This window comes from Furipterus horrens, unplaced genomic scaffold (assembly GCF_987537825.1).
Source record: "Furipterus horrens unplaced genomic scaffold, mFurHor1.1.pri manual_scaffold_11, whole genome shotgun sequence".
Lineage (NCBI taxonomy): Eukaryota > Metazoa > Chordata > Mammalia > Chiroptera > Furipteridae > Furipterus > Furipterus horrens.
Genome location: NW_028327181.1, coordinates 92,853,504 through 92,911,525, shown reverse-complemented (window position 1 = coordinate 92,911,525; position 58,022 = coordinate 92,853,504). Strand labels below are relative to the sequence as shown.

The window sequence follows — 58,022 nt, the reverse complement described above, 5'->3', positions numbered from 1 at the left end:
TCAACCAGTGTGCTGCTAGAATTTTTTTTTTTTTTTAATTTTAGTGTAATTTTGGGCCACACATGCAGTCTAGGTTTTATTTTATTTTATTTTATTTTTTAATAATTTATTTATTTGTTCATTTGTTTATTTATTTGTAGAGAGAGGGGAAAGGAGAAAGAGAGGGAGAGAAACTTCACTGTGTGCTTGCCTCTCACTCGCGCCCCCAATTGGGGACCTAACGTGCAACCTAGTCATGTGCCCTGACTGGGAATCGAACCAGTGACACTTGGCTTGCAGGCCCATGCTCAATCCACTGAGCCACAGCAGCCAGGGCCTTGCTAGAATTTTTAAAACATGCAATATCTGACTTTTTAGCCAGGGGCACTGACCTCTTTTTTTTATTTTTTTAATTGAATTTACTGGGATACCATTGATTAATAAAATGATATAGGTTTCAGGTGTACAATTCTACAGCACATCATCTGTATATTGTGTTGTGTGTTCATCACCCTGAGTCAAGTCTCCTTCCATAATTATTTCCTTTTATCACCCCTTTACCCTCTTCTATTTCCTCACCCCGCTTCCCCTCTAGTGATCACCATACTGTTATCGGTGTCTATGAGTTTTCTTTTGGCTTAATCCCTTCATCTTTTTCATCCAGCTCAGCCAAAATCCTCTCCTCTCTGACAGCTGTCAGGCCGGTCCCTATCTATGAGCCCGTTTCTATTTTGTTTCTTAGCGTATTTTATTCATTAGGTTCCACATATGAGTGACATCATGGTTCTTGTCTTTCTCTGACTGGCTTATGTCACTTAGCATAATGCTCTCCAGGTTCATCCATGCTGTTGCAAAATGTAAGATTTTTTTTGTTCATGGCCAAGTAGTATTCCATTGTGTAAACGTACCACAGCTTTTTTTTATCCACTCACCTACTGATAGGCACTTGGGCTGCTTCCAAATCTTGGCTCTTGTGAATGATGCTGCTAGGAACATACAGGTGTATATGTTCTTTCAAATCAGTGTTTCAAGTTTCTTCAGATAAATTCCCAGCAGTGAAGTCACTGGGTCGCTAGGCAGTTCCATTTTGAATTTTTGGAGGAAATTCCATACCGTTTTCCACAGCGGCTGCACCAGTCTGCATTCCTACCAGCAGTGCACTAGGGTTCCCGTTTTTCCACAGCCTCTCCAGTGCTTGCTGCTTGTTGATTTATTGATGATGGCCATTCTGACAGGTGTGAGGTGATATCTCATTGTGGTTTTTATTTGCATTTTTCTGATGATTAGTGACATTAAGCACCTTTTCATATGTCTGTTGGCCAATTGTGTGACCCCTTTGGAGAAGTGTCTATTCAGGTCCTTTGTCCATTTTTAAATTGTATTATTTGTTTTTTTTTTTTGTTGTTGTTGTTGTTGTTATTGTTGGTTTTCACTTTTTTTAAAACACTTTTTGGTGCTGAGATATATAAGCTCTTTAAAATTTTTAGATATTAACCCTTTATCAGATTTATCATTGGTGAATATGTTCTATCATTCAGTAGCTTGCATTTTGTTGATGGTCTCTTTGCTGTGCAAAACTTTTTGGTTTGATGTAGTCCCATTTGTTTATTTTCTTTTGCTTCCCTTGCCCGAGGAGATATGTCAGGAAAAATATTGCTATGAGAATTGTCTGAGATTTTACTGCCTATGATTTCTTTTAGAATTTTTTTATGGTTTTGATTCTAACATTTGTCTTTAATCCATTTTGAGTTTATTCTTATGTGTGGTGTAAGAAAGTGGTCTAGTTTCATTTTTTGCCCTTATCACTCCTATTTTCTCAACCCCATTTATTGAATAAAGTATCTTTATTCCATCGTGTGTTTTTGCCTACTTTGTCAAATATTAATTGACCATAAAGATGTGGGTTTATTTCTGGGCTCTCCATTCTGTTCCATTGATCTGTATGTCTGTTTTTATGTCAGTACCATGCTGTTTTGATTACTATGGCCTTGTAGTATAGTTTGATATTAGGTAACATCATTTCTCCAACTTTGTTCTTCTTTCTCAAGATTGCTGTGGCTATTCAGGTTCTTTTGTGGTTCCATATAAATTTTTGGAATATTTATTCTAATGCTGTGATATACACTATTGGTATCTTGATAGAAATTACATTTAATCTACAGATTGCTTTAGATAGTATGGGCCTTTTAATGATGTTAATTCTTCCTGTCTATGAACATGGTATATGCTTCCACTTATTGTATCTTCTTCAATTTCTTTCTTCATAGTCTTATAATTTTTCAGGTATAGGTGTTTTACATCATTGGTTAAATTTATTTCTGGTTTTTTTTGTTTTTTAATAAGTGGGATTTATTTCAGGGTTACAAAGTTGGTACAATATCCACAAATCAATAAATATGATACATCACATAAGCAAAATGAAGGATAAAAATCACATACTCATATCAATATATGTAGAAAAAGAATTTGATAAAATCCAGCACCCACTTATGATAAAAACTTTCAGCAAAGTGGGAGTAGAGGAAACATAGCCCAATGTAATAAAGGCTATATAATGACAAACTTCCAGCCAACATCATATTCTATGGGCAACAACTACAAGCGTTTCCCTTAAGATCAGGAACAAGACAGTGATGTCTGCTTTCACCACTCTTATTTAACATAGTACTAGAAGTACTAACCACAACAATCAGACAAGAAGAAGAAATAAAAGGCATTCAAATTGAAAGGGAAGAAGTAAAACTGTCATTATTTGCTGATGACATGATACTGTATATAGAGAACCCTACAGATTCCACCAAAAAACTACTAGAACTGATCAATGAATTCAGTAAAGTAGCAGAATACAAAATAAATATCCAGAAATCAGTTGCACCAATAATGAAGAAAAAGAAAGGGAATCTAAGAAAACAATGCCATTCATAATTGTTTCAAAAAATAAAAATAAAACACCTAGGAATAAATTTAATCAGTATCTCTCTTTATCAGCGTCCTGAGCCACTCCATTCTCCTCTCTTTGCATTTCATGTTTTTCTTCATTTGCATGCACAGTATTGAGGGCTGCAAACAGGTCCCATGGTGCCAAATATTGTATTGGCTAAAAATGCCATTTGGTATTTTCTGTAAGATGGCTCTAGTAGCACTAAGTTGTCTTTAACTTCATTAGAAACAATTTTGTTGGACTGTATTGTCACAGCTGTCGTATCAGTGTGCATTTTTTTAAAAAGTTATCAAAATTGGTGAATTTTTGTGTAGCCATTTTAATATTGAAGCTGGAAGAAAATATAAAACATTTTTGGCATATTATACTTTATTATTTCAATAAAGGTAGAAACACAACTGAAATGCAAAAAAAGATTTGTGCAGTGGACGAAGAAGGTGCCGTGACTGATTGAACATGTTTGCGAAATTTCATGCTGGGGATTTCTTGCCAGACGATGCTCCATGGTCAGGTAGACCAGTTGAAGTTGATAACAATCAAATCGAGACATTAACTGAGAACAATCAATATCACATTACATGGGAGATAGCTGACCTACTCAAAATATCCAGATCAATAAAGTTATTGGTGAAAATGAAAGATGTGTCTTTTATTTTATGGAAAAAAACATATGGACTTTTTAGCTAACCCAATACTTGCTACAAGTAGCCAGAAAAGAACCTCAGAGGAACGTTTTAGCCCAATGCCAAGTCCATCACGTGAAATCTATACAGCTTGTGGCCCTGCAGAATATTGCTGTGAAATACATGGAGCAAAAGGCAAGGAGAACTGTAAAATGTGTGCACCTAAAGTGAGAATCATCGAAGGAACAGACGTACATAAGTGAGACAGAGTAGCATTTACCTGAGCTCACAGACTGGAAATGATCTGGGTTTTAACCAAGGTTCTGTTACTCACCAGTCGTGTAAATTTGGGCAAGTTATTTCAACTCTCTGGGCCTCACTTTTTTTTTTTTAATCTGTAAAATGGGTGTTGATTATAATGGTGCCTACCACGTGAGATTGTTTCTGTGATTAAATGTGTTAATATTTAAGTGTGTTTTGCAGCTAGAAAATGCCATGTGTTGCTAAGCAATACACATTATGCTACCAAGTCAGCACGATTCACTTTTGAAATCCCAATGAGACTCTTCTTTTTAAATTGCCAGACTAATGCTAAAGCTTATTTAGAAGAGTGAAGACATATGACTTTGACTAAAACAACATTGAAAAAGGAGATTAATGAAAGTGGGCTGGCTGGCTTTGCTCTACTGCTGCAGAGGTCACCGAGTGGCACACGTGAAGAAAGAGGCAATGTCTTGAAGGGAAAGAATAGAGTCTGGAAACCAATTAGGTCCAGAACACATCAGCTCTGTCCCAGATACGAAGTTCTAGGGAAAAAGTTACTGAAAACAATTTCCTATGCTCTATTTTCTGTGTGCAAAATGCTGGTGATGTTATTAAATGTGATATTTTTGTATTCTCTACAGCAAACAGTAGACATACAGAAACAATCAGAATCCTTTTTAGAAAAAAGATGTTTGACAGTCTCATGCATTAATGAATTCACTCTGCACCTACTTTGCTTGCTGACCAATTTCTGCACTCATATAATTAACCCAAGTAAGCATAATAGAATAAATATGGAGCGCATGGGAAATAGGTAAGGAACATTTCGTGTGATTTACTTGGACAACGGGACCCAAACAAGACTGTTGGGTCTAAGAATTGCATGCATAGCACATTGTTTCTCCTTCACCTGTGTCTTTAGGAAGTAATGAGAGCTCAGAAGAACTTAGACTTATCGGCCACAAGAAGAAAGGTAGTAGTTCTTACATTTTCTCCTTTCTTCTTCAGCTAAAGACAAACTGCATGAATTACAAGCAGTTTTGAAACTGCCTTGTCTTCAACTTGCATGCGTCACTCAAAAAAGAAAAAATGGCAGCTCCTTCCTGTTAAAAATGTCTTGTCAACAATATGGGAAATAGGACATGCTGAAAACCTGTAGTTGCTTACAGAGGAAGTAGTTTGTTTTCTGGGACTTGTGGCAGAAATAACCTGCCTATGGAGTACAGGGTGTTGTTTTTTCAATTTTTTTATTCTTGTATGCCATTGCCCTGAAGTTTCTTTTGCTTTGCATTCCAAGAAGGACGCCCCAGGTAACAGGCACGCAATGCCCCTGAGATACAGATAAAAATCCAGAGTTCCTTTTGTTATCCTGGAAAAAATCACAGTGCTTCAATGCCGTATTTCTAAGTCCAGGCTTTAAGAACTAAATTGCCGTGAAAGGTTTGGAGTTACCTTCTCACCTGATTGGTATATTTCAGGCTATTTTTCTGCCTTTTTATTTTAATTTTCAATTTTTTAAAATTGATTTGAGAGAGAGGCGGGATGGGGAGGGGAGAAAGAGAGAAAAAGAGAGAAACATCAATTTGCTGTTCTACTTATGTACACATTCCTTGGTTGCTTCTTGTATGTGCCCTCGCTGCAAAATCAAATTTGCAGCCTTGGTGTATTTGGAAGATGCTCTAACCAACTGAGCTACTAGACTAGCTACTTTTTTTCCCTCCACTTCTCCCTGCTCTGGTGTTCTCTGAACTCTTTTCTTATGTTTCTTTAAAAGATTGTTTTGGGGGATCAGCGCTCGCATTACGGCCTTGTCTGCAAAAGCTAACTGAGAAAGACTGAATTCCTTCTGACCTGATAGCTCCTAACGTTTTGATCCGTCCAGCCAGCCATCTGCAACTACACACTCCCCGCTGAGGAACTGGCGGGGAGACAAAGAAATGGAAAACTCTAAAGAAGTCCCCATGTGATGTGAGCACAGAGTTTTTGGCAGCCCGGCTGACTTTAGACCATAATCCTTTTCGGAAATCAGTCTAAGACGGAACTATTCACAACAAACACGAAATTAAAAGCATGATGTAGTAGGGACCTAAAAGGAATGTGAATTCTTCTCCAGGACATGCGGAGACCTGTGGATGAACTGTGTTTAGATTCTTGTTCCAGATTTCCTGAGAGTAAGTTAACCTCTATAACTGTGGTTGTTTTGCATATGGAAATATAACCTACGAATTCAAACAGGAAATGCCAAACATTTGGATGGAAACTATTAAATGCAGTAAGTTATTAATGAGTCATTTTGATTTTTCAAATCATCTGAGTGTTTTATATTGTATGGCTAAATAATCAGTTGGAAAACTATTTTTTCTCATTTTTACTCCATGACTAATAGCATATTTGGGCAAATAACATACATTAGCTAATAAGCTATTGGAGAAATTGAACGGAATGTAACTTTATTTTTCCTCTTTGCAAGTATGAGCTATTTGCCAAGTTATTAGGATTACTGATTCTTTCTGGTTCATTTTCAATTTTACTGCCAAAGGATTTGTAGGCATTGGGGAGATACACGATTTCAGAGTTTTGAAATGTTTTAACTCGCTTGAGAATATTTTCTTCAAAAAAAACTTTTATTGACCTTGTTTGTCATAAGAAGTTTAATCTAATTTGCTGTGCAATGTATTTCTTCTCTAAATACTACGACTTCTATCTGACAGGTCATGCCTGAATTTTTGTAGCTGAGTTATTATTTCTAGATCCCAAGATTTTCAAAGCAATTTAAGCTAGGAAGGCATTCCGTGCTACTATAGTGAGTAGCTTTTTTTTCCTTTCCTGGTATTTGCATCAGGATGTACAGTGGGGAAAAAATCCTGACAGTGAGAAACAGCCACAGTTACGACAGATCATGCTCATTTTTCTTTATTCGTAACTAATTTTCTGCAAAGGCACTAATCCACAGAGAGAAAGCCTAGGCAGCTGAGCAGCGCAGTTAACCCTTTCAGATACCACAGCAGTGATTTCCTGACCTGAAACGCTGCAGTTGGTTTGAGCTGGGCCCCTGGGCTGCGGCAGCCTGCCTTGATGCCTTATCATCGGGGGCTCACCCACGTAGCTTCCGAATCCTTCCGTTCACTCCCGGGCAGTTTTTAAACATAACTTCATGCCCTCTCGTGGTCCAGAAATAGCCCATCGTGGAAGGAAGTCCTGGCCTTAGATGATGTTGGAATTTCTTCCCTTCTGGTCCCCAGTCCTCCTTTCATGCTCCTGGGTTAGTTTTACGTGGCTGCTCTGACAAATGACCACATACTTAATGGCTTGAAATGAAACCGATTTCTCCTCTTAGAGTCTGGGTGCTAAGATGTGTGATACGAGCCGCACTGGACTAAAATCAAGGTGTTGGCAGTGCTGCGTTCCTTTTTGGAGGATATAGGCGAGGACCTGTTTTCTTGCTGTTAACAGCTTCTAGAAGCTTCCTGTCCCCCTTCCCTCCCCCATCCCTGGCTCGTGCCCTTTTCCCTCCACCGTCAAAGCCAGCAATGGATTGAGTCCTTCTAACATCCCATCACTCTGCCTTCCTCTTCTGTCCCCTTCTTCCATATTTAAGGACCCTTGTGATTACACTGGGTCTGCCCAGAAAACCCAGGATTACCTCCCTGATTTAAAGTCAGTTGTTCAGCAAACATACTCCCATCTTACCCCACACCTTAGTTCTCCCTTGCGGTGTAATGTGATACGTTCGCGAACTGTGGGATTAGAATGGGACCGTTATTCTGCTTACCGTTTCTCTTCCTTTATTCCCTGCCTTTCAGACTGAAGGAGCAACAACACGGTATTCCCAGCAATAAAGTATAACTAGGCTCTTTCTCCGGCAGGGTCCCCCACCCCAGGCTGCCTTGAGTAGGTGATCTTCCTGTCTGAGTTGTCTCCGAAGTACCAGCAGGGGGCCACACAGCTATGGCTTTGCTCCTGCCCCAGGGGTAAAATCAAGATTTTAGTCCTTGAACCCAACAGCCAAGAACCACCTCATTGGTAAATAAGTAGAGAGACAATAGCAACCCTGTGATTTCCAACCTTGTTTAATATGGCACCAGAGGAGGATACCACTACCTCTAAAACCCAGGTTTCATGGGCCAGCGAGCCTTGTGCTTCAAGCACTGTCCTCGGAACATGTTCTGCGCCAATTCCGCCTTGTAGAATGTTGGGCTTGTTAACTCTGATTAAGTCTTAGTTTTCCTCATCAGCTAAGATAATTCATGGGCGTTCACACCCTATACGTCTCAGAGTCTTTTTGTTGTCCTGCCTTATGAGAAAATAATGAGATACGACCTCTGAGGGGCAGTTATGTAGCTCATTCTGGGAAATATACTAGTAGTTCTTGGTCTGCACTAAGATGACCATATAAACAATGACATGACACCACTACTACAGATCGAGTGTCATATCTGCAATCCACTGCCTTCATGAGGTTTGAAGTGATCAGTTAATGACCGTTAAACAGATATGGCCTGAATTTTTGTAGTTATCTAGGTTCTAGACTAGAATAAGAATGCTCTCTGCAAACGATTCTAGAAAGAATTACTGATGACTTGGCCCCCGTATCGTTCACTGACAGTCTGTCTGAGTGGTGGATCTGTGTGTGAGCCCGAAGGCTAGTTCTCTCTTCCTGCAAGGCCAAGGTCAAACCCATAGAAAGGAGCAAATTGCCTCTCATTGACAATAGCGGAGCAGCCCAGGTGCCTGCAAATCATTGTACTTGGAGGGCCTAGAACGCATTTCCAGTTCAAGAACCTCCAAGTACAAATGTGTCTATCTGGTTCATGTATCTGTTATCGGTTCACCCGTTATCCATATTGTCACCCCCCACCCATGAGTTCATGTGCATGGCTGTGTCCGTATGCATATGGGCCTGACAATTACATGCCATGCTCTTTTCTACTGGTAATAAAACTGGACCATCAACTTTGTAAGAATCAGATTGGGGAGTGGGGTGGGATTAACTTGTACTCTAGTTTTACTGCAAATAGATTTTCTTCAGTGTTCTTCTTTAGTTTTGTCAATTTGGGTAGGTTTTTCAAAAGGAAATTGAACAAATACCCCTTTTAATTCCACTTTGAAGAACCTTGGCTGCTTTTTATTTCATTATAAACTATTTACTCCCCCCCTGAACTATCCCATTCCTATCCTGTAAACTTGATTCTTTATAGACTTTTTCCTTTATCCTTTAATTTCACAAGTATTACTTTTGATATTTCTGTGTAATTATATTCGGAACTTGAAGAGCCTTTTGGGAAATATGCATGTCTTTCCACTACTTTGAAAAATTATTTCTGTTGTATTTTTTTACAATGTATTTTTTTATCATGTATTTTTCTTGCAAGTGTATTCTCTTCTTTTTGGATATCGCTTCACCAAATACTTTACTTCCTATAATTTCTCTCTTCATTTTAGTTATTTTAATTTCTCATTATTTTCAAATATGTTTGAATTTTCTTTGAGAAAATTGGGAGGATTACAAAATTTTCTCTGTATCATGGAAGACATTCTGTTCTTATGACTTAATGGGAATTTTTGGTATGATATTTGCTTTTAATTTCTTTTTGCCTTTCTTTTTACATCTTATTACAGTCATTAAATGGACTATTTTGAAAGCTTTTCCTGTTTATTGTTATATAGTTTCTTTTTAAATAGTATGTATATCCTTGGCCTTTTGAGGGTGACCTGCCTTTCCTTCTGTTCCAGCCTTTGGGGTTTCTGATAACGATTGCACGAGATGAAGTCTGGGCAAAAAGCCTGAACGGATCCCTCTGACAGCTCCTCACTGCCTGTCTGGATTCTGGTAGAGTCTCTGATCTTGCACTGAAATAGATGTGGTTTGCGCTCCCTGGACGAACTTCTGTCCTAGTGTGGCACCTGGATTCAAAGTGAGGGATCTGGAAGTTGACCATCTGGGTTAAAGCCCCGGTTGGGTCACCCTTAGCTGTGTTTGGGGAGCCACTTTTCTCTCTGTCCCTCATCTTGGTCTGTAAGATGAGGAGACTAAGATCTAGCCCAAAGGTTTATTGCGAGGATTAAACTAATTTATTCTTTTTTTTTTCAATTTTAAATAGAAACCTTTATTTACAGTGACACCCAAAATGATCAACAAAACAGTCATAGTTTGCCACACAGACATCTCGTAAGTTCTCCCATGTGGTTTGGATTCTTTGCAGTATAAAGAATGACTTAGATTTTTTTAAAGGAACATTTAATGCAAACTCGATCAAAATTGAATTCATTTTCAATATTATAAGTCACTTCCTGAGAATTTAAACTAATTAATTCTTATAAATACTTAGAACTACCTGGAACATAGAAATCATCATTAACTGTTAGTTAATATTATTTTCTCCCCAATATCCTATATTCAAATGACTTTCAATCTCTCTTTGTTTTAGTCATAATGAACAATATGAAATTCTCTGAAATTTCATGAGAATTTTTATCAATTCACTTTTGAAATGTGTTGCTGTTAGGTTCATTGTTCTTTTTTTTTTTTTTAATGGTTGGCATGGGACTTTTTTGGACTTACAAAAGGTGAATAAAGATAAAGTTAATCATACTTTTGATTTCATGGCACACAAAATGATTGGTTCAAACAAAGTTTTTATCTTGTTTTGGGTATTTATTTCCTTAAATAACCCATTTTATACTCAACCTCCATTCCCATCTTCCACTGCCCCAGGTAACCTTTTCATTGTACTTGATAATGACCTTTTAGTTTCTGGATATTCTTGGAAAATGTGTATTGCATGTCGTGTTAATTAATATAAATGATATCGTGACATAACACTCAACATTCTCTTACTCTTAAAAAATTGCCACTACATTTTCTAAGATCCCTTCATGATGATGGGTGGCTACCAATCCATTGCTTCTGAACCCTACATAGTATTCTATGGACTGTATTGATTGAAATTTGTTTTACAACACCATGCCACAATAATCCACATTCTGAAAAGCATCTCTATAAAGGTCCCCCTCAAGGACTCCTGTGAAAACTTCCTTGGCATACATACCCAGCAGCTGAACTGATTGAAGGGAGCAGTAGTGACCTGAAAAGTGAACCACTGAAATGGTTGAGGAAGTCTGTTCTTGCACCAGTGGCGCATAAATTCCCTTTGTCCCCATTAGAACATTGAACGATGCCACTTTGAGGGAATGACCCTGGACTCTGTGAAACTCTCTAATTTTTGTCAGTCCAATGAGGAGCAAATATAAATTATATTTAACAATTTTTTAATTTTTAATTTCTTTCAGCAGTGAGCTTGGACATCCTTTTATGTGTTTTATTTATTTTTTTCTTTTTTAAAGCTTTTCAGCTCCCTTCTTTGCTATAGAAGCCATTGGAAACAGCTGTTATGCCATTTGTTTTGCTTGCACAATGGTTCCTACTTCACACCTTCACATTTACTTCCTTTATTTCCTTGTTTTAAAATAAACAGGTCAGCATGAGCAAGAGGCACATAAGCGTGGGTCAGCAAACGCGGGCGCTTCTCACCAAGAATTTCCTTAAGAAATGGAGGATGAAGAGAGAAACCTTGTTGGTATGGTTCGGGTCTATGTGTTCTCGTAGAAGACGAAGAAATATTTTTTTCAGGCAGCACAAATACTGTAACTTCATCATTTAACGTTTCTCATATATTCTATTTCTAACCAGCAGACTGGATTTTTTTCTAATTCTGGAATTTGCAATTTTTTCAAATGAGATTCCTTTAAAATATATCATTATTACATGTCTTAAGGCATTTGAAAAATAATTCATATTCAGATAATTAAAAATAAATTCACATCTTCACATGCAGAGGTAAATCTTAGCATCTGAAATTGTTTGAAACTCATGAAGGAATAGGTACACAAGTGCAGGGTCCAAGATGCAGCATTGAATCCAAAATTAATTCAGAAATTAAGTCAAAGTTTTAAAAAGCATTCAAAAGGCAAATTGTAGCATTTCCATACAATTGTACTATGGTTATGGATGCTGTCAATTTGAAAGAAATAATGTGCATATAAACAAAGAGAAGAAGAGATGCATTTTGAACTTTTGCTTCAATTAAGATAGTGTTTATTGTAATCATAAAAATGATTATGTGTGCTTTGTGTAGTAAAATCAGAAAAATATATTAAATAACTTTAAAAGTACTTGTAAAACACCCATAATTAAGGGTTGATATATTAACATTTGATCTTATGGACATTGTGTGTGTGTGTATGTGTGTGTGTGTGTGTGTGTGTGTGTGTGTGTTCTTCCAACCAATATGTACAATATGTATTGAATGCTTGGATTGGCAGGAATAAGATATATAAAAATGCCTGCATAGAGTAATGATTATACAAATATAAATGTACTATAGATGCTTTGCTACCATCATTTTAATTTTTCTTATATTAGCATTGTGTCTGTTAATTTATCTATCTAGATAGATGAGGTATAGATATAGACCAACACACATAGCTAAAATAAGATCATATGGTGAGTAAGGTATATGCCTCTTTCTATGGCCATGTGTTTAGTTTAGAACTAAAAATAAATAATGAAGTGTGTTTTATCATGGACTTCACATACATTCTGTTGCATTTCCAATTCTAGAATGTTGTTGCAGCGACAAAGACTTTTAAAATTCTTTGATATGAGCAATATTTTGGGACTATCACCTTCCACATACAGGAAGCAAAAGATAAACTCCTGTTGATGGAAGCTGGTTATCTATTCATACCACCTAACATTTTTGAATCATTGTCACTCAGGTTTCAACATGACTCTAAAGCTTTGGGCCATTCATGAAGCAATCCAGTCTTTAAAACTTCCATGAAAGTATGATAAACTTAGATTCTCAATTACAATTGGAACTGACGCTACAATTCTATCTCAAGGGATGATGTGCATATTTTGAAATGTGAAGATGAAGGAATAGTGGGACATTTAAAAATTGAAAGAGGAAAAATGGAAATCCAAGCTACATTAAAAATTAAGCATTTTTAATTGTTTGGGATGATTAATTCATGGCAGAACAGCTATTGATGTGTTTCATTTTCTCTCATTGCAGGAATGGTTTTTCTCCCTTCTTCTGGTGTTATTTGCATACCTGTTGTCTTTCGGTGTGCACCAAGCTAATGACTTCCCGCAAACACCTGCAATGGATCTGGGACGTGTAGATAATTTTAATGATTCTGATTATGTTATTGCATTTGCACCCGAATCCAAAACAACTCAGGAGATAATGAATAAAGTGGCTTCAGCCCCATTCATTAAAGGTATGTTCTCCAGAAATTCGTGGTAATTTCCTTATCTGTGAAATATATGAATTTATTTAGGAATTTCCTTGATGAATGGTGTTAAATGTTTCTAGATTTACTTAACAACATTCATGCCTATTCCTTTCCAATATCAAGGAGAGTTCCTTTCCCTGTTTACTACTGTCCTATGTAGGAAATTTTATGTCAGAAAGGTTTTCCTTTGTATAGTCCATATTAAAATGAGATAGTCTGGGATTATTCAAGTGTATGCTGTGAGAAGATTCTGAAAAGATTGGCCAATGGTGACAGCGTGATTTTTTTCATCTCTTAAAATATATAAAAATTGAGAGAGAACTTAAACAGCAAAATCAAGAAACCATGGGCCAATTTTACAACAAAATAAAACATAAGGTGATTTCCTTGAGCCCGAAAATATGAGTGGGGAAGAAGCCCTAACACCCACGGGCTCGCTGTCTGGTGTCTGAGGGGTCGGCAAGAGAATGAGAGCCACTTAAGAATAAACAGCAAAGCAGAGAGGGTCAGCGTGAGAACAACCGAGACCGCTTTCAGTGATTGGACTGGTGTTGGAATGTTGGAATGTTATTCCCAGGTTGTTGTATCTGTAAAGTGGGAGACACCAAATAAAGCATTATGGGATAGCCTAATTCTCTCTCCCCTCTGTCCTTGAAACACAGGAGTCTCAGGACACGAAAAGAGGAGAGGCAGAGATGTGAGACAGGAAATTCACGGGCTGAGCAATCTTGACCTTCCACATAGCTAGGGAGCCACTGAGAGCAGCAGATTGTGTCAAAAACAAACAAACAAACAAACAAACTAAAAAAAAAACCCTCAGCAGTCAATTTAAAGAGACTGGTCCCCCTAGTCTGAGTTGTTATATGTTAAGCTTCAACAAGAATAAGTGCAATGATTTGAAACTCACTCAGCTGTACACTTAAATGCATGCTTTCTTAATAATATTTAAAAATGTTTTCCTTTGGAGCATGATAGGAAATCAGTTGTTATGAAACTTTGTAAATAGAGGGGATGTTACCAGCGTTTATCCTACGTGAATTGTACTATTGGATAACCAAACAGATGATGGAAAGTAGTGTTTTATAAACATGTTCTGCCATGAAATGAAAAACAAATGATGGAAATAAAACATCATCATTTTGAAACTCCTATTGAATTAACTAGTGGATCTAGGCACTGAGCGTCGATCGCTACGAATGTCACAAAAAAATGAAACTATCAGAAACTATGGCACTGATGAAAGAATGTACCACCACCTATACTCTGGCCCAAACAATTGGGCCTGAGTCTAATTAAACCTCTGCTCCAGCTGCCAGATGACTGGAAACACAGAGGACAATGAACATGTTGAATTGCAGCAGGTGGAGGCACTCATCTGAATCTGGACTGTGGGTTAAATGGCCCGGGTTCAGTCAGCAAGAGTCATTCATTTATATCACATATTCTAGAATAAACAACGTCTCTTGAGAAAACACTCCCCATATTTAACAATTTCATGCTGTCTTCGGAGTTTGGCCATATTGACACCGTTGTCAAATGGAAATATAGAGGGTGGGGCAAAAGTAGGCTTGCAGTTGTTCGTATGGAAATAATACAATAATTAATAAATAATAATGAAAGAATAAACTGTGTGTTTTGTGTACTCACCAACTGTAAGCCTACTTTTGCCCCACCCTGTATATTATAATTATAGGATATATTTATAATTGTAGTATATACTTCAACTTTAGGTAGGGCTGTGTGTACATGAGTTTAAATGCATGTGTTGGCATTGTTAATATTCCAAATTTATTGTGCTTTAAATTATTGGGCCCTGGCTTGTATGGCTCAGTGGATTGAGCGCCGGCCTGCAAACCAAAGGGTTGCCGGGTTCGATTCCAGTCAGGGCACATGCCTGGGTGGCGGGCCAGGCCCCCATTTGGGGGCATGAGAGGCAACCACACATGGATGTTTCTCTCCCTCTCATTCTCCCTCCCTTCCCCTTTCTCTAAAAATAAATAAATAAAATCTTTTAAAAAATTAAAATTAAAAATAAATAAATTACTGGTTAAATATTTCATTTGGAAAGGCACGGTTTGTGCATGATTTGTTTGTGATAAAAATGATTGCCACAGAGCACTCCTGATTTTATCTAGAACCTAGATTAGCCCCCAGCCCCAGCCCCAGCTCCCCACACACCAACTGTAAATCTCTTATTTAGGACCAGCACTGTCTTTTGTGAAGAGACAAGTTTAACATAAAATAGCTTAACATAATTGAATATGGTCTGCTCTCCTCGGACCACATAGAAATCTTATGTAACTATTCCCTTCTCTCACGTGGCAGGAAGAACAATCGTGGGCTGGCCTGATGAAAAAAGCATGAGCGAATTGGATTTAAGCTATCCTATAGATGCAGTGAGAGTCATCTTTAATGATAACTTCTCATATCATTTAAAGTTTTTCTGGGGTGCTAGAATCCCCAGGATGCAGGAACACAGAGACCATTCAGGTAACTTTCCTATTGGAAAAAAGAAAATCTTTTTTTTTTTTTTTTTTGCTCTTATGTCATTAGTCACAAGGAGGCATATGTGAGAAGGATACACAATACATACATACTTTAAATTTCTGAACGTAATGAGATTTCATTCTTATTAAATAAAGCCTATTTTCTTCAGTATATTATTTTATCGAGAAATTACATTTGCTTTTACGGTCACGTGCTGCTTAACGACAGGGATACTTCCTAAGAATTGCACCATTAGATGATTCTGTTGTGCAAACAACTCAGGGGCCACTTACACAAACCTAAATGGCCTAGCCTACTGCACGCCTGGGCTATATGGTCTAGCCTACCGCCGCCAGGCTTCAAGCCTCGCCAGCATATCCCTGTACAAAACAACCTAAGACTAAATCGAGCATAAGAGAAAAGGGTACAATCAAGAGATGCGGTGAACATGAGCTACAGGAGGCCGTTGTTGGCGAGACACGGCACCCTGCTTTCTCACCACCGTTTTTATGGAAGTGGAAAGGGTACACTCTAAGATACTGATAAAACACACGGTATAGAAAATACGTAAGCCGGTAACACGGTCATTTCTTATCATGATCAAGTCTTACGGACTGTCGATAATTGCATGTGCTGTGCTTTATATGACTGGCGGTGCAGTGGGTTTGTCTGCACCAATGTCACCGCAGACACTTGAGAGCACATTGCGCTTCAATGGGATGATGGCCACAGTGTCCCTACAGGAATTTTTCAATGTCATTATATGTGGCCCATTGTTGATTCAAATATAGTGATGTGGCACATGACTGCACTTCTGTGTTAGTCCTACATAAAACCTCAAGAAAAGGCTCTTGCTCCATGATTCCCAAACATCTCTTTAACATGTAGTGCTTTTTTTTTTTTTTTTTTTTTTTTGACACAAGCAACAGATAGTGAAGCTCAACAAAATATTCCTGGCTAAGGGAGAGAATTATAAGATTGAATGACAAAGTGTTGAGAAGTGATCTTCATATAAACAAAGCAGCTCTAGTGTATTCTCCTTGGGTGCAGGCTACAAACGTCACCTGAAAAGTCTTACCATACTCTATATTATTGTGAACTTGGGATGCATTTTGAAACAGTTGAAGTTTTTATTTTTCCTGTAACCAGGATTATCCCAGCCCATCCTAACTGTTTATGTTGTGTTCTTCTTTTCCTAAAGCTCATTGTCAAACAACAGACCAAAAAGTCACATGTGAAGGTTCACTGTTCTGGGAGAGAGGCTTTATAGCTTTTCAAGCTGCCATTAATGCTGCTATCATAGAAGTGAGTATTAAGTTAAAGAAACAAATTGCATTGTAAGTTAAATTTTGATAGATAGTTATATTATGAATTGTCTTATTTTATCATTTAATTAATTTATTCACTTCCTTTATTTGGCACAATGTACTGAACAAGTCCTAGGCGGTCATGCACCGCTGTGGACTATGATATCAGGACAGTGACATCAGTAGGCAAGGTGGTGGACTACTGTCATATACACAGTTCATTGTTGAGCAAAATGTTGTCACGTGGTGCACAACTGTGTTTAAAACATTACACTAAGCACTAAGTAGAACACGGGTACTTTTCCCCAGCGATCCTGAATAGTGGGGGGAGAGAAATAGACATATAGTCATAATAAGAGTTTGGGTTTTATCATATTATAAGTGGTGTACAAGGCAAACACGGAAGCAGAAGATATTCTGATGAGAAATATCAGAGAGGACCTACTAACTGAAGTGACATTTCACCTGAGACTTCAAGAGGGAGTAGAATTTTGTCCAGTGAAGATGCTAGGTAGGTAGGGATATTTTAAGGAATCAAGACAGAAAATGGAGTGTGGCAGGGGTTTCATGGAGCCAGAGCATGAGGGGCACGTATATTTAAATGTGGAATGCATGTAATTTCTTAGAATTGAAAGAAAATGCATGAGGTTATAATTAACTTCATAATAACAATTTGGTAATTGATATTTTTCTTCAGATCACAACAAATCACTCAGTGATGGAACAGCTCATGTCAGTTACTGGTATAAATATGAAGATATTACCTTTTGTTGCCCAAGCGGGAATTGCAACTGATGTTTTCATTTTTTTCTGCATTATTTCTTTTTCTACATTCATACACTATGTATCCGTCAATGTGGCACGAGAAAGACAGTACATTAAGCCGCCGATGACAATGATGGGACTTCGAGAGTCAGCATTCTGGTAAATGACATGGCCACAGTGTGTCACGTAGCATAAACAGAGCGAGTTGGTTGGACTCCATAGACCTATAAAGTATCGTATTTAAACTTAATGGCTTTCATAAAGGAGTATGTTATAAATGACTGAGGTAGATGGACTTGTAGTACATGATACTTTTTATACTTCATTGGATTAAACAAAGTCCAACTCTATCGATTGTTGAAATCCGGATCACTAACCAATACAAATGGGGACTCTTGGTCACTAGTTACTATATGTGTATGGGTGGATGTATACCTAAGGCTTCTATGCTTGATGAAATATATGTTTCAGATACTTTATTAGAAAGGGTGATTGATTTTGATCCTACATTGAATGAATTCTTACTTTTATGACACTGAAGGAAAAACAAAAGATGTTACGCTTTTCAAGAAAAGAACTTTCTTCGGTGAAGGTATAGCAGAGTGGTGAGAACAGAGGATTGGGAGGCAGGAAGCCACTGGTCATCTCCATCTGAGCATTACCACCTTGAACAAGGGCTCGATGCCTTTAAACCTTGGTTTTTTTCTTCTGTTAAACACTGACAATAATATCTCTCTCTTATTGGTCATGAGGATTAAACAGGAAACATACTTAAAGTGAAATTAAGAAAAATTAAATACTCTGTATTGGGAAGTAGTATGGCCTGAGAAAGATAAGTTAGGGAACCAAGTAGCAACAAAAATTGTAATGAGCTTAGCCAAATGATGTTTTTGGGTCATATAGTAGTAAAATCATAAGTTCTAGAGTCAGAGAGCAGTAGTTTGAATGTGTCTTTTACACACTGTGATATTATTTTCCATGTTAAACAAGATTTGTAGAATAAATAGAATAGTCATAGATACATGCCATGTAGTCTTTAAGAGAATGTTGGATACTGTTGAGTAGGAAGACCAAACATTTTTAATGCTGCCAATTCACACCAAATTTATTTTTCTTCCAGAAATGCTCAGTAAACTGAGTGCAAAAAGTGGAGAAAATGCTGCTGCTTTGGTCTAGAATGGGAGTTTTTTTTCTGGTGTCTCTTTTTGTACTAAAATCCTGAAGGAAATTTTGGCCACTGTATTTTTTTAAAGAATCATGGAAATTGACAGACCATCAGAGAAAAGCAGCCAATATGATCTTTTTAAAAGACAGAGAGATACCAAATGTGATGGTGAAGCATTAAAAAATAAGAACTCCCCTCCCCTTAAGAAAAGGCTGTGACATTCTGTTTGTATGGCATATGGATGAAATTAAGAAGAGGTTGATAGAGTGCAGAGAGATGGACAATTTCAGACGAAGGGAAGTATATTGTGCCAACGGAATCCTCCCAATTAGGCAAGACTTCCCAAAACATGATGGGGTTTTCTACTCTGCCTAAAAGAAAACTAAGTGTTCATTATCGACATGTTGTAGACCAGTTGCCATAGTAAGCCCATAACATACAGCATTTCATTTTATTCTCTTGTTATTTTTCAGCAGAGGGTAAGGATAGTTAAAGAGATTAAGTAACTGCCTTTCAGGATCATAAAGTTAACAATGCAGCAGAGAAAACTTGAACCTAAATTTGCATGATTGGAAAACTTACTCTCTTTCCCCTCTAAAGAACTTTCTTCCTGCTTCTTTGTCATTTATAACAAGAAATAACATATCTCCATATTCACCTATGCCTGTGTGTATATCTGTATCTACGTCTAATCTTTATCTAATCATCTATATCGGGGGTGGCAAAATATGCTCTGCCCCCCCCCCGTTTTTTTGCATTCTGCAAGCTAGGAATACCTTTTACATTTTTAAGTGTTTGAAAAAAATAAAAACAATAATGCGTTATGGCACACAAAAACTCATATGAAATTCAGATTTCAGTGTCAACAAATAAATTGTTGTTGGAGCCCAGCCACACCCATTTGCATGTTTTCTGTGACTGCTGTTGAGCTCCAAAGGCTGCGTTGAATGGTGGCAACAGAGACCAGATGGTCTGAAAAGTCTAAAATATTTACTATCCGGCTCTTCAGAGAAAGTTTCCCGCCTCATCATCTATTCTTGGTCCATGGCTTTTATGTAATTCCTTAACTGAAAGAAGTCTAGAACTGACAAACCCTCCAAAATGTTTTTCCTGAACATGTCTCCCAATTACTCTTATTTTATCACCCAGTTTCTTTCTTCTTTCTTCTTTTGTTACCTGTTTTACCTGTTTCCTTGTTTATTGCCTACCTTCCCCTGCACCATACGAATGTTAGGGGCAGAGAAGTTTTCTGATTTACTAGCTGTGGTATTCCCTTTACTCTTGATATGTGATGAGCTTCACAGATCACTTGCTGAATGAACGAAGGAGCCAAGTCATGGAGTGACAGCATTCTGAACTGATGCTTTGTTTCTACGCAAGGCTCTCCTGGGGTTTGATGTACGCTGGCTTCATCTTTATCATGGCGACTCTGATGGCTCTTATTGTCAAATCTACCCACGTTGTCGTCCTAACTGGCTTTGTGGTGGTCTTCGCCCTCTTTCTTCTCTATGGCCTGTCTTTGGTGAGTTGGTGAATTTGATCTCTCTCTCTCTCTCTCTCTCTCTCTCTCTCCCCCTCTCCCTCTGTTATTTATTGCTGATTCTGATCACACCTGTTTTCTTCTGTTTGCAGTATTTGAGTATTTACATATGACAGTATCTGGGGGGGCATAGGTGAAATGTATTTTATATTATAAAATTCTTTTTATTATGCTAGTGATGCTTCTCAGAGAATTGCCTATGACCTGGAGTTTTTCTCTCCTCTCAGATAACTTTAGCCTTCATGATGAGCGTCCTGGTAAAGAAGCCTTTCCTTACTGGCTTGGTCCTCTTTCTCCTCACCGTCTTTTGGGGGAGTCTGGGTTTCACTGCGCTGTACAGGCACCTTCCTGCCTTTCTGGAGTGGACCTTATGTCTCCTTAGCCCTTTTGCTTTCACTGCTGGAATGGCCCAGGTAAGAGCTGATGTAACTATTTCATTTTTCACAAAGTATTTAGAACAGATTCCTCTAAATAATTCATGCTACATGTACTAAACATTAAAATTCTTATTCATCTTTGTAAATATGCATACTGAAGACATAGGAGATGTATGTTTTGATGTTTTTCTCTCTTGGCATAGTTTTTTTTTAGTCACTAACTATTGTACCAGCTGGTGTTCCATTACCGATGGATTCTGCTTGTACTTTTAAGGGGCTGCTGCAATGAAGATGTATCTAATTTCATGCTCAGGAAACATGACCCTTGATATTGTCACAAGTATTTGAAAACCAGGAATTCCATACAAATATGTTTTTATTTTTTGATCAAACAATTTAAATGAAATGGAACCTCCTCTCTGAAAATTATTTCTAGTTATAACATCATAACTATGAATGCTAAATGAAGGCTTATGTTACATATAAACTCAGTTTATTGTACTACACTAAGTAATGATTCCGCTGTCATCTGTCCTACCGCTAAAGGACTTTCAGCCCTTCATGGTTTTACTTTCAAATCCTGTCCCCTCTCCAAAATGCCCTCCTTTTCCCCCATCCTAAGCCAGATGCAACCCTAATGCATCCCAGCTCAAGTACCACCTTCCTTGAGTTTTTCATTCTGTCTAGAGGACTTTCCTGCCGCTGCCTGTGCATCTCTGAACCTTTATACCTACTTTCCCACTAGCTTCCCAAATTGCTTGGAGTTAGATGGTTTCATTGTTATATCATCCAGTAGCTTAGAGCTCTGTAAAGACAGCAATTATGTTTTATTTCTCTTTTCAAGCCCAGTGTCTATAAGACAATAATAATTCCTGATGCTTTGTTTATCTTTTTAATATTCAATGTATGTATTTTTTTTCAGCTTATACATTTGGACTATGATGTGAATGCTAACACCCATTTGGACTCTTCGAACAACCCAAACCTAATAATAGCTACTTTTTTCATGTTGGCTTTTGATACTTTCCTCTATTTGGTATTGACATTATATTTTGACAAAATTTTGCCCAGTAAGTAGATTCATGATTATAACTCAGCACAACTTCATTTATTGCATTTCTTTAAATATCTACACTTAGTACAAGAATAAAAATTATATCATCAATAATTTTTATATTGATTACATATTGAAATGATAATGTTTGGGATATATTGGGTTAAATAATGTACTCAGTGTATTAAATATAAATCAGCAAGCTTTTTTTTTTTCAAAAAAATTTAAAATAAGCCTAAGGGTATTCTGCTCTTTGTTTATAGAATTGCTTTCTCAGATTTGTCCTACCATAACACTTTAGATTGTTTCTTTTTTAAAAGAGACATTTGCAAGCGATGAAGGACAATTATATTGTTAGTGCTCGTATCAGAACTAGCTGAAGAATGTTACTGCTGTGGCAACTGTAGTCCTTAAAGTGGTCACTGACCCGGTCGGTATTTAATTGTCTCCTGTTCCTGTAGCTGAATACGGACACCAGCATTCCCCCTGGTTTTTCCTGAAATCCTCTTTTTGGTTTCAACATCAGAGGGCTGACCACATGGCCCTTGAAAACGAAATAGATTCTGATCCTTCATCTAACGACTCTTTTGAACCAGTGTCTCCAGAATTCCACGGGAAAGAAGCTATCAGGTAATAAATAAATCACATGGAGGTGCCCATGAAAAACTGGTCAGCAACCAGAGTTCCATCAGGCGAACCCAGACGTGACAAAGAAGCCCTTTTGTGCCTTTTCTGTGCCCACTGATATGTAAAGCTGCTACACTCACGAGAGGCTACACTCTTTCTTGAGAGCATTTTGTTTCTTGACGTTATCTGCCTTTACATTCACTACCACCTTATGGTATAGCAACAACTATCAATGAATAAATAATATTCACCTTTCCATTCTGTTCATTACCTCTTTTGGGGCTTTTGGGGCTGTCGTTCATGCTTTTCTCTCCTTCTCTGCCTGCTCCCTTTATGGCAGATCCTGTCACCGCCTCCCGGTTACTTTCACCCCCTTTTCTCTCTGCCTCAGTCTGTCCCTCAACTCTTTGCTTCCTGGTTAATGTGATGAGAAAGAAGAGGCAGGTGAGGCAGAAAAGGGAGAGCAACCCTCCAGAGAGACGGGAAGGAGACGTGAGTGAGGGGCACTTATGCTGCCTCTAATGAGACGCCCTTGCTGCTTCCGCAGGTCCCCTGGGCCTGTGTGAAGGGAGAGAGTCCCCAGGTATCCTCACAACCTCAGTGACTTGATTTAGCAACCCTCTGTCCGCCGCCACAATCTCCTCAACATTTTTGTCTTTTTTTTTTTTTCAGAATAAAAAATCTTAAAAAGGAATATAAAAAAGGAAAACATGAAAAGGTAGAAGCACTAAAAGGTAATAAAATATCACAGTTAAACTGTCTGGTTGGTTTTGAGACCACATGTCATTATGATACTATCTTGGGAGAATATTCCAACTATCATGATGCTCCTTTGTTTGAATACAATTTGCTTCCTTCCAAGTAAATAAAAAACCACGTAACAATTTTAGAAAGTTGGACGCACCCCTGATATCCTACAGATTTGAAAGGTATAAATTGTTTATTTTCAACTCATCCCATTTTCTAATCCTAAAGCTATCTTTATTGTAGTCAGCCTATCTTTATCGATAAAACTGCTTCAGTTCCCCAAAATGGTTAATCACATAATGGTAATATTCCATCTATAAAATATTTATCATAGCAGATATTATTTTAAAGGAAAGAATTTTGGGATGGATTTTCTTTTGAATGTTGCTAGCCAAATATAGCCATGTTATAAGAGCTCATAAAAATTTCAGAGACTGTGAAGCTACTGTATGGGCTCTGACTGTAATCTTCTGGAAATGATACCAGGTCTGGTGTTTGACGTATATGAAGGCCAGATCACTGCCCTCCTCGGTCACAGCGGAGCTGGGAAAACAACCCTGCTGAACGTGCTCAGTGGACTGTCAACCCCGACGTCAGGTGAGAAGACAATTACCCAATGACAAGAACCTGGGCAAATAAATTAACTGTGCATTTCATTAATTAATTATGTTTGGTAGTTAATCTCAATAGTTGCTAATTTCGTTCACTCCCACTCACACACAGGCGTTTAAAAGTTTTAGAAGTTTCTTCAAGTTATCCTTTTATAGATTCATGTTCTCCTCGTTTAGGAAAATCTTTGTGGTTTAAATATTTCCTGATAAGTAGCTTTATGCTCACTAGCTGGCATCCCAACTGGATCAGATGTATTACGAACATTACATTTTTAATTAGTCAACTGTGTATTCTTTAGAGGTAGGTACAATATTTTTAAAGGACTCTAGTGATTGACATACATTGTTGTTGTTGTTTTGGGTTTTCTTTTTTTCTTTTTTTTTTCGTTTAAAAATATCTGAAAGCATGGAACATTACGCTGATGCTAACTCTCTGCCGTTAACTCTTAGGCTCGGTCACCATCTATAATCACTCGCTTTCGGAAACGGCTGACTTGGAGACTGTCAGCAAGCTCACTGGCGTTTGTCCACAAACCAATGTGCAGTTTGCCTTCCTGACCGTGAAGGAAAATCTCAGGCTCTTTGCAAAAATAAAAGGGATTCAGCCACAGGAAGTGGAGCAAGAGGTAGATTACATGGTAGATGTCACACAGCCACAGAAATGAAATTGTTTACCTAGGAAATTCTAACTGTGTTTGTGTTATTTCTACGCAGTTCATTGTCTAAAGGGCAAAAAAGCCCTTTGGAATGAACAGTAAAATGATAGTGTTTTCAAAATAAACACCAAATATCCTTTATTTGGTTAGGTACAACGTATTTTACGAGACTTGGAGATGGAAAATATTCAAGACACTCTTGCTCAAAATTTAAGCGGCGGACAGAAAAGGAAATTAACTTTTGGGATTGCCATTTTAGGAGATCCTCAGGTAAACGGAACTAAAAATACTGCTGAAATCAGATTGAAGACTGTGAAATTATTGTCTTCAATGAGACTTAATTTGTAAACGATAAAAGCAAGAGAGCCGTTTCCATGAAAAATTCAGTGCTAGGATATTTCTCCAGAAACTTTTACTAGTATGCTGTTTGTTAAAAGGACGTTGCCTGAAAGGGGACAGTGATCTTATGTGCTTTCCTACTGCAGATTCTGCTACTGGACGAACCAACGGCAGGATCAGATCCTCTCTCAAGGCACCGTGTGTGGAACCTCCTTAAAGAGAGGAAATCAGACAGAGTCATTCTCTTCAGCACCCAGTTCATGGATGAGGCTGACATCCTGGCTGGTGATTCCTGGTTTCCTTTCATGTATCTTAGTGAGGAATTGGGGGCGTGTGTGGAATACGTATAGATACGTCCCAACACGATTGCCAAGACAGGAGAATCACCGCTTTGCGTGCCTGCATCCCCGAGTACATTTTGCCATGGAAGTACTCTGATCCTGTTACATGGGTTGTGAAATACACAGCTACTCTCAAAGAGATACTATGCTTTATTCAATATGAATGTCAGTTAGCTTCAAACAGAGCCTTTCAATGTATAATCTTTCTAAATATACCAGAGCATAAACTAACGAAAAGCTCAGTTCCTGGATGACAAAGGAAGCAGCTTACATATGATCAGAATTCAAATGCCTCTGTTTTAATGGGTCATGCTACTAACATACATTAATTATTAATAGATTTGTTCTTTTATAAATAGTGAAAATAACCCCTTAAAATACAACTTATTTAATTTTGTTTTGTCTTGTCTACTTAGACCGAAAGGTGTTTATATCTAATGGGAAGCTGAAGTGCGCAGGCTCCTCTCTATTCCTGAAGAAGAAATGGGGCATTGGCTACCATTTAAGGTGGGACCTTATTGTCAGAGACATGTTAGAACATGTGGGAGACATGTTAGGACATGTTGGACACATGTTAGAATGTGTGGGAGACATATTAAAACGTGGGAGACATATTAGGACACGTTGGAAATGTTGAGGACAGGTGATGTCAATACTACTATGTTAAAGTAGGCTACACAACTGGTTTGTGTGTTCATTTCAAGAGATCTGTGTTAGAACTACACCATGAAAACCCTCTTTTTTAGCTACAATGAAAGCTATGTTGGGTTGCTGGCATTAAGACTCTCAGGATGATTAAGCTACATTTAAATAAAATTTTTAGAAATTGTTCACAATACCTAGTTTGCTAAAAAGAGATGTATTAATATCCCCATTCTTTCCATTATCACATTTCAGATGTTTATTTTGGTATATTTTGACAATTCCAATAGCCTCCTCTTTGTTCCCCCCTGAATTTGTTTTCTCCTTCATTTTTTTTCTGTCACCTTTTCTTACAGATCATAATTATTATCAATATTAAGTAATGTCTATGGCCTAATAAGTATTGGCTATGTTTTTGATAGTTGCTAAGATATTGACATATGGAATACTCATATAATTATATTTAATCCTCTGAGATAGCTTTAAGATGCTATTGTTATTCTCCTTTGACATGTCAGATAGTTTTAATAATCTGCCAGATCTCACATCATTTATATGTAGTAGAATCTTTGGACCAAGATTGCAGGTACAATATGAATCATTCCCTATACTTCCCCCCAAATATTACTATTTCTTAAAACTAATTCAAGTCTTTCTATCTCCAGTGGTTAAATGACTCCCCCCACCCTTATTTACTCCAGGTGTTCAACCTGCTCAAATCTACCTCTCACTGTGTTCTCTGGGCACGTCTATAGTGTGGTGCCTTGTCTCTGCTTGAGACAGGACATCTGTTTGGCATGTCCGCCTCCAACCCACTGAACCATGGTTAAATCTTATTCATTTTTTTTTTAAGTATATTTTATTGATTATATTGTTACAATAGTTCCAATTTTTTCCCCTTTGCTCCCCTCCGCCCAGCACCCCCCTTACCCGACAATCCCCTCCCTAAGTCCATGCCCATGGCTCACCCTTTCATATATTCTTCTTCTTTTTTTAAAAAAAATAATTAATTAATTAGTTAAATATTTTAACAATAAAAAATAACAATCCCTCCCTCTCAGACTTAAGACCCTTTACAATCTTATAAAGGACAATGGACGAAGGTCTCGAGCTCCTAAATCTTATTCATTCTTGAAGGTCTGTTCTGACCATGTTCTCTTTGAGAAGCATCCTCTCTTATGGAACCCTCAAAGCATTATTTTGAATTGCTGCCTTTGGCAACTTAATTAACTTCCTTGATTCTCATTTATGGAATAGCAGTAATAATACCAGCTTTGCATTTAAGACAAAACATATTGCGTGAATAATTGCCTACATACAAAGTGCTTAGTTGATTTAATTCTCCCTCACTTATTTCCTAATGTGCTGCTTTATGTTGTATCATGTTACAAGCTCCTTTAGAGAAGGTTCTATATTCTTCTTATTTGGTAGCCTGGAGAGTGCTTAGCACAGGGCCTTGTAAACACAGAACAACTTCTTCTAAAATTGATTTTCCTAGGTTCATGTCATCAAAGTCAATTGTGATATCCTCAGTCAATTTCAATACATGTGACTAATAATGAGGTTTCTAAACTCCAATGATTTCATAAAGAATTTTATATGGTCTCATAAAAAGGCTGACCAGCTTTGACTTGAATAAATTTTGGACCCAAGAAATTGATAACATCAGCTAATACATATTGAGAGTTTACTTAGTGCCAGGCCCTGTGCAATCTCATGCATATTTTATTCTGTATTTTGAAATTCTTTGAGAGGTTAGTATTGTTTAACCTCACAGATGAGAAAACATGCTCAGAGACATTAAACTTACATTCTGGAACATGGATCAGTGGGACAATAAAACCATGTTCTTAATGACTATACCAAATTACCTCTGTTTTTGTTTTCCACATTTAAATGCTCGTTTTTGCAGAACTCACTCTTTGCTGTGAAGGGAGCATGCAAAGTTGAGTTACTGAACAGATGGAAACAATACCGGGCATTCCCCTCCATCTCACCCCAGCTAACATCCAGCCGAATACCTCTTTTCTCCAAATAACAATCCTTGGGTCACCCTCTCTATCTCTAACACCGTTTACACTAGTTCCCTGCCATGTGATAGAGATTATAGGGTTTGGAACATATGAGTATTTTTCTGTCTTGCTTCTTCCATTTGATTATACATGTTTTGTCTCATAAATATTAATGAAAGGACAAGCACATACTACAATTGTTTGAAGAAATGATATTCAAGAAAAATAACTTTAATTTACTCTTTTTAAATGTCAGTTTACATTTGAATGAAATGTGTGATCCAGGCACTATAACATCACTTGTTAAACAACACATCCCCGATGCCAAATTAACGGCCCAAAGTGAAGAGAAGCTGGTGTATATTTTGCCTTTGGAAAGGACAAACAAATTTCCAGGTAACAGAGTGTAGAGACCACAGAATGATTTATATTAGTTCTCTTGCATGTGTTACTGTACCGTCTAACAATTAATTCCTAATGTGAAAACATAAATATCTAGTTTCTAGAAAATATTTCTTAAATAATGAGGGTTTCAACATATAAATTTTGGGTTGACACATTCAGTTCATCCATAACACTCCCCATAATAGAATAATTAAATATTTAAAAACAAATAAAACATAGTAATTTATTTCAAAATCCCTCATGTAGTTTTCTAAGAATAAAAAAATAAATGTTTAAAATTTTATACTCAAAAAGACATGCAAACTAACACACTATATAGATTTATATAGTTTTATAAATAAGGGCATGTCTGTATCATAACTGATGAATATATTTGGTCTATCAAAAATATTTTCTATTTTTAAAGAATGTAGTTATTATCAACCTCATTACAAATTATATTCTTTTGATGCACCTTTGAGTCTTCTTTTAGACCTTTACAGGGATCTTGATAGATATTCTAACCAAGGCATTGAGAATTACGGTGTTTCCATGACAACTTTGAATGAGGTGTTCTTGAAATTAGAAGGAAAATCAACTATTGATGAATCAGGTAAAAAAAGGATATATTTGAATTTTATCTTTCTATGAAATAGTTAATCTTGAAATATACTTTGAGTGATGAAATTATATGCTTTTGGAATGTAATGATTTCATCTCGTCTTGGGAAAAGGTAGAACATCTAGAAACGCCGGCCTCCCATCTTGAATTTCCTATTTAGCCCCATGCCTTTTCCTGAGTGTGTAGAATATGGCGGTGCTTAAGACCAGATCCTTGTGGAGCAGACAATGAGCATATCAAATAATATGCCTTGTGTATAAGAGCTATCGAGAAAATAAAATGAGACTTATCGATTGACAGTTCCTTTTCTTGTACTATTTTGGTGCTATCATTCCAATGTCTTCAGGGTGCCATCGTTGCTGCTGAAAGATTTTCTGTCAGTCTAAGTGTCATATCTTGGGAAGCGTTCTGCCTTTTCTCGCTAGTGGCTAAGATGGTTACTTGTTTCTGGTTTCCTACTATATGTTTACTCTTTTCTGTACATTTTCCATTTCCTGTTTGTTTTTTTTCTGCCAGATCAAGTGGGGTTTTTAAATGCTTTTAGAAGTTTTGCACTTGATATCTTTTCTCAGTGGTTACACTTACCTTTTAATGTTCATACGGCTTTCTGAAAGTATAGAGTTGATCAATTTCTCTAAGTTCTTCTTCCAAAAGATGTAACTTTTATCTTATGTATTAACTCTCCCACCTGGGTCAGAAATATTAAGATAGTTTATCTCTTGCAATGACTAGATTCTTCTCATTGGCTAAATATAGGTTTTCTTTGCATTGATTTCCTTAGAATGAATTAAATCCTTTAAAGCTATTCACACAGATTTTTTTTTTTCAGGAAATACAAGATTTTATTTTAGTGTATAATTTTTTTCTTACAGTATATCATTCTTTTTACTTCATTCCCATTTCTTTAGTAGTTGCTCAAGTCAAACCATGAATTAGATTACTTGTATCTTTGTCTAACGCTACTCTGACACCATGTGGTGAAAAGATAATCATAGGAAAATTAAAATAATGCACATCTAAAATGAAACTTTATAAATTACTGATTTTACATTTTATAGATACTGGAACTTGGGGACAGTTACAGAGCGATAGGACAAAAGACACAGGAAGCCTTGTTGAGCTGGAACAAGTTTTGTCTTCCTTTAATGAGACAGAAGAAGCAGTCCGCGGCATGGCTCTCTGGAGGCAGCAGACCTGTGCAATCGCAAAAGTTCGCTTCCTAAAGTTAAAGAAAGAAAAAAGAACTCTGATGACCATGTGAGTACCCACCTGTCTCAGATATGTTTGGTCAGTACCTTCAAAGTAAATTCAAGAGAGAAAAAAAGATAACCTCAGGTAAAATAAATTTCAGCAGCTGTATAGTCTGTTTAACATGGAAGCCAATTTTCAATTGCTTAGGTGGGTATGTCATTGAAACAGATAAAGTACGGAGCTTTTCTTTGAATTTTACACAAATCTGCTCTTCTCGAAAGGCTGAAGTAGTTTCCCAGAGCATGTAAGTTAGCACTGAAGTTCCACCTCAAAGACTTGTCTCTGGGCCAGGCCTCTCTTGGCCAATGCCTCACATCACAATATGCAATTGCTACAGTTCTCTCCAGCTTCGGGCTCTTCACTGCATTAACACCTGAACCCAGGACACGCGTTCCCTCAACAGTGTGTGTGAGCACCTCTGCAGACCACTGTGGTGAATCTCTGTAACGCTTATCAAAGTAAATCAGATGTGAGATTCAGCTCTTGACGGTGATTAGAAGTGCACTAAACAAGCATGGTACAAAATCAGACACTCTTGTCAACCGTGGCACTAAGAGTGGGAGACGTTATGTCCCAGTCGGGGCATCAGCAAAAGAACTTCACATGAATTTGGTGTAGAAAAAGCGAACACTTAGCTAAGGAGAGAAAGGAGGGTGGAAATTTCAGGCAGCAGTTCTGAGCAGAGACATGAATGGGGAGTCTGGAGAATTGTTTTTAATTTGAGTCAATGGCAAACATAGAGTGTGCAAAAAGTAAAATAATTTTGATAATATATTACGTAGAGCTAGCGAGTTTGGACTTTATGACTAATCAGAAACTATTGAAGTCTTTTTTTGTTTGTTTGCTTTTTTAGTTTGAACAGGCAATTGATATCATTAGAACAGAATGCCAAGAAACTTAATAGGGCAGCAGAGCAAGTGGTTTGGGAAGAGTAGACACTGGGCACAAGACAAAGAGCCACTTAGGACAATATTGAAAGAGATCAGGAAGCAGATCATTAATGTCCAAGCTTAAGAGTAGGAGATGGAGGAAGGAGGGGCAGGTAGTGATGATGGTGTGGTAACTGGAAATTTGCAACCATCTGGAAAAAGGATGTGTGGGAAAGAAATGAGTGTAAAATCATTGCACTTTAGAGAACAAGTGAGTGAGAAAATGTTGTAATTTATGGAAACTGGGCATCGGAGAGGGGAAAGTTTCAGAGTGTAGTAAGTCTGGCTATTGGTGATACGCCAGTTTGCAATGGTACCCCAAAAAGAAGAAATTCAAGACCGAGTCAAAGCAAAAAAAGTGGGCACTAGAGGGAGAGATTTAAGAGTCATAATCAGCAGATTTCATAAGCTTGAATGAAATATTTAAAGGGGGTACAGGGAGGCATTCGCAGAGATAGAAATACCAGGGATCGCTTCAGAGAAACCATCTTATTTTAGAAAGGAGAAAAAGGGAGGAAAAGCACAATTCATTATTTGGTAGTGTTTATCAATTATTTCTATTATAACATCCATTATCTGCCTAAATGTTAAAACCTACAAAAGTTGCTCTACATGAATGTTTTTCTCTGACATTTTCCTTTATGCAGATTATTGCTTTTGGGCATCAGCTTTTGCCCTCAGCTTTTGGCATATCTATTCTATGACCTGTATCACAAGAGTTATTCTTGGGGACTCTCTCCTGATATGTACTTCCTCTCTCCCGGACAACCGCCTCACGCCCCTCTGACGCACTTACTTGTCATCAATAAAACAGGTAAATATGGAGCTAAAGGGAACTTTGAAATGTTGTTCTTGTCGCAGGATTCCCCAGACAACATAAAATATGGAGCGAAAATAAATTGTGTATATTTTAGAAAGCACCGAGGTGGCCAAACAGAAAAATTAATTTAAAAAGGAAAAATGCAAGGTTGAAGCAGTTGTTTTAGAAACACATTTCGCAAGTTTCCTTAAACCCTAAAATTTATTGCACAGGCAATAAAGGTATTTAGGTAGGCAAGCCATTGGCTGATCTTTGTTATGGTCTTCTCATAACATTTTTTAAGTACTCTGCATTCATGGGCTCTGGAAAGAAAATATGTTCCAAATTTCTAAGAAAATAGAAGAGTAATATCGCCAAGGATTATGATGTTAATTTTAACTAGTATTTTTTACACTAATAACAATTTTAAGTAAAATGCCTGGTCTCTAGGTAAAGTAACGAAATGGATTTTTATTTAATCAATTCTGCTCTGTAAGGAAATCCTTAGACAGTCCTTATGATGATATGCTTTGAGTGACATTGTTTTTTTTTTCCAAATATTATTTTACTGTTGTTTCACTACACTTGTTTCTTTTGATCTTGACATTCTTGGTAGGATCCAGCATTGAAAACATTATACACGCACTGAGGGAGCAGAACATAGCTTTGGAAGTGGATGCCTTTGGCACTAGACATGGCCCCGATGAGCCATCGTACAACGGTGCTATCACTGTGTCCGGTGATGACAAGGTATGTAGGATTCTGCTTGCTGCATCTCACAAAAGGTGAGGTGTGGATATGGGATCTGAATAATACATATCACCCAATGTAAAAGGCCGGTTTGACAAAAGCAGGCAGGATTGTTCTCATTTTTAGAGGAGAAATTGGACTACGATTATTTGCCCACAGCCTGCATATAATAATATATAATAAATACTGTTTGATTTTGTTCCTTATTAGAGTGTGTGCACTGCTATCATTAATAATGAATTTAAATCTTATTAGCAGTTGTATTCCATTTGAATCAGTAATTTAATTTAAATTTCATTCTCATATGAATATCACCTCAAATGATATTTTGATGAATCCTCCAAATATAAGTCTGATTAATATCTATTGTGAACTTCAGCTCCAGTTACTGACAAGAAATGTTAGCTCTTTTATTTTTTTTAAGGGAAAAAAGAACTCAAGTCCTACCTTTTACACTTTACACAAAGAGGTCAAATCTTTAGATAATTATTTATGCTCAGTTTCCTGATGTTAACAAAAAAAGCTTTCATTTCATGCCACTTGAAATGTGTGTGGTTCATGAATCAGTATCTTGGATCACCTGGGAGTGTGCTAGAGATGCAGAATCCCAGGCCCCCCCTAAGACCTGGGTTAGAATCTGCTCTTTAATCAGATCTGCAGAGGATCAGTGTGTTCATTAATGTTTGAGAAGAACTGCCTTGTTGGCAATATTTAAGATGGTATATTTCACATAAAAATTTAAATTTCTGGCTTCTCTTAAAAAATTCCTTCTGGTGACAATTCCGGCAGTTGGAACAGAGACACAGTTGCCTGATTTATACTCAGACTTCACTTGACAGTCTGCTGTATTTTCATACTGCTTCGTATTTATACCGCCTGCCGAGGCCCTGTAGGAGCTGGACTAGGGATCCCTGGAGTAGACAGACGGAAAAAGATGGGAAGATAGTGTTAAATGTACAAATCAGCACAGTGCTTGACCAGCTGCAGCTTTTTAGTTAGTTTTCAGAAATAATTCCCATGCCAAAAATAAAATATGAAATTACCTTCCATCAAAGCAGTCCTTGATACGTCTTCATCAGGTTAGTTACCAGTCTATTCAGAAAATAGTTTTAAAATGGCACCCTGAATATTAATAAACATTGTTTTAAGTATGTGGGTCAGACACAATTCACTTGATTTATTTGTGATTGTAAAAGTGCATTCTCAAAGCTCGGCCACATTTTGGCCAATATAGATAATAATTTATTTATATTCTTTTTATTTGGGATAATTTAAATAATCATTTTAATACATATTTAATATACAGATAGTTCATATGAAGTGTCAGTTTTAGTGTGTTTGTCCCAAGTTTTGAGATGTAATTGACATGCAGCTCTCTATAAGCTAAAGGTGTACAGCATAATGACTTGACTTGCACATATTGAGAAATGATTTTAAAATGGCATTTTCAAAAGCACTTTTCCATGCAACATTGCAATTGCAAACTGGGTGTTTTTAAAAACTGGTGTTTTCTGTACGAGAGCTGCCTGCCTCCTGCCTTCCAAGTATGTACACACTTTTTAGTTTCAAAGTGAACACAGCACGTTTTGAAACAAAGCCTCCTGCCATGTTCAAGTGAAGCCGCATCGTGGCTCTTTACGGTGTTGCTGCCCCAAATCACGTGAAGTATAATACTTTGTTTCATGAGAGTTTAGGCGTAAGTAGCCACATGGTTGCGGTCAGTAAAGACCAAAATACTGGGCTTCTTGCAGTTTATTAGGACGAGGAAATATTAGTGATAATGGCATTGGTTATATTCAGTGCTTTAGCCTTCTTACATTGCCAATAATTTGAATGACCTATCATACTCTCTCATTAAATTTTGTATTGGCTTTCTGAGGAGTTAGAATGCTATTCGTCTTATCTTAGGACCACAGGTTTTCGATAGCATGCAATACCAAAAGGCTGAATTGCTTTCCTGTCCTCATGGATATCCTTAGCAATGGACTACTTGGAATGTTTAATTCTTCAGAACGCATTCAGACAGACAGAAGCACCTATTTTGAAGTAAGTATAATATTATGTCCTTTATCCTGAACCATAAGAAGTCAATTTTCAAAAAAAAAAAAAATCTTTGAAATGCTGAAATAGCATCATTTAAATTTTTATTACCTTATTTTTGGATAAGTTTAACTTTTATACACATATAAGTTACTATAACTGCATACATACACATAAACACACACAATATTTATCAATAAATATATAACATTATAGACTTAATTGGATGATCTAGGGTCAGTGGGACAGCAGAAAATATAATTAATCGGGGAAAAGAAATGACTCTCGGTTTCAGGTGTGACGTCACGTTATTAACTGCGGGACATTAGCCAGTTCATGCAACTTGGTGGGATTTGCTTCTTCACAAATCAATCAGGATGCGTGTTCAATGTCCCCAAGATATTGCAGCTCATGATTGAAAATGAATGTGGGAAAGCAGTTGCAAATAGAACCTTGGGAAGTATGAGTGTTTGGGGTGGTCAGATTGATTGGTCGATTTGAGGAAGTAGTTAAGAAAGTAGAAATGAACCGTATACCCGATTGCCATCAACTCATATGTTCTCCATGATTTCAGGAGCACACAGCCCACGAGTATGCGCTCATGGGTAACTCCTTCTGGATACCGGTGGCGGCCTGTTTTACTCCATTCATTGCCATGAGCAGCTTCAGTGACTATAAAGTAAGAAGAGCTAACAGAGTCTTTATGTGTTCTTAACACCCAGAGAACCCTCTCCCATCTTATGACCCAAATTTGTATGTAGATGGTGGTACACCTAATTTATGTGCCTGAAACAACGAATAATCAGCATTTTCATAAAAGGTGTGCAAATATGCCCTGGTGGGTGTAGCTCAGTTGTTTGGCGCATTCTCCCATAAGTCAAGGGTTGTGGGTTCAATTCCCAATCAGGGCATATACATTCCAACGTTGCAGGTTAGATCCCCAGTCTGGGCACATGTGATACTTGGTCTGGGCGCATGTGGAAGGCAACCAATCGATGCTTCTCTCACATTGATGTTTCTCTCTCTCCCTTCCTCTCTCTCTAAAAGCAATGAAAAAAAAAAATCCTTAGGTGAGAATTTAAAAAATAGTTGGCAAATGAAAAAATTTTTAAAAGAAAATACTGTTTTTCTTAAACAAATATGAGACCTCAGGGAGAACAGCTTGGGAGATATCATCATCTAACAGGAAATGGCAGCTCTATCTGGTATATCACTTAGAGTTTTATCTCCAGACATTTACCACTGCCATCCCCTCCCTCGGTGATGGTTTCTACTTCCTGAGTGGTGGGGAAGTTATTCAGTTAAATAGACCTAACCAACTTACCACAGCTCTTGGGCTTGCTGGAAAATGACTGTCCCTTTGAAGTTTCCTTTCTGTGTGTCTTTTATAAAAATTCGAGAAGCCTGTAACAGAGTTCTTCTCCTTCTCCCTGTGACTTCTAAGTGGCAGAAAGGCCCTTTCCTATGTTTGTCCCAGGACAAGCACAAAATGTTATTCTTACGTTTCTAGGAGACCATAGAGTCACCATTTTCTCTCTGTTGTTCGTTACTCTGCCTTCCTCTTTTTTTTCTGAAGTCAGCCTGCCTGGTTCTGACCTTGACTCTTTCACTGTTGAAAGTTGCTTAGTCACTCTGGGGTGAAATAATACCTGTGAGTTACTTAGAACAACATTTGGCACATAGCGAGCGAGTTTTCCATACATGTCAGTGTATGATGTCCAAATGTCCAAGGGGTAGTGCTAGGGCCTCTTTCAGCTATTTCCAGAATTCTTAAACTTCCATATATACGACAGCCTACATGATATACGTGTATATAGAGAGATGCCCAGTGGAGATGTGAAACGTGTGCAAAAGAAAACCTGTGATTTTCCTGGCTAGATCTCCTCACCTGCCCCCCAAGTTTTCTATCTCAGTGAATGGCGCCACCAAGTACAGTGACCATAGCACAAAAATTGGAAGTTTGCTTTCACCTCTTGCCTGATCCCTCAGCAATTTTTTTATGCTCTGCCTCGAATGTATCAAATTTATCCACGTGTTTCCACGCCCACTATCTTCCCCCTTGTCCCCTTACTTGCAATTCATGCCATATATATGGCCAGCACAAGCTTTCAAAAATGTGGAATCAGATCACCTCATGACCTCGCCTAACAACCTTCAGTAACTTCTTTTTCCTAGAATTGAACTTTTAATTACATTAAATTGACTGGTTTTCTTTTCTCCAGAATGACATCCTAATGCCTTGCTTATCTGGCAGAACCCAGCACGATCTGTCTCCAGTGCCCCAACTTTTTCTTGCCGCAGCCTCCTCCTCGACCCACCCCATGGGTCTTCCTGGTTCGCGAACATGCCAACACCCTTCCTGTCTCTGCGCTTTTGTGGTGGCCGATTACGTCTGGCTGTGATGCTCTTCCTCCTGTTCTGTGCACAGCTGGCTTCTTGTCATGCAGATCTCAGCAGGAAGATCGCTTAAACAGAGATTTCTTCTCTGCCTACCGGTCTAAAACAGATTCCTCATCACTGTCACAGCAGCTCGTCTGTAAAAACGTCTGCGTCTTGCGCTTGCTGCTACCTGCGTCTTTTCTCATTTGTTTGTTGGTTCCTCCTCTCTAAGAATAAACATCACCAGAGCAGGGATTTGTTTTTTCTCTCAATTCTACCTAGTCCATTGTTTCTCCTCTGCATAAATATTGGATTACCTTTTATTCTTTTCCTAATGACTAAAACCTAGGACTTATTCCTGCAACGGTTGCCAGAGAAAGCAAATAAAATTATAAATACCAAGTTAAACTTTGATATCAGTTAAACGATGAGTAATACCCAAAAAATGATATGGAACTAAAATACAAATTTAACTGGCAGCTCCATGACGTCACAACGGCTCCCTCCCTCACCCCCATAGCCAGCGGAGGGGGAAGTCATGATATTTACTTCTGATATATATCCCGAGTCTTTCCACATTCATGTCCCGCAACACCCTCGTCACGGCCACTGTCATCTCTGTCCTGAATGAGCACACAGCCTCCCTAACTGCTCACCGTGTATCCCCATCTGGCTTCTCCTTAGCCATTTTCCACACAGTGTAACATAGCAATATCTTAGAAATACAAACCTGACCTTGTTAACTACCTGCCTACATCCCTTCAGGGGTCCCTCATCAAACTATAGGCCAAGAACAAGATACTTGCCTAGCCTGAAAAGCCATGCACGACCTGGAGCTTCGTGTCTCCTTCCGCTTCGATCTGATGCCCCGGTCACCGTGATAACCACATTCAGCTCTCCTGCCTTCTTCCAGTTTCCCAAAAACATCAGCTCTGCCCGCGGCCCGGCCTCCTCGCCTCCTGTTCTCCCAACCTGCCTCACGAATAACTCCTACTCATTGCTGACACCATAACTTAACCCTCCCCCAAGAACCCCACCCTGCCCCAATCCCATAAAACAATTCATTTGCTTCGTAAAGGCTGTCACATGCCCCTGAACCTTCCTCACGCTTTTAATTTTACTGTTTTGATTTTAACATTTTTAATTAGGTAGCATTGTTGTACTTATTTGCTTCTTGCCTTTATCTCCCCTCTCCCCACAACTGAAGCTCCACAAGAGCTCTGTGACCCACACAGAGCTAGGCACGCAAACACATTACTGATCGGGAAACTTCCCCTCTCTAGTGTGTCCTCACTGTCATTCTGTCTCCTGCTTCCTTCCAGACGCACCCTCCTTTCCAGAATATTTTTTGACATTCCAACCATTTCCTTAATTCATCCCTTCAGAGAGAGTCCGTTTGAGATTTAAATTTTTAATTGCTTTTGTGCTTTACTGTTAAGAAAGTCCAAGTTATATTTTAAGACTTAGTGTTAAGACAATAACTGCCACAAAATATGGCTTATCGTGGGCCACAGTGACAAAATCCACTTAGTAGTGTTCACATGTAGTGACAAAAAGTGGGGTTTATTATACTTTAAGACAGCGGGTGCCACCTTTTAACAGAAGACTTCTTACACCAACCTCAAGAATTTTTAATGAAATTGACTACTTAGATGATAATTTCTTAGTCTCCGAATAAAATGCCAATTATAACTGCACGACTTACAGTCAACATATAATTTATCTCACAGGATACTGTTACCCACGTCTTCTGGATCTTTGTACAATTTGCAAGTCTTCATGGTGTATCTTCTCATGGTGGCAATGCCTAGTCATTATGCGATGGAATGTCAGCTAGTTAGGTCGGTGCATTCCTTTCAGATAATGAAGTTATCAGGTGGCTTTCAGCATGATAAAAACCCCTGAAGCAGGAGGATGTATGGCAAGGGAAACTCATTGACTAAATCAGCGTAATATATAGAAGGGACATAGAGAGACTGTGTGACTGCGTATTAGTAGTTCCTCAGCCTCAACTATTCAAGACCTTTTGCTGACTCTTCTATTATTTATTCATTTATTTTCCATCAGAAGAAAGCTCACTCCCAGCTATGGATCTCAGGCCTCTCCCCTTCTGCGTACTGGTTTGGGCAGGCGCTCGTAGATGTCCCGCTGTTCTTCTTGATCCTCTTTGTAATGCAAATAATGGATTACGTCTTTAACCCAGATGAAATTGCATATATAATCCAAAATCTGTCAGTTCAGGTAAGTGGCAAAAACTAGGAAATGGTGTTGTTTCATTATTTTAGTGAATGCTGTAACATTATTAATCTTAAACCAAAGAACTTCACCTTACTTTTGCTATTGTCTATTTTGGAAAGTTGAGGTTGAAGTAGGAATACTTTCCTAGATAGCATTAATGTTGTCCAACCTTAATATTCTCTTTTCAGGTCCCGTGTAGTATTGGATATGTCTTATCTCTTATTTTCTTCACATATGTGATATCATTCATTTTTCGCAATGGGAGGAAAAATAGTGGCCTCTGGTCATTTTTCTTTTTAATTGTAAGTATGCATACAGTGCATATTATTTTGTTTTCTAAGCCACTTTACATAATTTGAAGAAAATATATTTTAATCTTTATACTAAGCAGAATCGTGAATTAATGCTGCTCTCCGGAAAATTCTGATTACTCTAAGATAATCATGGACATATGTAAAATATATTATAAATGAGGGTGTATACCATTTATAAACTATGACTTCAAACCTGTCCCCAGAGCTGGAGACTTCTACCTCCAACAGTTAGTTCACTTACAACTTCACTTGAATAGTTAAAAAATATATCAGTGATCACATATATAAAATAGAATCCTTTCCTCAATCCTATTCTTCTTTGTCTCTTAATATATGACTTTATTACAGTCCAGTCTTTGCAGATGATTTGCTCATACCAAAAATCTAGACTTATCTTCAATTCCTATCTCTTTGTTTCTCATGTTCAATCCATTTGCATGTGCTTTAGACTCAACATTTCTCAAAGTCTGTTTGGTGTGTCTCAATGCCATGACCACAGCCATTGTCTAAGCTTTCAGCATCTCTCTCCTGGAGTATTGCAACAGCTCCGTAACTGGTCTTTCTTTCTCTACTCTGGCCTCCTTTAAATAATGGGAATCATTTTGCAATATACTCACAGATCATCACATTGTACCTCTTAAACTTATACAATGTTATGTCAATTATATCTCAATAAAGCTGGAAAAAAAAGATGAACCACTTAAAGATGAAATTCATTCAACTAAGAAATAAGTCAAAATAAAGAATTCAAGAAAATAAAAATTGCTATAAAAGCATGAGTAGGGACCACTAAATTTTGTTAAACGTGTGACTGTCACATAACTTTGGTATGACATATTTATATAGAAATATCCACAAAGTTTTATAGTTCCTTTTGTAAAGCAATAGAATAAAAAAGAAAATCATTGATAAATTTAGTTGGAAAATCAAGGACAGCTCTCTAAATAAAGAGATGGACAACCAAACCCAGAAGTAAATTAAAAGAATAATAATAATAAATAGTCAGATGTGATTTATTTCAGAATGCGCTGATGGCTCTGTACTAACAGGTGTCCAACTAAAGGAGGAAAACACTGCCTGAGTTAAGAAAATACCCATACAATTCCTTTTAAAACTGCCCAGTAAAAAGAAAATGTAAACACAAGAAAGACAAATCACCAAAAACCAGGATCATACTACATGGTAAAATTATACAGTACTTTACCGAATATCAGCAGTAAAAAAAAAAAAGGACATCTACAATTATTATAACATCCCATCTCAGGTAGCCCAATGTGTCCTCTAACTCATGGTCTAGAAGACTAGACTGACACCATCCTTTAGAAAAATAATGTTAGTAACCATTGAACATTTAAGTGCATGTAAATTTTAAACTGTAATAACACTGCTCGGAATCTCTCCTTAAAGACTAAACGTGTTCATATACAAAAATTTATGTAGACCATCATCTATAGCAGCAGAGAAATTGAAACATCATTTCAAAAGGCAAAATTGTTGAATTCTTGCACATTCGTTCAAAGAAATACTACGCAACTATGAAAATGAATAGCTGGGAAACCGAAAACCTAAAGAGTGTCTCTGACCTACTACGAAATAAAAAAATGAAAAATGCAGAGGAATGTGTAATAAATAGATCCTTTGTCAGAATCTAAATTCAGAAAGAAGTCCCACTGATTTGTATGTACATCGAATTTAAGAAGCCCTTAAATTCATACTCCGTCCAATTCAGAATTGTGGCACAATCCTCTGTTGCAGAAATAAAAACGAAGATGGCAGTACTGGCTTGGGGAGTGAAGTGGAAATTGAAAATAAGAACATTTACAAGATGAATTTCCATCTCTTGAAAAACATCCAAAATTCAGATTGTTGCATTTTAGTGAAACTATCCTGTGTTATTATTTTAGGTCACCATCTTCTCGATAATTTTTAATGACATAAATGGTTATGGATTTCTAGGGCTGTTTCACTGCACCATATTCATACCGCCATTCACACTGATTGGCTCTCTACTCATTGTTTCAGAGGTAAGAATGTCACTATTTTCCTAAGGTCGTGAAATGTGAGGCCATTAAAGGCAGCCTTGAATAGTGTAAAAATGCAAGTAGTCTTTATCTGTATGAAGTTCGAGGTCTCTGTCTTCTGAAAGCCAGTTCATTTACCACAGGCTAGAGTCATGTTCTCATTCAATAGGAAAGTCTGCCCTGGTTTAGGAAGGTCAAAGGCAACTCCACAGTAGTAGAATTTTATAGTTCTCACGATAACCCTCACTCCTGGGAACAAAGACCCTGCTGCGAGGCCAATGAGATGCTGCTTTTCTTTTATTTTGGATACGTTAGGTTTAAGGCTCCTCATAGACATGTAATCAAAAATAGCAAGCAGTCAGATATGACTCTGACATTCAGTATGTAGGGTTTTGTGGAGTTTGGGACTAAAGCTAAAGACTTGAGATTCGTCAGCATGTAAGTGATATTTAAAGCCATGGAACTAGCTAATGTAACCTAAAGAGTAAGTATAGTTAGAATGAAAAGACAGCCTCGAACTCCAAAATTTAAAGATTGGGAAGAGGAGGAATCAGCAAATCAGTCTGAGAAGGATCCTGTGAGGGAGAAGAAAGAATTGAGGACTCCTATGTGCCAGAATCTGTTCTCAGAAACTCTCCTTAAACACTTAGAGTATCAATATATAAGGACGGTGTCCGACGGCAACAAAGAATGCTTTAAAAGGAGGGAGTGATTCAACCATCAACTGAGAGGTCTAGACAGTTGACAGCTGAGAACAGTTCATTGGATTTAACTGCACAGAAGTCACCAGTGATATTAACAAGATATATTTCAATAAAAGGGCAAATGCAAAGGCCTGATAAGAGTGGGCATAGCAGAGACTGTGAGATGAAGAAGTAGTGTGGTGACTATGAACGTGTATTTCTAAAAGTTTTGCTAAAAAAGGTACCAGAGAGATGGGCGGGTAGATGAAGGAAGAGGGTAGATTTTTGTTTGAGACAGGAGATATGAGAGAAATTTCTCTTGGCAAAGAAGACGGAGTACCTAAGATGCCAAGTCCTGGAACAGCTGATAAAAAAGGGCATACATGTACTGTATACAAACAGAGACATTAACATCCATAAGGGTAGAAACATTCCCATCTATGTGTCAAGATCGTGGCCAGAGTATATGAATACAAATACAGTAGTCCCTCGCTATATCACGGTTCCCTTGTCGCGGCCTCACTGTATCGCGGGATTTTTAAAAATATTATATTTAATTACTTATCACGGATTTTTCACTATATCATGGGATGTTGCAGTACTGTATACGTATATTGTTAAAGTCATGTATGTTTAAGGGTGTAGAATAAATGTAATGTTCCTACATCATAGAGGGGGGGTCTGGAACGTGATACCCGCGATAAGTGAGTGAATACTGTAGCTGGTGGCATTGTTGGGAAAAAGATGCAATGGTTCTCTTCTGACCAATTGTACATATTTAGGGATAGGGGTGAAATTGTCAACTGACAGTGAAGTGAAGAGAGGTGTTGGCATTTTGGGGAAAGAAGAAGAGATAGAAAGTATTCTTTCAGAGGGTAGGATTGCAGGCAGTAGGATTGCAGGCAAGGCTAAAGGGCTCCCTGCCCCGCTTTTCAAGTGAAGTCATCTAAGTTAAGTGTTTGCTCTCATGGCCCCCTTCTTAGACACAGCTCAGGGCAAGGGGACGGCTGCATTCAATCAGGGTTTGTGTTTTGCAAGATGAATCTGACAAAGAAAAAGGTGAGGAAGAGGGCAGTTCTGTATAAAGAAGGATTGTAACAGCGGACCAAGGGTTATAAGCTCAGAAATAAAGACGCGAAGGAAACGAGGGAGTTTCTAGTCAGTGAAAGGTGGTGGGATTTGTGGGGTGGAGGTTCAGCAACTCCAAATTACAGAAGAAGGCAACTGAAAACACAAAATGTGGTGGCAGACAGGACAAAGGTCAAGGGGCCTAAACTTTGTGGGTGAAGTACAGTTATTGGAAATGGGTGGCTAAAACATTTGGGAGAAAAAGAGCCCTTGAAATGATCCTGGCAGGATCCTGGCAAATGATCCCATAATGCAGAAAAATAATCACCGTTTCTCGGTGTTGGATGGCTGTGATGGTTAGAGATTTACCACATCCATGTGAAGTTGCTCCGAAATAAACACCTTGGGAAATATAGTTCAAGAAACAAAATTGGGCCTTTACTCTCAATTCACTAAAACACTGGGGCATGTTTCAAAGTGTATTGTAAATCTAACGGAAACCATGCACTCAAGTGCATGCATGTGAAACACCCGGTGAAGAGCTTTGTCTTTAGCATGAGAGGTTGTCATGATTTTTCTTGAGTGTGTGTGGCAATGGACAGAGCAACGTAATTATTCTAGGGCCGTGGGAGAAGAAGAGAGGCAAGGAACACAGCTACAGAGAGAAAGAAGTGTGAAGTCAGGGGAGAGGGTCGTCTGAAGACAAATCCCACCCGTGGCTTAGATGGGTCCTTCCAGTCTCCTAGCAGGGTGAATCCTGCTAACTCACAATGTAAAATACGAACGCATCTGAGCCTATAGCCAAGCACAGGTTAATGGGTCACTGAGTGGTATCAGAAGCAAGGAAGACACACTGCACAGCCAGAAACTGACTTTTGCTTGATGCACGGGAGAGAATTACAAGGAAGGCTGGCAAGATCATGTAATGGGTGTTAATTTATCTTAATTGAGATGAGATTCATGAACAGCGAATCTAAATACATTTTCTTCTCATTTTACAGATTTCTCCTAACTCTGTGGAATATTTAGGAGCTTCAGGGCATTATCCTGTATTTCTGGCATTGCTAATAGTAAGAAGACATTTCTATTTAAATGTTCTTGCTGAGGGGACACATTTGTATGGTTTGCATTAAGTTAACGTTTTAATCTTGGTTCTTAAAAATGTGGCACTTTAGGCATCTGAACACACACACGTACACACACACACACACACACAGGCTTTAAATTCTGGACCGCTAGCTTTATAACAAGCCACGGAGTGTGAAGCCCACGCTCTCCAAGGCGTGAATAGAGTTAGTCTCAACTTACTGTCATGGTTTTCTGTCCTGGTTTCTCTGAGGAGCAGGGAAGCTAATTCTGAGAGTTTCATAGAAGACTAAATACAATTTTTTAATCTAGTGAAAATATTTTCAAATCTATCTTTACACAAAATCAAACTCCTCGAGTCAATTCCAATATTGAAACTGTTGTTTTCATGCTGATGCTAATTTTGATTGTCTTTTTTCCCCGCTAGCCTTACCTCCAATTTGTCGTTTTGCTTTTCATTCTACGATGTCTGGAAGCAAACTCTAGGAAGAAATCGATGAGAAAGGATCCTGTATTCAGGTTGAGAGAATTCAAATAGAATTTCATGTTTTATTTTAATATTTATTGCTAAAGACATTTTCATAGGCTTAAGTTAATTGAGTAGAAAGTACTATACAGGATTGTTTTTAAGGGACTGTGGAGTATACAAAAATTATATGGGGACTATAATGAACTTATAATCTGACGAGAGGAGCCACATTAGCACACACAACACACTGCAAATTTAAGGCAAACTGTAATTTCACTGACATTCTAGAAGAAAGTTATATATGAGAGGTAGTACTTAAAAATAATGGCTAAGTACATACAAACAATTGGATAAGTGTAGCCAGTCCAGGAAGGGAGAATAGTCTGAACAAAAGGACAAAAATTGGAATAAATGCCACATCCTATAGGTTCAAGAAGGCAGCTGCAATGAACTAGAAGCCTTGTGTTGGAGGCTGATGGAAAATTAAAAGGAAGCTAGATATTGGAGGGTCTTGGAACAGGGAACCATGGGGAAGTTTTCACAAATTACACAATGGGAAACAGACAGGTATGTTTTGAAGACCTTGCCTAACTCTCAAAATATGAATCAAGTTCAAGTCTAATATAGGTGATGGAGCAGGATAGTGACAAAATGACAACCATGTTTTAGGAAATTGGCTAACCGCAGCCATTTGGGACAGTCAGAGGAGAGGGACAGGAACCAGCAGTAGTCAGTGGTGGAAATGATGAAGGGAAGAATTAGATCGGTAGCAGTCAGGGAAGAGTGATTCTGACACATGTCCCCCAAAAGTGACAGTACTCAAAAACTGTTGATTGTATATCTTAGGTTTTCTGGGACACATCTCTGATTTCAGATGTTTTGATTTATTCTTCTCACAAAGCTTTCAGAATTCCAAAATATCTGTCAAAATTACAGTTCCCAGACTCCGTTATCAACACTGCCCCAAAATTGTTTGTGAGAATGTGAGTACCATTTTATTATTTAAAAACAAAGTCACAACCAACAAGGGGAATTAAACTTAGATGAAAAGCAAGGCTGATGTAAAGTAGTATCATCTGAATCATTGGAAAACTAGGCTGTTGCCAGGCACAGGGCATAGAGCAGGAAAAGGAAGATCAAGGTGCGTTCCCAGTTACTCAATCTATTCAAATAATTGGTAACCGTTTACAGAACGTTTGTTATTTCTGCTACAAGTTTTTCAGCCAGAACCTGATCTGATTTCAGAATTTCACAAAGAAGCAGTAAGGTTCTTCCAAACCCAGAAGACCCCGAAGGAGAAGATGAAGATGTTCAGATGGAAAGAATGAGGACAGCAAACGCTGTCACTGCCCCAGACTCGGATGAGGTGAAACTCCTCCAAATGCTCTTCGTAAAATAATAACCCATTAGATAAAGTAGGCAACTTTCTAACATGAATTTTTGAAAATAACACTTTGAGGCTCTTTCATCCTTACACAGATTGCTCATTACTTGACTTCAGTAAATATGCAATGCCAATAGAGATAAAAGACCTCACACCATTAACTTTTCAGTCAAAGTTTAGGTGGGTAACTCTATTACCAAACTTAAAAAGATTCAGTGAGCAAAGCAATTCAGAGGAGGAAGTTCATCAGAGGTGTAATTCACATATGTGTGTGTGTGTCTGCCTACCAGTGTGTATCTGAACAGGCCTGTTCATTTAATGAATGTCTCTGTTCCTGTTTTCTGAGGAAGGACAAGTACCAATCAGATAGATGATTGAGTACGCATGTCCTTCTGCTGCAGGAATACAGATTGGGAGAGTTTGCTTTAAGATGGCAGTGTTGGGGAGAATGGGTTGGATTCTTGCTTTTGTATAAGGAAAGGTTTGGCTGGGGGGAGTGCGGGGCACTCACTCATCAAGATGAAAATAAAGCCCTGTGGTAATTCACTTGCCTCTCCAGAAACCAGTCATTGTTGCCAGTTGTCTACGAAAGGAATACACGGGCAAGAAGAAAAACTGCTTTGCCAAGAGGAAGAAAAAAGTGGCCACAAGAAACGTCTCTTTCTGTGTTAAAAAAGGTTGGAAAAGTGGTTCTGTTAGCAGAGCGATCTTGACCTCTGAAGATGAGGTCATTTGAAGGGAATGATACTATCCAAATCTGGGGCCATCCATTGATGAAAATGAAAGACAGCCAACTTGGCAGCAGCATAACATGGATCCACCCTGCTTAGAAGTCTCAGTTATAACAATCTGTTCTTTGCATAGAAGACAGCTACATCTGTTCTATTAAAACAAACAACAACAAAACAAAAAACAGGAACTGAAAAGGAGGACATTTTTGTGTTCAGAAGGTGTCACGAGCATCTGTTTGTGATACAGTCTTTCCTATACGTCAGCCGGGCAACTGCTCAGCTCGCTGCCTGCTGAGCAGCCTGGCACCAAGGAATAGACAAGAGTCACACACAGTAAATGTGTGTGACTTATCTTTTATTGAAGGCAGGTTTACTCAAAGTAGAACATTAACATGTATTAGTATTTTACGTACACTTTAATAATTTAGGAGAATTGTAACACACACACACATACACACACAGAGCAACCAGTGGGGGATGATGAACCTGAGTCCCAGAGTCTCAGTCTGCAGGTCCAGGAGACAGCACAGTGGGCAGAGGAGTTGTCAGCTTCTTGCAAGGAAGGATCTCTGGAGCCATGTGGGCAGCAGGGCAGGTGAAGTCCTCAGTCCAGCAGGGCAGAGCCCCCCAGTGGCCAAGAGAGGTCAGTGTGGCATGGGGCAGCACTCTGGTATGTGGAGCTCAGCTGTCTCAGCAGTGGTCTGGGACCTGCCTCAGTTACAGCTGAAAAGGTCCTTTTGATAAATGTCTTGGCACTCCTGATGCCAAGTTTAGAATTTGTCAAAGCACCTATGAGTGTTACAAGACTGTTTTGCTTGACACCCCTGCTAACAAGAGTGGAATTTCCCCAGGAGCCCACTTATGGGTGGTCCCACTCTGCAGACATGGCCATTCTGTTCACACGGGCAGATACCTTAGCTGTGTCCCCTGGCCAGATGGTCTGTTCTGACCACATGAGTAGATAGCTTAAATGTGCCCCCTTGCCAGATGTATCTCAGTGTGACTTTAGCAGTTTTTCTTCTGAACCAAAGTGTCATGGCTCACTGAAAGCCATTTTAGTTGACATAAGTGACTTCATTTTATGTACTTTATGCTATCTTGATTGGACCAATGTCATTTTATTGGTCCTGCTCTCCACAGAAGGATGGTATAGCTTTCTAGGTGGTAAAATTAATTTCACAGCAGGGAATGCTGCACAGACGGGAGCTTCCTGAGGTGTAGTAACTCACTCTTCATTCCTAACATGTGACACATTTGGGGAAAGGGTCAGGGCAATGCAACAGACTTTGGCATCAAACTTTGTTTCTGCTCCAGCTCAGCCTCTTTCTTACCAGGTGCATGACTTGGGTAAGTATTTAACCTCTTTATGCCTTAGTTTCCTCGCCTGTAGAATGAAGGTTTGTACGTGAGGCATAAGGGAACTAACGTACATAGTGCGTTTGACATAAAGCTTGACACATAGGGAGTCCTCACACAGTGTTTGTTTTTATTTTTATGATTATTTGTGGTTATAATTCTTAGCGTACCTTTTTTTTTTTTTTTCAGGTGAAGTTATAGGCCTTTTAGGACACAATGGAGCTGGTAAAAGCACAACTATTAAGTTGGTAACTGGAGACTCAAAACCAACTGCGGGACAGGTCAGTAACACACACAGAAATATGGCCATTAACGGCTTCCCAGATCAAACGTTTTACAATACATATTGATGACAATCGTCACAAACGTAGGTGATCTTTTGGTACTAATAATCAATGTGGCTTATACATTGAATGAAGAAAATTAATAAAATTTCTCTCCTTAATTCCAAAAACAGTAATGTACATGAACTTTTTGTGTAGGTGATTCTGAAAGGCAGCAGCAGCGGGGACACCCCCAAGTTCCTGGGGTACTGTCCTCAGGAGAATGCGCTGTGGCCCAGCCTGACGGCGAGGGAACACCTGGACGTGTTCGCGGCGGTGAAAGGGCTCAGGAAGGCGGACGCCACGGTCGCCATCACACGGTACCTGGGGGTCAGGCACCTGTTCTTCACCTGAGGGGTCCAGGGACACAGCTGGGAGTGACAATCTTCTGGGAAACTCAGGACTTTGCGAGAGGCTGTTGACACCGACCCAGACCACGTGGGGTAGATTTGCAGTTAGAAACTGGTTTCCCCAATTGCAAAGTGTTATTTTCTTTCTCATATTAAATATGGAAAGAAAAAAAAAGGATTCACTGGTAAATTCATCAAAAGTACTAAAATTTAAGTATCAGCTATCCTAGGACAGTTATTTGGATATCATGAAATGTGCTTTAACATTTTTGAAAGGAAAAACTAATCGGGGGTGTGTGTGGATCAAACCAGTCATTTTTAACATGGCCCCGTGTCTCTTTTCGAAACCACATTTCTGAGCTCTTCTCCCCACCCTGGTCCTGCACGGCCCCGCTCCCTTACCAAGCTTCCTCCTTGTCAAGAAGCCTGTAAGACCCCATTGTGTCTCCTGCAGGCTGGTGGAGGCGCTGCAGCTGCAGGAGCAGCAGAAGCAGCCCGTGAGGGCCTTATCCGAGGGCATCAAGAGGAAGGTAGGGGCGCGGGGTTCGGGGCGACTGTGCGCGGGGCGCAGGTCGGTGCCAGACACGCTGTCCCTCTCGTTCCAGCTGTGCTTCGCGCTGAGCTTGCTGGGAGGCCCGTCGGTGGTGCTGCTGGACGAGCCGTCCACGGGCATGGACCCCGAGGGGCAGCAGCAGATGTGGTGAGGCCATGCCGTGCGCGACCCACAGGGACACTGCTCTGCTCACAAAGCGGAAGCCAGCGACACTGTCGGGAAAGGCAGGATGATGGGGGTGGGGAAACGTGTTAGCACGTCCCAGCCCACTTTTCCGGGGGAGAAAGAGATGTTCTCACGAACTAACACTCGGAGAACGTTGTTCTCATCTTAGGTCGTCCGGGTGTGCATGGCCCCTGTTTATACTCAATGACCTCAGTCGATAGTCAGTTTTAAAGCGTTCTGCCACGCCGTCCGAAACACACTTCTACTGGCAGGAAAAAAACGTTCCATCACCTGAATAGTCTTTCATTATTTTAGGACTCCGAGATCTGCCATTGTGTATGTACTTTAGGGTATAGGCCATTATTATCATGTTATTAAATGTCATTTTCTTTTTTCCTACCGCCTTCTCATAAATATTCTTGAAATGCAGCATTTTTCTAAACAAACTTTTTTTATCCAATATCATTCTCTACATTCAGCCCCAACCACAGTTTGGTTATTTCTATGCCTGTTACTCCTTCAAAAATCCTTTCTTTGTCTCATCTGAATTCACACATTGTTCCATACGTGCCAATGATAACTCCTTGAAACTTTTTTTTTTTTTTTACATTATCCGGCATTCCTACTCGTTAACCTGTCCCTCGATTTAACTTCAGGCAGGCGATCCGGGCCACCATTAAAAACATGGAGAGGGGCATCCTCCTGACCACCCATTACATGGCGGAGGCGGAGGCCGTGTGTGACCGCGTGGCCATCATGGTGTCGGGAAGGCTGAGGTGGGTGCCCACGCTTGGCCCCAGTTATGCCCTGAACTAGGGACATTTCCCTGCACACGTCATCACTGTGAGGAGCAGAAGGCGCTGCTGCTCCGGATCTCCCTGGCCCTCCCCACGGAGAGGCCTGCAGGGGCAGAAAATCACCAATTAGATTTCTCGCTCCCTTTTCTTGATTGGCTTCACTCTCCTCCCCACTCCAGGTGTATCGGTTCCATCCAGCACTTGAAGAGCAAGTTCGGCAAAGATTACCTGCTAGAGATGAAGGTGAAGACCCTCGAGCAAGTGGAGCCCCTCCACGCGGAAATTCTGAGGCTTTTCCCCCAGGCCGCTCGGCAAGAAAGGTAAACAAATGCAGGTGGTGTTCTGTTTCATCTTGATCTTTATTTTGTTTTCTGTTACAGTGATGAAAAATAAAAAGCTTGATCATCTGATTCTTCTTGTTTTGTTTTGTTTTTTAACTTTGTGGTCATTGTGAATACTTTAATTACTAGAGAAAGGCCCACATCCAAAGGGTCCCACAGGGGGAACTAAGAGAGCGAAGTGCTGATTGGGAAGCTGATTCTTGTAAGGGAAGGTGCCAGGTACTAACGTGCGCAGGAACCTAGTTCATTCCGGTTGTCCTCTCCAGAGGGGGAAACCATCCCCGTTAAATGAGATCACCTGTACGGTGCCCAGTCCCAGGCATGGGCCGCACCTCACTGAATGGTGTCTCTCAACCTCTTCCTTTTTATCAGTAACAAATGGCATTTGCGGCTCAGGTAGGTTTGATAATGCCCAATAACTAGGGCTGGAGCCGGGAGGTGAACCTCGTCTTTCTTAGGTAAATACGATTCTCTTCTCACTAAAGGAGAGGAATGATAAGTAGCCCGCTTCTTCCCTCCTAGAGGCGGATCCCAGGTTGGTTTCCTGCCTGTTCTCTCTGGTGCCTGCCTGGAGTCAAAGGAGCCTTTTCTTAAGGGCCTTTCAATGGTTCTGCTTTCTAAACTGACTTCTTTTTGATCAAAGAGCATTCACTCAATGGCTGTTTCCAGCACTACACAGATATGTACGTGCAAATAAATTATTGGTGACATTGCTGCTTCTTTTCCTTTATTTTTTTTCCAAAGTCATGATTTCATTTTATTATTTTTTAATTTTATTTTTGAATTACAGTTCACAGTCAATACTATTTTCTGTTAGTTTCAGGTGTACAGCACAGTGGTTAGACAATCATAGACTTTACCAAGTGTTTCCCCCAATATTTCCAGTACCACTTGGCACCATACATAGTTGTCACAATATTATTAACTGCATTCCCTGTGCTGTACTTTACATCCCGTGACTGTTTTGTAACTGCCAGCCTGTACTTCTTAATCCTTTCCCCCTTTTCATCCCGCTCCCCCATTTCCCCCCAAATCTGGTACCTGCCAAAATGTTCTCTGTATCTTTCAGTCTGTTGCAATTTTGTTTGTTCAATTTATTTTTTTCTTTAGGTAAATGCAAACTAAAACTGCGACAAGGTACCACCTCAGCCCTGTCGGCTGTTGCTCCTTTGTAGACATTCACTCGTCGGTCGTCGGTTGTGCTCCGGAAACCTAGAGCTCAGCCTCCCTCCTTTCCCCCCAGGTACTCCTCCCTGATGGTTTACAAGCTGCCTGTCGAGGATGTGCGACCTTTGTCACAGGCTTTCTTCAAATTAGAGATAGGTAAGAACAGATAAGACACAGATAAATTCAGATCTTGTATAAAATCAATATAACATGTACATGAACATAAAATTGTGGTATTACACCATAAGTCAATTAGTAAGCCTTTTAATCCAGTGGTTTTCCACCAGGGGTGAGTTGGCAATGTCCGGGGATATTTTTGGTTGCCATGACTGGGGGGAGGGTTGGGGAGCACAACTGGTATCTCATAGGTCAAGGCCAGGGGTGATGCTAAACATCCCAGAAGGCACACATCAGCCTGCTCGCACAATGAAGAATAATTGGACCAAAATGTCATTAGTGCCCACGTTGGGAAACCCTGCCCTGAGTGAATGAGGCTCTAGAGGAAAGAGACCAGTGACATTTGGGACGAGAGGCCCCACAAATGCATGTGAACAGAAAGATACACACTTGGTTTTGTCGCTATGTGTGCTTTGACAGCATTAGATGCTGATAAGAAGGCTCCTCTCTGTTGAACTGGGCTAAATCATCATTCTTTTCTAGGCTCTTAAATTCTGATCTAAGATCTGCACTTTTGCAAACTGCGCTGATCTGGGCTAAGATTTTGCCTGTCACGCCAGTGTATGAAATCTGATAAAAAGCTGAACACCTTCCCTTTCATGACTTGTACTTTTTTTGGCCTGTCATCCATCTGTTATTAGAAGCCCCAGGCATCCTGGTTCTTAAAGAGATTCTTCCCCTTGAGCTAAACCTGTGACTGCCCCAGATAGGTTTTCTTTTCACTTTCTGGTTCTGCTGGTCGCCTTTACTCTATGGTCTATGGATCCATTTTCCACACTGACTGTTGTGGCCTTTTGACCAATTTTGCAATGTTCTAGTGGGAAGGATTCCCACAATGGGCTCTGATCAACAAGAAGGGCTTTATAACAAAGTAGAAGCTAGGACACAGATGTTGCAGGAAAGCTGCCTCCCTAGAATACAATGGAGCCTTTTCTTAAGAGTCTTCGAATGTTTCTGCTTTCGAAAATGTCCCCTCCCTCCTCAGATTCCCTCAGCTGCGCTTAATTTGCTGAAACCGAAGTTCTGATTGAGGGAGGAAAAACAACTTATTAATAGCTTCCTATTCTATCATGTCAAGATTACACAAAGTACAAAATATTGAAATGTAAGCTAGCAGTTTATTTCTCCAAATGTTAAATTGGCCATGGTTACAGTCTTAGCTGCAGTACATGTACTGAAATGAGGGGCTAGACCAAGAAGTGTGGATGCAAAATGCATGCGCTGTGACTATTCCTTTATCTTGCTCCATAGACTCCTTCTTGCATACAATCAAATGGTTTTGGGGTGATGTAAATTCCAGCAAAATTAGACCCTCACAGGCTCCCTCCTTGCTTCAGATCTGAAGACTTGAAGCTAGGAAGGTTTTCTCTCTCTTCCTACCCTGTTCTCTCTCCATGACTCATAAGTGGCTGTTTTAGGCCTCTCTGGGATAGAGTATAAGGAGAGGGAGGAAGGGATCATGTGGAAGCAAAACTCAATTTGATCATTAGAGCTGTACTGTGGCAACATGGCCTGACTCCCCTTCTCTCGTGGGGTGCTTTGGTAGGTTCCTTGAAAAGACTCTCTCCTGTCCTATCTTGAGCCTCTGACCACAGCTTCCTGGGGTGGCTGATGCCTCCTCCTCTTGCCCTCTTGTGAACACCTGGCGGGCCCTGGGGTCCTCTTGGAATCTGTTTTACCTCCTAGGATATCTATCCTCTAGGGATACCTCCCATGTTGCCTTCCATGAGAAACATGCAGATTCTTTGCTCCTCCCGACTCTGAAAGTGCAGGGCCATCAGCCATCTGCAGCACGTTTTCTTTCTGTGTTTCCGGACATGAGTCACGGACCCGTTCCCATGTTTCCAGATTGCGGACCAATCCCACCCCAGCAATCTGATAACGGTGCTTTCCAGTCCTACCTTTCCACTCATTATTTCCTCCCCTTAGGTGAATCTGCACATTTGGGATCTCAGTCACAGTCCAGGTTGGTAACAGAATGAAAATCCAAAATAAGATAATTCAGGGAAGTTTTGTTTATAAAGGGGCTACCTGCAAAGGTGCAAGAAATAATGCAATTACTGGAGGCTAAATCCACAGAAGCGTTTCTGTCCTTAGGTCTGAAGGGACTGAGAGAGGAAGTAGTGACTGGAACCCGGGTGCGGAGACATGTAGAATTTGCCACCTTGAGAGAAGGAGTGACTTCCGATTAAGGGACGTGGGTGGTGTCAGAGAGGAAGTGAAGGATTAAAGGCCTTGACCTGCCTCCCCCTTCCTCGACCCTTCCTCCTGGGCTGCTGCTGGTGGAAGCCCGGAAGGAGCAGTCAGCCTTCGCAGCAGAGAAGAGAGAGGGTGGGCGGAGAGGGGCACATGGTAGCGGTCCAGCATGGAGGGGACCACCCTTAGCTTATCCTCCTGAGGTGGTCTGGAACCTCTTATATTGTTTTCCAGTCTGGCGGTGACTCTGCCCTCATTCTATGACAATGGAAGAGTGTTTCCATCCTGTCACGGGACGGGATAGTGAATTCACATGCTCATATTTAGTCCAAACTCTGACTCCAAAAAACCTCCGCTGCCTTGCGGCATACCTCTTCAGGGGAAAGGCTAAGGGAGTAAACCCCGACAGAAAATCCGGAGCCGGAGTCCCTAAGGCGGTTTGACGTTGTAGTCAACACCGGCAACTCCTGCGGCGCACCTGAAGCCAAGCTGTATTGACTCCGTCTTTCCCTTGGACCCTTCAGCTGCGAAGAGAGGTGGGGTCTGCTGCATGGGCAACAGCAGACCCTCCATATCACCCTGCCCAGGCTCTGTAGCTTCAGCTTCGCTGGAGAGGACACTCCAGCGTCATCGCAAGATGTCGATTCAACACGGGAGGAGACAGATACCGTGTCACTCCCGAGTCGGACTGCACAGCCATTCTCGGCGGTGCAGATAGACTCTTAAGAAGCTACACCATCGTCTCTCGAGACGGACAGCTGCCGACGATTTAGTCCAAGGATGTTTATTCCCTTGCCTTTTGTATTTAAGATCTAGTTGTATGCACTTCCGATATTTAAGATCTAGTTGTATGTACTTCTGATACATGTCTTGGTACAACTCTCTGGATCAAAAATATATGACTTCCTAATACACATCCATCCTTGTTCAGTTAAACAGAGCTTCAACCTGGAGGAGTACAGCCTCTCGCAGTCCACGCTGGAGCAGGTGGGTCAGCTTTAGAGATTCTCACATCACCCACGGAATATAAGTGTATGATATCTGCATATTCTTTGCGCTCACTCAGAGCTCCGGGAAACTGTGTGACCCCTGTTCTCTGACTTTTTTCCTCCACGTCAGGTTTTCCTGGAGCTCTCCAAGGAGCAGGAGCTAGAGGATTTTGAGGAGGAAGTCCATCTATCAGTGAAGTGGAAGCTTCTCCCACAGGAAGAGCCTTGAAACACCAAATACCCTGGGGTACCCTTCAAGTTTGTGACTCTTTTAAGATAATATTTTATAGCATGAATGCACCTTATCTCAGCTTTGTACAAGGTGCTTTTGAAACTTACATGATGATTTTTCTCAATCATATTACTCACAGTGAGAGTAAGGAAGCCAGACCCTGTGGCCTCTGCCCAGCTACCAGCGTCCACATTCCACACAGAAGTAACCTTAAAAAATGCATTTGTTATGGAATTGTTTATGTTTCTGAGAATGATGCAGAGATTGCTTTATTTTCTTTCTCTGCACTTTAATATACTGGATATTTTCTTACCTTTTTGGTTAAAATACCAAGGAAGGCAATGCTGATTTTAGGGGGCAGGGAGGTCATTGATTACACAGCAGCAACGTCTTTGCTTCTTGTAATTCACTTTTTTTTAAACTTTTTATTCACTGATTTTCTTTTGCTGTCATTTTTCAGAGTTTAGATTGTAGAGTCTGTGTTTTGCCTGTTGGGATGATAAAGGGAATCTGAAACCTGTTAAAATAAATAATTGTAATAAGACATTAAATAATCAAGTTGACAAAAAATACATATCTTGCATACAATTTTGAAATATATTTCTGATGTCATGTCTTCTTATGATGCAATGGTCTACCCTCTGCAAAGCACTAGGTCAACCCATCTGCATAGATCTTAATTTCCTATGTCTGTATCTGTTATGATTTCTTCAGTTGGTGACTCTATAAACACCTTAACATCAACACAGCATACTTGTATGTGCGTACTCAGATGGGTTGCTATTGTTGTCGCTGCTACTTTCATTGTTGCCTAAGTCACTAAGTGTACAATCATTTCTTATACAACAATAAAAGTCTAATATAGGCATATAAATGAAGTGATATTTAGACAAGTCGACCTTCCCAAAGTTAGAGGTCACACAGATCCAAAATTCAAACCCCGGAGTCTATCTGACACCCACTACTTTAAAGATTTCATCAAGCAGTTATTAAACAGGGGATTGAGGTTGCCCTGGAGGTATAAAGAATCGTCCTTCAACCTGAAGTTTTTCTTGTCTTTTGGGGAGAGAATCTAAAGAACATAATAGACACTATATAATCAACTTCTAACTGTTATGGTATCAACTAGAATGATACAAGGATTTGAAGCTACAAACCATTTTTGCCTTAAACATAGCCAATTATTGTCGTAAATCCAAATGACCCCATTGTGAATGGTTTAATATAAATATCTCACGTAGAATGTTGAAAAGTATTTCAAGTTTCATGTGTTTTGTTACCACTCAAGGGTCTATCTTCAGGCAAATCACCAAAACTTACCATTTTGTTTCATTTTATATGCAGTTGGTGTCAGAAACACTGCATGTTAAAGCCATTGCAGTATAATTGTCTTAGTGGTAAGCAATAATTTTATTTATGTTTTAATTTTTTATTTTTTATTGTATTTCATTGATTATGCCATTACAGTAGTCCCAGTTTTTCCTCCTTTGCCCCCTGCCACCCAGCAACCCCCACTCCCTCAGGCCATCCCCACACCATTGTTCATGTCCATGGGTCACGCTTTTTTGGCCACTCCATTTCCTATACTGTCCTTTACATCCCCATGGCTATTCTGCAACTACCTATTTATACATCTTAATCCCCTCAGCTCCTCACCTATTCCCCTGTGCCCCCTCCCCATCTGAAAACCTTCAAAATGTTACCCACATCCATGATTCTGTCTCTGTTCTTCAAGCAAAAAACAAAACAAACAACAAAAAAAAACAAAACAGAACAACAAGAAGAAAAAAATCCAAAAATAACGAGGTAGTATAAGCAGCCTCTGGGACAACTTCAAGCCTTCCAACATTCACATCATAGGGGTGCCAGAGGAAGAGAAAGAGCAAGAAATTGGAAATCTATTTGAAAAAATAATAAAAGAAAACTTCCCTCATTTGGTAAAGGAAATACACATGCAAGTCCAGGAAGCACAGTGAGTCCCAAACAAGATGGATGCAAAGAAACCCATTATAATTAAAATTCCAAAGGTTAAAGATAAAGAGAGAATCTTAAAAGCAGCAAGAGAAAAGAAATTAGTTACCTGCAAGGGAGCTCCCATAAGACTGTCAGCTGATTTCTCAAAAGAAAATTTGCAGGCCAGGAAAGACTGGCAAGAAATATTCAATGTCACAGCCAAGATTGCTCTACCCAGCAAAACTATCATTTATAATCAAAGAGCAAATAAAGAGCTTCCTGGACAAGAAAAAAACTAAAGGAGTTCATCATCATCAAACTATTATTATATGAAATGTTAAAGGGACTTATTTAAGGAAAGAAGATCAAAACTTTGAACAATATAATGGCAATAAATACAAACCTGTCAACAATTGAATCTAAAAAGAAATAATTTTATATTGGCCTTAAAGGCACTGTGGGTTGTCAATTAAGGAAAAACCAAAATTTGTCTCAGGGA

At 39.2% G+C, this 58,022-nt stretch overlaps 1 protein-coding gene across 1 annotated transcript; it reads left to right on the top strand.

Moving 5' to 3' along the window:
- Positions 1–5,849: 5,849 nt before the first annotated feature.
- Positions 5,850–55,994, top strand: ABCA9 (ATP binding cassette subfamily A member 9). Its single transcript, XM_090257308.1, has 40 exons — positions 5,850–5,978; positions 9,541–9,637; positions 11,283–11,384; positions 12,885–13,092; positions 15,433–15,597; positions 16,796–16,899; positions 17,599–17,825; positions 20,212–20,353; positions 20,599–20,784; positions 21,671–21,818; positions 22,264–22,432; positions 23,102–23,163; positions 23,663–23,773; positions 24,238–24,413; positions 24,594–24,713; positions 24,929–25,067; positions 25,540–25,630; positions 28,034–28,173; positions 28,655–28,774; positions 29,841–30,039; positions 31,610–31,776; positions 32,378–32,511; positions 34,420–34,557; positions 35,126–35,230; positions 38,998–39,171; positions 39,357–39,470; positions 41,387–41,506; positions 44,256–44,324; positions 44,768–44,859; positions 46,055–46,175; positions 46,753–46,870; positions 48,470–48,561; positions 48,763–48,923; positions 49,408–49,483; positions 49,559–49,653; positions 50,328–50,447; positions 50,648–50,788; positions 52,053–52,132; positions 55,281–55,336; positions 55,469–55,994. Exons 3-40 carry the CDS (start codon positions 11,289–11,291, stop codon positions 55,565–55,567), a joined length of 4,875 nt encoding a protein of 1,624 aa, XP_090113434.1. The 5' UTR covers positions 5,850–5,978; positions 9,541–9,637; positions 11,283–11,288; the 3' UTR covers positions 55,568–55,994.
- Positions 55,995–58,022: the final 2,028 nt, after the last annotated feature.

Bases quoted from the DNA above. Each gene is read 5' to 3' on its own strand.
- ABCA9 (XM_090257308.1), top strand. From the start codon at position 11,289: ATGAGCAAGAGGCACATAAGCGTGGGTCAGCAAACGCGGGCGCTTCTC. The intron at 13,093-15,432 runs GTATGTTCTCCA...CTCACGTGGCAG, and splicing joins TTCAGCCCCATTCATTAAAG to GAAGAACAATCGTGGGCTGG. The intron at 48,562-48,762 runs GTCAGTAACACA...CTTTTTGTGTAG, and splicing joins CAAAACCAACTGCGGGACAG to GTGATTCTGAAAGGCAGCAG.